We start from the raw sequence: 67,362 nt of genomic DNA on the forward strand, positions 1-67,362 counted from the left end.
TAAGTGCCAGGAAAAGATGTGATCAAGCAGTCTTATGATACTCAAGAGAAATACCGTACTGCTCCAGTGTGCGTTTCAGTTTATTTTTTGTTAAAAATAGATGGAGATGAATGTAAACTGAACACAGTGAATGTTTGAGATAACTTACAATAAATGCTGGGAGTGTTGAAATTGCAGCACCAAAGGAAAAACATTGTAAGATCTTACAGGGTTCAATAATAAGATACTCCTTTTCTTATGCGTGGCTGAGCTCTTGAAGGTTAAACTTCACCATTATTCTCTGCTTTAGGAAAATGTAGATCTGCTTACTGTATATATTTCAATGAATTGTGGCCAAGTGAGAGTTGACCATATGAGCATTTTGTCCCACTGTTTTCACAGCAGGACACTGCATGGTTTTGATACTCACAGTTTCAGCATCTTCCACTAGATCAGGTTGCTCAAAGCCCCATCCATCCTGGTCCTGAACACTTCCAGTGATGGGGCAGCCACAACTTCTCTGGGCAACCTGTACTACTGCCTCACCACCCTCAGAGGGAAGAATTTCTTCCTTAGATCTAATCTAAATCTCCCCTCTTTCATTTTAAAGCCATTGCCCTTGTTCTATCACTACACACCCTTGTAAAAAGTCCCTCTCCACCCTTCTTGTAGCCCCTTTACGTACTGGAAGGCTGCTAGAAGGTCTCTCTTCTCCAGGCTGAACAACCCCAACTCTCTCAGCCTGTCTTGATAGCAGAGGTGCTCCAGCCCTCAGATCATCTTTGTGGTCTCCTCTGGACTCACTCCAGCAGCTCTGTGTCCTTCTGTTGGGAACCCCAGAGCTGAACGCAGCACTGCAGGGGGGGTCTCACAAGAGCAGAGCAGAGGGACAGGATCCCCTCCCTCAGCCTGCTTGGCCACGCTGCTTTGGATGCAGCTCAGAGTTGCACCCCTGAACAAAAGAGGTCTCATGCAAGTGGGGGGCACGCCGGGGCACCCCAAAGTCCCATCGGCCACGAGCGCCCTTGCCCCGGCAGCCGGCCGAGCCCCACCTCCGCGGCCGTGCATTCCTGCCTGTAATCCAGGGCAAGACTAACCACCAGATGTCTGACCTTCTCACCCTCCTGGCAACACTAAATGTCCTTTCCTGTAAACTTCTGCCGGGTTTTATTCTCCTTTCTTTTCCCAGCCTCCGAGTGCTGGTTATTATCATTATTAAGCATAAATGGCCTCTTTCACACTCGCAAGGCGAGTGCTCCTATGAATAAAGCCTAACTACCGTGAAAGGGTTTGCATGATGATACTGAGAGTGATTCAGAGAGCGTCTTGCAACTAAATTAATAAGAGAAAGGAACATTATGAACCCATCTCACTTCGGAGGCGACGGGATATTTCCATATACTTGGATCGAGAACGTATCCTATGTTTTACTTTTGCAAAGAAAAAAAGACCATGGAGAAGATCTTTCCTTCGGGTAAGGAAGCTATCAGAAGCACAGTGAGGAAGGAGATTTCAGAAATTGAGCAGTGGGAAAGTATAAATATCATAGTTCAGCTCACTATCCAAACAAGCACTTGTTTTTCAGTGGTGAGTGCAGTTGCCTGAAAGGAAATCTGGCACAGGGCATCCGTCTACAGTACCTGGCAAGGAAAAAAATTATATATATTTGACATGGAACAGATAGGTATTGCAATGTACTTTTAATTTATCACCCAGCACATCTACACACTAAGGGCAATCTGAATGCAAATGTTGCTTCTATTTGCATGAAGGGCTGAAAATAGCTGAAAGCAGGTTACAGTTACGGGCAGGTAGACACCAAAAAGCCTTTAAGCGCATCCTGTTACAATTAATGGTCTGTGTTTGTACCACTTCACGCTCTGATGCCCTCAAATATCACAAACTAAGCAGAGTTGAGCAGAATCGTTAGGAGGAAAGGAGAGCTCTGAAGGATCATCCTGTGCTGGCAGCATGGGTCACTCCGATTGCTGAACAGAAGCCATCTAGAAAATACACAACCTGAAACTGAAATACAACAGTCTGAGATAGATAGATATATATTTATTTTTTTTTTAAAGGAAGGAAAATATTTTTGTCTGTTCCCTTAATCGCGATTTGATGCACGGCTCCTGCATCCTCATATTTGCCCTGAAAGTCCAGGCTGATATATTGCTACACCAAAATCCTGCGGAGTTCCTCCCTGCTAGGCAAGAGCTGCTTTGCTCCTCTCCAGCGGGAGCTCCTTCTAGGCTTCAATACAACCATCTCTTTCCCCTTCAACAGAGGTGGGAGCTGTGGCACCTGCAGGTGAAGGCCAAGGAGCACGCAACGTGGTATGAGGAAGAGAGCAACGATGTGCAACCATTTCTCCAAGAGGAATTGTGAATAGAAGTCCTGTTTTGGAAAATGCATGCCATAGAAATATCAAATGCAGCATTCAATAATCAGAATGGTTTAATACACCCTCCTGGATCTTTGATACTTACAAAATTCAGATGCAGCAAGGCAAGGGTGACCATGCCCACAGCCCTCTGCTAATAGTCACCGTTTCTGAGCATATTCTTTCCCCACTTCAAAACCATTTTGCAGAGGTATCAGGACATCTCTATTACTTGAAAAAAATGTGAACATCGTGGTCATTTAGCAAGATTGCCCCCTGGTTCTCCTTCCTTTTGTTAGAGCAGAATGAGGCTGGATGGACTCTTGTTTACAGTCTCTTACAGTGGGCTCTTTTACTGCCAATGCCACAAATGATGTCATTTGTTTAGTGGGGAGACTGACTATTAGAGATGCCAAATGTAATTAGGATCTTTGCTTTCAATTGCATTTCACAAGCGGACATGGTGAGAAATGGTTCCTACCTTTTGACCTCTCTGACTGGTGGTGGGAGCTTTCCCCTCAAAGGGCAGTTGGCGAAGGTTTCAACCTCGGGCCAGAAGAGATTTCACACGGTATTTGCAATTCTCCTCTGAATTTGCAAAGTTCATAAGCTTTCAGCCAGGAAGGTGGTGACATCACTGAAAATAATTCCTCTCCTGGGTGAAAAAAAAAACACCATTAACCCCTGGAGATTGCAGAGCAAAGGCTCTGCCTGCTTCAGGTCCTTCAAGTCTGGGAGAAACGGGGCTGAGCCTGGCCAGATGCTGCCAGCTGGTTTGGAGCCAGCGGTACTGGGATCTTACTCCACCCATGACACTTAGAGAGAAACAAAGGGTGTAAAGGGTGTGTTAGGGACAGGAAGAGGCGTGATGCTTGTGACTGTACTCCAGCTATTCTCCACTGGCAGAAGCCCCCTGAGGGAGGAGGTGGGAGGAGGCGAGGGGAGGAAGGCCAGTAGCAGATGGCATTAATTTAGAACAGCCCAAGGCTGCTGCAGGATATGCTGAAACTTGGTCCTTGTTTAGAACCAGCCTTAAAACCTGCAGCCCCGAGCTTGCAGGCTGTCCTTCTATCCATCGCGTCAGGACAGGAAACCTGGGCATCCGAGCCGGTCCTGAAATCCGCTCAGCGAAGCTCCAGCTGACAACAGTCAAGATGTTGTTAGCATGCAGTGAAGCTCTGGGGGCCCATCCCAGCTCTTGCTGACGTCAATGGAAACCTTTCTGTTGACTTCAATAGACTCTGGATCAGGCCCCTGGTTTATAATTGCAAGCATACGTGGCTTCTCTCCTTCCTTCTTCTGACCAGAGATGGTAAAAACGTGCACGAGACATCTGCTCTTCAACAGCCCTGGCTGTTCAAGCACCTTCCTTACCCTGACAAAGGGGGCGTGTAACCCGAGTAAGGTGAATGCAACACTATTATATGTACAATATTTATTTTTTTGTGATTTAGTCTCGGCGTATTCAGCATTAAGACCGCTGTCCTTCGTGGCAGCTGGCGCTGCTGTGCACAGCCCTGCCCTCTCCTCTCCCCTTCTTCAGCAAGGGTCCGCTTCTCAACCTTATTTTGAACTATTAGCTGTAAAATTCATGGCCAAGCAAACCCAAGAGGTGTATTTTTGTTATTTTCTACTCACAAACCACCGTAACTGTCACATGTGAAACTCAGGTGCTGTCTGTTCTTCTGAGAAGACAAAAGCAGGTAGCCCACCAGAAAGCCCAGCCTGTCATCTGTCAGCTCTATATCAATGTGAAGAAGTTTAACCCAGAACCCTCCTCTTGCCTCTCATCCTTCAGTGCCAGCTCTGTGTCCTCCTCAGACTGCCCTTGATCCTCTGGAGTCCTCCCAACCATCTCTTCCAGGGATTTTTGTGCAGGTTATTTGAGGATATGGATACTCAAGTGGAAATACGACGATGAAGCACCTGTGTTTTGACTATACACTACCTTTTGCTGCTGGTTTTAATGTTCTGTACATTCCTGTGTGATTACTTTTTCTGTGTTGCCTCTCTCGTTGAGCTTGTGAATGCAAATCAGTGCTGGGATGTTATTAATTTTCTTCCAGCTGATAAAACTTCTGTGAGGCAGGAGGGAGCACGAAGTCTGGTCTGTGTCCTTTAAGCACAAGCAGCATGCAGCCAGCAGTTTTACCCTGCAGTTCACAGTTATTCCCATAATAAACGGACCAGGAAAAGAGGTTGCTGATTTTATTTTCCAAAAGTGGAAAAAAGGTTTTCTCAAAATTCTCAGAAAATTGAAACAAAGGAAAGGGGTTGGTTTTCAAAACCATGGAACTGATGAAAGAATAAGGTGGCTGTTTCCTTTGTGCTGCCAAATTTACTGAATTACTTTTGCAAACCCCAACCACGATGTCGTATCCCTGAAAGGGCCAGTCTAGATTCACGATGCAGCACTTCCCAAAATTTTCTCCTTATTTTGTGTAAATTTATCATGATGTTGTAGAAACCTTGCTATTGCTTACGACGGGTTTTGAGGCCAAAGCTTCCTTTCAACCCTTCCCATTAGAGCAAATCAATGACAATTCAGCTCAAGGACAGATGTGAAATATTTTAGTGCTTATTTAAAGCTTCTTGGTGTTATTTTGGTGCGAGCACTTCAGTTTACACATCTATGCCACTGAATCCATATAGCCATCTATTTTAATCAGTCCTGAATCTTTTTCTGCTGGGTCAATAGGAAAATATTGTGTTACCATTATATATACCATAGCATATACTCTTAGCCATTATATATACCATTGGCATATACTCTTAGCCAATGGTAAAAGAAAATTTTCCCAGGTCAAGTCATAAGGGGAATGTTGTTAATGAACCTTGTCCTTAGGACTTGTAAACCAACACAGGACTATAGAGATCTAGAGATGGTTCTCCTGTCTCCCTCGCTCTGAAGGCTATGTAAGTCCAGTCTGCTGCTCTCTTTTTAGTGGACCGATGTTAATAAGTTTTTCCCCTCTGCTTTTCACTTTAGGGACAGAAGACAGGATTTGAAGTTTGTCTTTGGGGCGCGTGTAAGTAACTTGTAAGTAACCATGTACAGACCTGTGGCGTCTATGGCACATCTGCAGAGCTTTGGTTTCAGCGTGGGGGCACAAGCCAGCACACTGCTACAGTCTCTGTACTTCACGACCCTGTTTTTTTCCAGCTGCTGGCTACCGACATCCTGGGACTGGGGATGCTGAGTGAAACAAAGGAACCTTGCACAGAGCGCTCAAACCTGGCCAGGTCTGGATTGGCTAGGCAGACCCCTGGATGGGCTCCATGGCCTCATGCTCCTCATGCTACTACCAGGAGTAGCATCGAAGTGAGCGGGCTCAGCAGGGCAGCTCTGTCCTTTCCCTGGATGTCAGCAGGAACTGATGGGGCTGTGTGCGCAGTGAACTCCTTTCCTTTGCAAGAAAGTTAGCCCGTGATGCTGTGGTGGGGCCACCCTTTGTTCCAGGCAGAAAGCTGGTGTAGGACCCACGTCCTGGAGGCAGGGAGGAAGGAAACCCTAAGGAAGGAAGATTAACAACATTCTGAGTCATGACCTAAGTCTCAGCCTGTCTCCGGCAGCACGTGTTGTGCTCACCATGAGTGAGGTTTGAGACAAAGGGACAACAGATGCTCCTGATTTAAGTATTGTGAAGAAACTACTCACAGGTTTTCAAGTTAACATTCTAGAATTTAGCCTCTAGACTGTTTTTAAAGGTGGACATCTAGGGGAACATATAATGTTGCAGCTTATTTAAGAAATGTTAGTGATGAGCATGGGTCATAAGGCAAGATAATGAAGTCTGTACTACTGCTAATGCTTCATCCTGGTTAGATGTGCCATCAGAGTTGGAGGCTTTGGCCAAACCCTGAGAGATTCTAAAAGCATACTCAAAAGGGAGCTGGGGTAAGTCAAAAGGACACTATCAGACTGAGAAGGCTTTGCAGACTTTTGTGACTTGACTTCACCTTGTGAGTATGCAAAATCCTTCCATCCCTGATGTACTTGTTTTGAAGATCTAAAGAAGATTCAGGAATACTCAGTAGCTTGTGGCTTGAACTGCACTGTGGGGGGCTTTGAGAGGAGGAACATGGCGTTCCCTCTTCTCCCTTGCTGGTGCTCCATCCTTGACCTGTGTCACAGTCCCTTCCAGGCAGAGCCACTCACTAAGGCTAAATGACCTTCATGTATATTTGATATTTTAAAAGGAGGTTTGTGTGTTTCATGAAAATGAACTCATCAGAGATGTCCATTAACCAAAGGCCTGGTGCAGTTATTTAGCTGAATGTGGTAATGAGATGAGTTCCAGTGACACAGTAAAAATGGCAAATCTGACATTTTCTGTGTTGGAAACATAGGATTTGTTGACAAGAATTTGAAGCTTATCAGTAAAAGGGTGTCAGTGGGGTTTTGACACTGGTTTGCCCTTTGCTCTGCCCATGTAAATTCTCACACATTCAGTCTTCAAAGAAATCACAGAAGAGACAAAGCTGCCAAAGTTGGAGATGAAATCAATACCCAGGTGAAAACAATGCAAATTTTTGAAAACAAGGGCAGCAAAACATTGAACAAAGGTAAGAACTCTTTGCTAACACTCGACTCTCCAGCCTCAGATCCGTGGAAAAGTTTGATAACTTAATACAGAGATGTTCTTGTTTGTTGCTTCTCTCCAATCTTTCACGGTCATTTGAAAGTTAAAACAGATCCTCCTCCTCCAGACAGTCTAGTACAGTGAAAGCAGCTTGTTACAAAACATGGTTAAGAATGTTTAAATAAAAATATGTAGAATAAAGAAGGAACTATTCATGATGCATCACTCCTCTGACAGCCTGTGAAGTTATTTCACCCTTCAACACAAGTGCTAAAACATAATGGAATCCCTACTGAGTGTTTTCATGCCTACCAGAACATAAAAAAAAAAAGGCATAACAAAATGCCCAGTGTGCCCCTCACTATTAGCTTGGATGAGTAAGGAGGCCAAGAGAAAACAGTGGCCCTGTGGGAAATATTTGTGGCGAGGGAAGGAAACAATAACTGAAAGTGATAAAAATGGATGATTCTCGCGCAGCCACGCATCGGCCGGGGAAGCGCGTTGTGCCCCTTGCGATGGAGGACAATCTCCAAGCGGAGCATCAACATAGTCTATGTTGGTTTTTTTTTTATCTGCTACCATAAAGAATTTTAAAAGCCAGATTTAAAAAAAAAAAGACCTGCAGTTGGAAAAGGAGATTGTTTCTGGTCCTTCTGGTTATAAAAAGGGCCATTCAGCTTGCGAGCAAGACTATGTGAGAGATACTCAGAATGCAACATTTTAATTTGTGCTTTTTTGCTTCTAATTTAACTGAGAACACGGAACGGGCACAGATGTAGCACTGCAGTGGGCGAAAGTGGGGCACTAAATGGTGCATTAACATAGAGCTGAATTCTGCTGTCGTTAATCAGGCCCTATTCAGAAAGACAGCAGCGAGGCTTTTGCTTGCATAAAAAAAAAACCTGACTTGGCCTTTAATATGCAATAATTCATTTAAATTTTACTGAATTCGGTGAACTTTATGAACTCAGAGTGGTTGTGCAGGTACATGTTAATGGTGAACCGGCTGTAAATGACAATTAACTCTTAGTGCTTTTTTTCCCCCTCTGATTTGCAGCGCAGATTGAAAGCGTTTCTGAAGCCTTGCATCTTATTTGATGTTTAAATGTAAAGAACCTAGGAAGAATCATCCTGAATTATTGTCTTTTACAACAAGGAAGTGAACTTTTATGGAGGTCCAAAAGCCTTTCTGTACTCAGAAGCTGGGGTGGTTCAACTTTGTTCTCCCTTTGCATTGATGTAGCTTCATAACCACCCAACGGGAAGTGATGGTTATAGTGTTGTAAAACTGGGGGAAATAACAGGATGATCTTTGACTAACTACAGGTTTTTTCCATGTAAAGAATTTGAACAGCCTGAAATCATCCTGCCCCTGGACATTTTTTTTTTTCTTTTAGAAGAAAGGACTAAATGATATATCTAGAGCTTATACAAGGTATTACGCTCTTCTCAGTGCAAAGCCTGCAAAAGTAAGTGGAACGGATAGAAAGCTGGCAGGGGAAGCAACCAACCAGAGACAGACCTCTACAAACCAAACCCAATATTTCCTCAAGTTAGAAAAAGGTATTTGTCAGTCAGGTGAAGGGTAGAACCTGGGAAAGCCATCCTACTCAGCTTTTTTTGTTGTCCATATGTTTTGGAGCCACCAGCAACAGTACCAGTATGTTGTCATTTGAGAGAAAACCCCAAGTCCTCATTGCAAACTTCTCATAGTCTCAATTCATTATCGTTCATCTTTGTTTCCTGCAGCAATACTGGCCTGCAGGAGGGAAAGTCCACTCTCCTTCCACCTCTCAGGGCTGGTCCAGCTGCCTGGAGTGTGTGATGGTGCAAGCTCTGCCTTCTGCTGGGGACATCCAGAGCGATGGCTCTGCCTTCTGCTGAGGACATCCAGAGCGATGGCTCTGCCTTCTGCTGAGGACATCCAGAGCGATGGCTCTGCCTTCTGCTGGGACATCCAGAGCAATGGCTCTGCCTTCTGCTGGGGACATCCTCAAAGGTGCATGTTGCAGTCCAGGTGTTGGCACCCACAGCGTTCTGGTTGTACCCACAGTCGCCTTCCAGTTGTTGCAGAGATGAGCAGCCGGTGGCAGTTTCTCAGCTCCCTGAAGTGGTTGTGAATCACTCAAAACTTTTCAAAACTCTTGGTTTTGCAGGTACTGCCTTTCCTGCCTGAAGTTCTCCTAATATCCGTTCAGGATTTTTGTTCTTCCACTAGGAATATTTTTTTCCCTCTATATGAAATATATTGCAGTAATATTCACAAGATAAAAATGGAAGTATGCTAATGTATTTTTTTATACTGAGCCTTCATTAACATCACTATTCATAGAAGTGATTATATGGAAAGCAGAAATCCCAATTTTGCTGGGTTTGCTTTTGGTTGGTTCCATAAACACTAACAGTGTTAGAAAATTCTGAAAATCTTTTATTTCGTGTTAATTGAAGTAACTATGACGACATAACACAATTTATTTCCTTTAAAATTGAATGGTGGTAAAATTGGCATTATTTTATGTCAGTTTTCAATTTGCATCAGAAATATTCTAGCCGGTGGTGTAAGCTGGTTTATGTTCAAATTTTTCAATTATTCTTTTACTTCTTTTTAAAATGGTCACTTCTCTGGTGAATGGATCAAATGTTAATGACGTTTGAAAGGGTTTTTCTGAGCCACGTAAGACTTAATAAAACCTTAATTTTGCATTTTACTGCTTCGGTGGGGAAAAGCTGTTAACTAGAAGCACAACGGTAAAGAAAACTGCTTTTTGGCTCTGTCTGCCACCTGGTTTATTCTTCTTATAAACAATTGGTCTCACTTAATGACCAGACCATACTGTATTTACTAGCCACCATCAAGCATTCCCAGACCTCATAGTTTTATGTCTGTGAAAGACTTGCATATTATGATCTCACCTCATCATACAGAATCTCTCCATTCAAGTTTATACATGACATGGAAAGTCTCCGAGATGTACTCTGAGGTGTAAAATTAGTGTAATTCCCCTGGAATGAGAGAGACGTGCCAATTTGTATCCAGTGAAGCTATGGCCCACAACGTCTCAAAGACGTGTGCTTTTGTCTAGCAAACAAGCAAACAAACATTCTTCATTTCAATGGAAAATATAACGCTCTTGTCTCTCCTTGCTCATGTACAGAAGGAGATCAAAGATGGTGCAATCTCTGCTTGCAAGGCAGCGTTTCACTACCAGACAATTAATATGATAGTATCAGGGAAATGAAAATCTATTCCATGCCTAGGTGTTTCCCCTCACGGACTGGAAAACTACTCAGTTTATCATTTTCTGTCTTTAGGCAAAAAGGTAACTCTTATTTGCATGTTTGTCAGTTTGTGCTTGAGAGTATAAGATTTACTTAAAAACAAGCCCAGCCAGCTAAATGAAATGCCAATGGTCTTGTTATCCTGAGAGAGCAAAGCACTTAAGCCCATGATTAAAATGAAGTTAATTGAATTTAAGCGTGTGCTTAAAGTAAAGCAGAGCCATAAATTCTTCCCTGAATAGACAGGAGATTATTCTCCTGCTGAAATGTAAGTACTAATCAGTATTTTCCTAAAACTGAGGTTTATAGCCTTCTATCAGCACTTCCAGCTATCCTACTAATAAAAACTGGCACCAAAATCAGAGTGTTTCTAAGAAATTTGCTTGACAGAATGAAGATCAAAGTGCTGCTTACATAATAAATCGTCAGAGTAGGTTTGAAACAAGAACACAAATGTTAAAATCTGGGTGTGATGAGTTATGTAAAGAAAGGCAGGAAAGAGCTTATTGCAAGTTGAATTGTGTGGCTTTCTCAGAAACACATCCGTGGTAATCCAGAATGGAAACACCTCCTTATTCTAATAAATCCCAAAACGTCAGTATTTAGGGGGCAGTGGGAACTGCAGTGCAACTATAACCGCTCTGTGTTTTGACACTTGAGATCCTCTGTACCAGGTTAGTCTTTGGAAATCAAAATGGGAGGTGGAATTAAAATTTCAGCTCTGAAATTGCCACTGATCTATCTGACCAATTTTGGACACGTGGCATTTTCTAGCTGAACGTCATTTTCCTTGTATTTCTAATAGGAATGAAAATGCTTTTCTCTTGGAAAGTGTAGTAATTAAATATTCATCAAGTCTTTTGCTGTCATTTTGAGCTGGACCAAAGAAACTCTGGCCTAAATCTGTCCCATCAGCATATACAGATTTGTTAAAACACTTTGTGAAATACATTGCATTTTCCTGCTAGTTTCGGGAAGGAGGAGAACGAACAAATGGCAAAGTTCAGCTGCAATCCCATTTCATCACTGTCAAAACACAAGTTTTGGAAATTACTTTTCCATTAGGTGTTCCTCATTTGCATTACTGTTTGAAAAGGAAATTTTTTCCATCAAAACACAACTTTTCAAGCGCCAGCTGATCCTCCTCCCTGCTACCGCTGTCCCTTCGCAAAACATGTAAAAAAGCCAGTTTTTTTTTCCTGTTCAGCATGAAGTTTCCCATTATCACACAGCTCTGGCATCACTGGAAGAGACCAGATACACATTTCAAACTTAACATTCTTTGTTGTACATAATGACATAAAAATGTGATGGAAAGATATATAAGCTCTGCATAGTTGTGCTCTATCATACCAAAGCTTCACTAAATTGAAGCTTCTATTTAAATTACCTTTAATGTGGAGTTCTTAATAATAGTTTCTTAATGTAGATTAGAGTAATTAATGCATTTTTGAGTTAGATAGTGTAAACTCATTACTGACTTTTTGGAAGCTTTGTTCCTGAATATATTGAGAAAGCCAGAGTGCTAGAGTAAAAAAAAAAAGATTTCACAGTTTTTGATCAGAAGAGTTTTATTCCTATTAATAAAAGCATTTATAGGTGCCTTTTATAAATATGTAGTGGTATTTGTAGAATGGTGGAAAAGTAGAACTGGGTTATCACACAATTTGGGAAAACACAGACCAGAATTTGTGATATTTTAGATAAAAGAATACGACTGCAGTGAGATACATGCTCCTAACAGCCTGTGAAGAACATGAGCATGACCCTAATGAGTGGGATCAAAGGTCTGTGAGCTCAGCGTCATGGAATCATTGAATGGTTTAGGTTAGAAGAGACCTTCAAGATCATCCAGTTCCAACCCCTCTGCCATGGTCAGGGACACCTTCCACTAGATCAGGTTGCTCAAAGCCTCATCCAACCTGGCCTTGAACACTTCCAGGGATGGGGCAGCCACAACTTCTCTGGGCAACCTGTTCCAGTGCCTCACCACCCTCAGAGGGAAGAATTTCCTCCTTATATCTAATCAAAATCTAATCAAAATCTAATCGAAATGCAACCTTGGGACTTCCAGAGCCAGAGATCGGTGTCTTTATATTTGGTGGCCTTTAATGAGTTTTCCTTTTGTGAATTTGTCACCAGCTTTGGGTTTTGAAGTCATGTAAACTTTTAGTACCCACAATGTTCAGTTGCAGAGATTTGAACCCCTTGTTACACTTTGGGTGAAGAACTACCTTTTTCTTCTTAAAAGCCTTCAGCTAAGCTTCTTTTCACCTCCTTCAGAACTGGGAGACACAGTCGTCTTTAACCTTCCCCGTTCCATTCGGGCTTTTTGCAGATGTCTGTAACATCCCTTCTCAGCTGTTTCGTTTCCAGATGGAAGAGACTATTTAGACATTCCCTGCATGAGACCCATTTGATGCTTCAGATCACTCTTTTTGGCCTTGTGTGCACCTCTGCCAGATGCAGTATTGCTTTTTGAGAGGGAGAACCAGCCCTCTCCGTGGAACCTGAGATGCAGGTGCACCAGGAATTCACAGCATCAGAGCAATCTTCTTTGCTTTGTTTGCCATTCCTTTTGTAGCTATTCCTGATGTTCAGTGCACTCCTTGGTGATCAAAAATGCATTCAACACCTGCACTGACCTGTTATAAAATATTGTTCCTGAGTAACAATATGTTAGAACACGTCATCTTGGATGTGACTTCATGCCCACATGTGCAACTTTAGACTTACATTTAGAACAAATTTCATCTGCCTTTTGTTTCCCCCTCAGCATGGCAAACTCGTTCTTCAGTTCCTCACAGAGTCCTCATCTTCACTCTCCCAGACAACTTTGTTATCCACAGATATCTTACTCCCTTCTCCTGCTCACTCAGCAGTACGTTGAGCAGCACCGATGTGCAGACGCTTGCCTGTGAAATTCCACTTCCTTCTGCTGTGAAGAGTAACCACGTACTGCCACTCTCTGCTGCCTCTTTTGAGTATCTATACCTTCTTAGGAGACCATTACCTCCTTTCACCTGGCAGATTATCTTCTCTAAGAAAGGTGGGAGATATTGCCAAGAGTCTCTTAGAAATCCGGATAGAATACATCAAGAAGAGTATTATCTTTCAAAGAAAGCCAGTAGTGATCTGCAAAGTCTGACTTTCCTTTGATGAGCCACACTCATCCTTCTCCACTGTATGCCTTACCAGGGGTGTGTGAACCTTCCTTTCTACCGTTGGCTCAAATCTTGCCAGATAATTGGAGCTCTGGCAACGGAGCTCAGGCTCGTAGTGTGAGGGGGACACAAGGTTTCTCATGAACTAGGGTTTGAGAGGGTTGAGCTGATCATTTAGACACAACCCTAGTCATCTTCATGAAGAGCAATGGCTAATAATAATAATGACCTAATCATAATAATCTCATTATTGTAGTAAGAAATGCTTTGATTCTGCAAGCATCTAATCGCATGAAATCTATTTTCTGCTTTAAGTGGTTCTTCTAGGGTCTGCAGCTGTCAGACTCTTCCTGTTAGCTGGACTTTGAAACCTCTATGAGCTCTGCTGTCAACACGACTAATCAGCTTTTATTGTGTTTAGCCCAGTAGATTCACAGAGAACAATCTGTCTTCTGCAGACTCACGCTCTCATTTTTGAGTTGCTCACCATGTTACTGTCTTTTTGCCATCCTTGTGTATACACACAGAGTGGCAAAACGCAAACGCAGGAGGCCTGGTATGAAGATAACTCATACTTTGTATTTTTTACATGAAAAGTGCCATTATCCTAATTAAACTGGCCCATTTTGAGGGGTGTGTGTGCATGTGCGCATAGACATACCATCTGAATGCCTTAAATGTGTAAATATATATTTATATGTGTGTGTATATATCTATTTATGTGTGTATATATACTTTTATGTATTATACATGTATATACACATTTATATCCACTAAATACATGCAGATTGCGAGTAATCTTTTTGTGCAGAGAGCCTTAATGCAAAGAGTCAACCCGCTGTGATTGTAGTTGTTCCCACTTTGCAAACTAGATAAATTATTCACCGAAAGGGATCAGTCAGCTCTGGCAAAGCCAGGATTTACACCGGCAAAGCGCTTTTGATCTCCCAGATTGCACGAAAGGCACGGCACAAAAGATGGCTGCGTTGCATCGGACCGAAGAGCGTTATTACAGGATGAAGGAAGGAAGCAAAAATAGACTTGACACACAAGTATTGCAGAAAGTTTCTAAAGTGGGAATTTGAATTCTCTGCAGCCGGCTCCGGGAGTGCGGCTGGGCGTGTTACCCGATCCGGTCCCTGCTCCCCGGCAGCCGGGGGACCCTCCGCGCCCGCCTCCTCCCCAGCCGCCAGAGCGAGGAATAGGAATCGCTTGGAAGGAAGCTAGTGAAAAAATACAGGGTCAGAAAATGGAGCTGGAGTAATTTTCTGGAAGGTAAAGCTGTGTTCATTTGTTATTGGTTGGGTTTTGGTTGTGTGTTTTTTTTTTTTTTTTACGACAGCCTGCCTGCCGCTTAATTTGCGAAGCTTTGAAGTACGTTTTTCAGCAGGGGGAAGGAGATTCGCGGAGATGGCGTCACTTCATGAAAGTTTCCAGATTTTACTGAGCTTCTTGTTTGTTTTCTTTCTTTCTTTTTTTTTTTTTTTTTAAGGAGGGGGGGGTTGTACTATTCGTCATGCGAGTGGGCGATGTGGCCGAGATCTAAATATACACCTGTGAAAACAGAACCCCTGAGATAGCGACGCTGATAGCAGAGGCTATTGTTAACTTTTGGGATTCCAATCAAATCCTGCAACGTTAAATATTTATTTAATTACTGGAGAGAGAGCCGGAATTCGTTCTGACTACACTAATGGAGTCGGAATACTGCAGTAAGGGAGAGTTTGTTCTCCTAACCCCCCTCCAGTCTAAATAGCTATAGACAAGCACAGGCTGGAATATGAACATTAAAGGACAAAAAGTTTCAGCTTTGTTTTAGGAGTTACGTTTTGGTCGGGAAAGCAAACTATATTGCATGTATTTTTCCGTATCTTCAGCTCAATCCAAACATAACATTCCAAAGGATAAAATCTGTTACAAAATAAAACCTACTCGTGACAGCTGAACTTCTACGCAGAGGCTAAAAATTATCTAAAAGCGCCTCGAGAATCCTAAATGTCATTCCCAAGATGTGGTGAATTGTAATTAGGGTTGTGAACTATTTTAGTGACAGTGCCTTACATGGGGCCCATCTAAGCAGCTGGTGCAAAAAAGTTTATGAACCTTTTATTTTTTCCTTTGCTGTGTGAAATACGAAGGTGTTTAGACAGTAACAATAATCCTCATTTGTTTCAGATTTGCAAAAATGTAACTGAAATCAAAAATGTGCTGTTTGTCTTTTGATTTTCCTCCCTGTATTTCCTTTTAAAATACATGTCATAAGGCAGTGCTTAAAGAAGGGAAGAAATCTCATCAATGATTAAACAGTGAATGAAAAATAACATTTATTATTATTATTATGAGAAAAAAACACAAAACTATTTTGTGGTTTTCTCATCTTACTGGCTTCTCCAAAAAGTTTTAATTTTTGTTTTAGAAAATGATCCAGTTGCCTGTTCTCCTAACAAAAAGAAAAGAAAGAAAAATACAATTTATGTGGAAATTTTGCAAAGAAAAGCAAATAACTTGCAACACGCTGTCCAAGAACTGCACTACCCTATGCCCAAAAGCCCTTTAATTTTATAATAGACATTATTATCCCTGTATATGCACATCTTGATATAGTAGAGGAAATTATTAAACCAAACTACTTGGTCATGAGGGTGGAAAAAAAAAGTTGTGTCCCTAAGTGTGCCACAAAATTTAAATCCAAGTTGTAAAGGCCCCAGAGTTCTGTAACTTGGAGACTTTGGCAGAAATACAACCAGAAGGAGAAAGTCAGGTCCTGTTGGTTCCTACATGACAAAGCTGGAGTCCTCTGCACTGCCATCACTAATTGTTGCGTGTTGTGAAATCCCCAGGTGATAAAACTGCTGTTAGAAAGTTGGCTTGTGAGTAATTAAGTCTAGGTCTAGCTATTAAAACCTGATTTGTTACTCACAGGCTACTCATCTGCTGCGTCTTCTCTCAAGATACAGATAAACTCAGTGTCCTCTTCACTGGCCTAAGCCAAAAGTATCTGCATAATGAATGGAGAGAGATTTTAGCCACAGGTATTGTTCAGACGTATATAGTGGGATGAATTACCTTTACCATAATAGGTACCATTATTGTAATAGATTGCTTCCATTTCAAACTGTGCCTTTTTCCTTTCCTTTTGTTTATTTCCAGAGGAAATGCTGGAGGAAGTGTACCTTTCTTCATGTAAAGTTTAAAATACTGATTTTACTCATAAGCAAAAGTTTCCTTTTTTTTTTTTGTTTGTTTTAATTTCTGTTTCAGAGTGTTTCTGTTTATTATATTCAAGCTCCTCCATAGAGTGGGTGTAACCAGGAGAAGAATTTGGCCCATGATGTGAGCTAAATTTTCAGTGCTTCCACTATTTAGAGCTCCGTTGCGCTAAAAAATAATTTTCCTGTGGTTTTGGCCATGGAGCCACAAATACAAGTTCTCAGTGCACAGTTATTGTGGATGTTGGTCCCAACTATTGCTACAAGAAATGGAATTCCAGCTCGTGACTGTGTCAGCAGATGATTCTGTTGACTGTGAGGCTGCATGTTAGATCTCACTGTCCCAAAGGGAGAACATGTCCCACCCCGATGCCAGCCACTTCCAAAGGGGCCCATGCTCAGAAGGCAGCGCTGGGGCTGGGGAGTGAAGAGCCCCAGGAAAAAATGGGTCTATGCTGGTGATAATGGAGAACACATCCAGGAGGCTCCGTGTTTGGCTAACGGCATGGGCCGTAAAACAAGTGGTAGGGAAGGGAGTACATCTTTATGAAAATAAGACACAATTTTGTTCCTGGCTAATTTTGAGCACAGTTTTCATAAAGGAAAAAAAGCTTATAGTGATCACGTGGTTATGGTGCGTGAAAGGAAGTTAACTGGGATGTTCGATTCATTCTCTTTCTGCACCCCCTTTTCTATCCCGCTTCTACGGTCCGACTTCTCTGTTGTCCACAGGTATTTGGTCTGGTTGCTGCAGGGGCTATCTTTCTTCCGAGCTTAGTACGGGGTGTCAGACTCCAGAAAGTGTTCTTCCAATGTGAGGTCATGTTCTGGAAATAGTTGAAAATCACTGATTTAGAAGAACGAGAGTTCTACATGTTTCTGTACTGCTGATGCAATGGTGAGCGCGAGCTTGGGGGATGGACTAGAAAAACAGCAACACTGGAGGAATATCCAATGGAATTGTTCCATTTAAAAGTTCCATTTAAAATTCTTTTCTTTATCATTTCCTCTGTGAGAGCGCTGTATTACTTTGTGTTAATCAGCTGGGACATTTTTTCCATTCCTCCAGGAAGGTTTCCACTCCCCATTCCAAGAGGCAGATCCAGTTTAGCAGTACTCTGCCCTCGCCAGGCTCTACCCACAGGTGTCAATGGAAGAGGGTTCACACTCTGATGGGGACTTTGCCACAGTTCTCAGGAAAAGGCTTCTCTTATTCATTACTTCTTATACATCTTACTCTCCCTGCAGTGTCCTTCTTCCCTTCTTAGGATTTTGCCTTTTTTGGATGTTTTTCAGACATTTATTTCTTGAATTGCGTTTTCAGTTTTGCACCCTTAGTTCACTCTCAGATCTGTCAAACTGGATATAGCACCCCAAACGTATTCACATTTTTATTCTGTAGAGTGTGAAAAGACACTGTTGAGCTGAACTTACACCACCTTTACACACTGTTTTTATTTCTGACATCTCCATAGATGCACGAGTATTCAGTTACATGTCTCATCTCATTTATTCTTCTAGTCTAGGAAGAAAAGTCTGCAGCTTTAAACTTGCTGGGAAGTATACCTTTGGCTTGCCTTCCCCTCCCCTGGTCTGCAATTTCATGCTAATGCCTTGTATCTATAGCTTCAGGAAAGAAGACTTAATTCTTCTCTCCTTTTCTCTGTACTGCTGTGTGAGTTGAGTCATGCAAGGTACCCAGAAGTGTGGCTGTAACAATAACAGGGTACATAATTTATTCTCCTAGAATTCAAAGGCTGTGAGGCGGCGAGTGTAACTTCACAGGAGCCCACACCACCTTGTCGAGAGACACTTTTAATGTATTTCCTCCAGGCATTACGCTTTTTTTTTTCTTTCTCCCCATTTTCTTACATCCATGATGCAACGTACACGACGTTTGTGCTGCCTCCTTGTTGTGAGGCGGCCACTTACCATCTGTCGCGCTTGTGCTGGAAGTTGTGGGGTTTTTTAAAAGGACCAAATGGCCCTTTCCACTTGCTGAACTCTGCTCAAAAAGAACACTGTTTTTCTGCCTCAAAAATATACGTAAAGGTATGTATAGTATGTTAGCCCCTCCTTAGCCTTTCCCACCCTGAAACTTTTCAAACAGGGATGGCATGTTCCTCTCTTCACTGCCAAAAAAAAAAAGATAAATTCCATTCTTACCATTTCCCCCTTCCCCCATTTCTTCTCAGCTGACAGCTGTGAGAGTGGGACTCTCTTGAGCTACCCTATCCATTTCCCCCAATTCTGTTTTTAAGCTAGATTTGGTTTAAATATCCAAGCCATCTTTCACACTACAGGATTTTTTTTAACATAATTATAAAGTGGCTTTGCAAATGTTTAATATGGGTAGAGACATGGTAACTGGGGTTTTTTATTTATTTATTTTTAAAAATTTTCCCCTCCCCCCCAGCAATTTAGAAAGTTGATAGGGAATTAAGTTGAACAAAGCAGTCATTTTAGAAGTCACAGGAAGGCCAAAGTTTCATAATAAAGAAATTTTTTTTCAAGACTATTTCCTTATAATTCAAACAACCTATTTGATTTCCAAACTATTCGTTTCTAACCAAACAAAAATCTCATTAAGAAATACAGGGATCATATTCAAAATCTGGAGAGAAAAATCAAAATAATGTAATTTAAGATACTTGTTGAACTTCATGGCTGCTTCTCAACCATGCAAGGCGTGATACAAACCGCTGGTAGTTTTTCTGTTGATTGTTTTGTACTTTGATCAGACTGTAAGGTTATAGGTAGCTCCAACATAAACATCTGCAGTAGCGTGGGTTTATGAGAAAGCAGTTTTCTGTCTCCATTGCCATTAGACTGCACGCAAAGGAATGTGAGACAGGTACTTGTACTTGAGTTGACTTTACAAGGCAGGACCAAAAGCATAAATGTGTGCAGAATCCGAACACACAATTAATAATGAAAACATTCAGGTAAGTAGGGGGTTAGCTAGTCATTTTGGCTCGGATTATCACAGCTGCACACCTACGTGTTGGAAAATCTAGGTTTGCCAATGCTAAAAGAGGACTGATGGCTTCATGAGTTGTGAAATTCATGAACTCGTGAAATCACATGATTTCTGGAAACTGTGTTCAGGATGCCTTGAGTCTCCTTGCGAGCCTTTTACTGAACTTGATATGTTATTAGAGTGGACCCGCTAGAGCGTGGCACCAGACAGTTAAGTGATGGAAACCATGTATGACACAGACAGTGGTGAAAGCACATTGATTTTATTGTGACCTTAAGGATATACAGACTTGTATCACTAGACAGCAAACGTCATTTCTTTGTCCGGTATTTTGTCCTGTTGACTAGATGGACTTTAAACATTTAGTCTTTGGCCATTCAACACTAGTCTGTGACAAAATGGCCAAAAAAAAAAAAAAAAAGGAAAACTATTTTTCAGCTGGTAGATTGTACTCATTGTTACCATACTCCAAAATAGTCTGTGTATTGTGCTTGGGAATCACTGCTTTCTGAGGAGTGGTGTGCTGCAAGCAGACACGTCAAACTTTCCTCTAGTTTTAAATTGAGAGCATTTTGGAAAACTTACAGTTTTCCTTGTCCTCTCCCATCGACTTGCATGCACACCTTCAGCTATCCTCATCACTGGAACTCTGAAACCTCTGCAGGAGGAAGCGCATCGGAGCTCTGCATTGTAGCTTCATCTGACAACACACGACTGTTTTGTAACTTCTTAATAAGAGAACATTTTGTTTCGTAGAGGCATGATGGCTGGCACATGAACAACACCTAATATGCCTGCTGCCAATTTGTTGTTTGTTACTTGGTTTATTAATTAAGTTACACAAAAGATTTGGAAAAAGACCAACATTTTTTTTTTGTCCCCTATTTTGGACTGCCTGGCCAAAGCAGAACAATTGCTGGTGCAGAGATACATAGGAGTCCCCAAAGGTTAGCTCTGTTCTTTACTAAATTACACCAAAGCCTTGCTCCTTCACCGCCGTCACAACCTTTAGTGGAGATATCCTGTTGGGCTACTAATGGACCTGTGTATATAGATCTGATCGGAGTACACTGGTGCTAAAGACTTTTTTTCACATCAAAAATAATCAAAAGCCACGTAGTTTTGAACGAGAAAAAAATTTCTTCAAAGCTCAAACATATTTGAAATTGAAATTTCAGTTTTGGCTCACTGGATATTTTGCCCTGTTTCTACAAAATTTACATTGCTTTTTCTTCCTTTTTTTTTTTTTTTGATAGATGTTTTGCCCTTAATTTACACGAATAAATATGGGGTTTCCTGTGGTTTCTTTTTAGCTTAATTCTATATGTATTTGTATATATACATATATGTATATATACAAATCACTTTTCATTACATTTGCTTGTTTCTAATATTTTTTTCCCGAAGGAATTTGTTTCATAGCAAGATTCAGTTGGCATGCCAGATGCAATTGGTACGCCAGATTTTTAACTGCTGCAAGATGCTGTAGTTACCTGTCCCGCAACAGAGATACAAATTTATGTACAAATTATGATTTTGTCCCGTGTATCTGTTCCTGCATGATAGTTTCGCCAGAAGATGAGACTCTTCTGTAGGAATTTCTGCAGTACTGTGTGCTCGTGAATCAGGTGAAGAAGAGCGGAGCTGGATGCGGTTCAGCCTTCCTCGCGTTGCTCTAAGGTATCCCGTCTTTTCTAAAGGAAACGAGACTTTCCCAGTCCTTCCCCACGGCAAGAGGATGGACAAGTCGTTTTTATTATCAATTTCAATGGACGTTCTTCAGATCTAGTGGAAATTCAGGTGTCTGGGGTTCCAAAAGACAGTTGTGTATTGAGGGCAGTTTAAAAAAGGAGAACATTCTGCCATCAAGCCGTGGCATCAAACCCAATTCTTTTTTAATTTACCCTCGAATCAATCAATATAATTAGTTAAAAACAAGAAGAAAGGAACAACTACGCCTGCAGTGTGTTTGATCAGGAAGAAATTTTTCACTCTGAGGGTGGTGAGACACTGGCACAGGTTGCCCAGAGAAGTTGTGGCTGCCTCATCCGTGGAAGTGTTCAAGGCCAGGTTGGATGAGGCTTTGGGCAACCTGGTGTAGTGGAGGGTGTCCCTGCCCATGGCAGGGGGGTTGGAACTGGATGATCTTTGAGGTCCCTTCCAACCCAAACCAGTCTGTGATTCTGTGATCAAGGTGAGGGTTGTTGTGGTGCATCGGAGGTGGTTTTTGCCTCGTACCTCTCTGAACCTTTTTTCTGTGCTGTTCAAAAAACAGCGCTGAGGAAACGGCGCTCACTCCCATTTCGCGCCATGAGGACAACTGTGAGAAAAGTGGGAGTTTGTCCCATCCTGGCGTTACGTACAATACGAAAATCCTCATCCGTACGCTCTTTTCTAGATTTTTCGACAACAACCCCCGAACAGGTCAGGTTTTTTATTTATTTCGCTTTTTACTGCGGGCACAGGTTGGACTCCCGGAGGGCCCTTCCCACACGGTACCTCCTCCTCCCGGCCCGGCCCGGCCCGGCCCTTCCCGCCGCGTCCGCTTCCTCCGGGCGGCGGCGCGCACGCGCGGCGCGCAGCCTCCCTCCCGCCCTCCCGCGCGCTCCCCCCGCCCCTCGCGCACATCCGGGTCCCGGCGCTGGCCCCGCCGGCGCCGCCGCGCCGCTGTCCCCTCCGCGGGCTCCCGATAAAGTTTTGTTGCGAGCGGGCGGGCGGGCGGCCGCGGCCCAGCCGGCGCTCCTAGCCTGACGGACAGCCAGCCCGTGCCGTCGCCGCCGCGGCGGGGAGGCCGCCTCGCTCTGTGCCGGGTGCGTCGGGGCGGTGGGGGGGCGGCCCGGGGGGCGGTGGGTAGCGGGGGGGGGGGGCGGGATCGTCGCCTCCTCAGCCCCGAGCGGCGTCGGGGCGCTGCGGTTCGCGTTGCGGGGGCGAGGGGTGGGGAAGCGGGCCCGTTCCCCAGCTTAGAGGGGCTGAGGCCTCCCCCGGCGGCGCGGGCCCGGCGGTGACAGGCGTGGGGTCGTCTTGGGCCGGGCTGGGGGCTGCCGGGGGGGCGGGAGGAGGAGGAGGGGGCCGAGGAGCGGCGTGCGGAGGAAGGAGCAGCCCGGGGAGCGCAGGAGCGCGCTGCTCAGCTGTTAAAACACGCTTCGCGCTGATAAAAATAAGTCTGTGCACGTAACTGTAGGAGCAAACTTGCAATGCTAATAAGAGGCTCGGTGTTTTTTTTTCTCTCTCTTTTTTATTTTTTTTTTTTTTTTTTTTTTTGAAGACGAGGAGCTCCGCTCTTAGCTGGAGTAAGGCCTCGCCGAGCGAAAGGGGAGAGTAACAAATCCACATGTTTCCAATCCCGTGGGTAAAGAGGCGCTTTCCCGCGGTGGCGACCTTAGGGCACACGCACTTGCCCGCCGCGGCCTTTGGTGCGCGCCCCCGGTCCTGACAGCTGCCGGGCAACAGGCGTGCTCCAGAATGGCGATTTTTGTTTTCTGCGGGGCTGTAAAACTTAATAGAGGAAATACGGTCTTGCGGTTAAAAGCACAAGACTGGAAATCAAGTGATCCGTGCTCTGGTCCAGTTGTGTAGTTTCCGATGGGACTTTTAAGGTAATTAAATGAAGGTGTTTCTCCGTAAAATGAGGTAGGGAGGAGCTGATTCCGCAGGAGTTGTTGGATGTGTTGTTGGAGAGGTTCAGTAGTAGTTGTTGAATCTTTTGGTGGACTCTGTAGGGATTTAGAGATTTTGCTCAGTGAATGACTTGGTCTCTCTGCTTTAACAAAACCTCCAAGGAATAACTGTCAAAATTTGCATCAGCCTATAAGTTTTGTCTTGCCATGGGAAATTAGGTTGTCAGTATGTGATGGTTTTAGATGAAATCTTTTGCTGGTTGTCATTCCTTTGTTAATTTCAGTAAATTTACCTTCCCTAGGAGGCTTCCAAATGCTGAAAACTGAAGTGAGCATTGTTCATTGTGTATCTCAGTTGTGGAAGTTCTACACAGAATATCCTGATATTCTGAAGAATCGTAGAATTTGATTGAAAAGAAGGAAGGGAAAAAAAAAAGGTGCAAACACACTATTGCAGTCATGTGGCCATGCTCATCAAAAGCTGTAATACTTTATGAAGTTGGCAGCTGGTGGTAGTGGAAGTTAACAGAAGCAGCAAATAACTTAATTGAAGATGTTTCATAATTAGTGTGTTGTAACTTTTGAGAGCACCCTGTCTGTGTTGGGTGCTATTGGATTTAATGTCTTAATCCCTGCCGTTTGATAGTGGTTTATTCTTACCTCCCATATTAAATTTTTTTTTTAATTGGCCTTGAAATTGCTGCTAAGTGCTTAATGGCACTTATTTTTTTTCAAGACAAAACCCCAATGAAACATGTGCTTGTTGGGGTATCTGCCTTTGTCAAAGCCTTTGTCAAACCACTCTTTTCCTTTCAAATGTGGAGAAAGTACACTTGAGGGAGCAATTTTTTTTTTTTTCCTAAAGACAACTTTCCTAGTGGAAGCCCAAGCAGAACAGTTGTGATGAGGATGAAAAATAGGAAAAGAGGAGAGGCTTCCTCTGCATTTCTTTCTCTTGATGGCAAAAGATCACAACAAAAGGGTGTGCTGCTGTGATGCTGCGTGCAGCTGTGGTGGGTGGTTTTTGTTTGAGGTTTGGAGTTTTAACCTCTGATGGAACCTGAAGGAACTATAGCTGTGGACCCTGTACTACTTCGTTCTTGTTATGAAGTCAGATTTTTAGCACCTTGAGTGGGTGAGCTCCTGTGCAGAGTTTTCATGATGATAGACTATTATCTGAGCTGGAAAAAAAACCTCTGTCTGTCAAGATGAAGTGCTTGCGCTCTATTAAGCGACTTTTGGGGTTTATTTGAATGGTCTTTGCAAACGATGTTGTGATCTTTAATATTCCAGAGGACACTTTAAATTTCAGAAGAATGTTCTCTATATTTTCTTTATGGTTCTCTAAAGAAAACTCTGAAGAACGCTTTTGTTGCTCTTGGCTGAATTACATACCTGCAGAAATACTGCGGTTGCAATTCTATGCAAGTCTCTATCTTCCCTCCCTGCCAGTTAAGTTTTTTGGGTTTTTTTTTTTTTTTTAGTTAGAATGCAGGTTTCTTCTAATATCTATAATAGAGTTGCTGAAATTAAAATTAATGTGTTAATGCTTTTCTTTGAAAATCTTTAAAAAAGTTTTTAATAGCAACAGGTAAGGAGCTCCTGCTCAGAATTAAAAGATTTATTCTTGTGTGAGCTGCGAACACTGCAGATGTCTCATGGCTCACGCTGATAACTCATTAAAAGCAAGTCGAGCAGTAACTTAAGACTTTTGCAGTTATCATTAGTCACAGCGCAAGTTCCTGCACTCTTTTCTGGAAGCCTTTTTAGCCGTGTTCCTGTGACCACGTAGAAGAGTTTGGCTGGCACTTGAGCGTGCTTGACCAGCGTGGATTGGCAAGGTGCAGGACGCGCCTGCCAAGTCTGTATCCCCACTGACCTACCACCAAGGTTGAGCCTGCCAGGACTGTCGTCTGTGACAGAGGATCTTTGTCAGGATCACTGCTACTGATCCACCAACTATGAGGTAGTGTCTCTGAATTCTGGGTCAGTGGATGGCACAAACTGACAAATTTAGAATACTTTGCCATTCAGTCGTTCTGTGCGAGGGGAAAAAAAAAAAGCGCTTGCTGAGTTACTATTGTCAGTGTTCCCTCCAAATCCTGTAGCTTTTGTAAACTTGTCACAGTCTTAATGCAGTTCACTTGGAGTGGAAGTGTATATACACACGCATCTTTATTTTTCTTCCCCTCTTCTAAAGCTTTGTGAAGGTATACAGTCCCTTCTTTCAGGTTACCTTTTGCCAATCCATGTTTTAGTGGCAGTATTTAGGATCTTATTCTTTAATTTAGGTCTTGTATGTGAGTATCTAAATTTTTGGGAGGCTTTGTCCAACTCGTTAGTTTGTTAACATACTTTAGGGTTTGTGAAAAGTATAAGATGTCCTTTATTTTCCCATTTTTTTTTTCTCCAGGTGCAGTACTGAGGTCATTCCTAATCATTCAATTGCTTGTCCATGGCCAGCAGCCTACCAATGGAGGCATAGGTTTTTGTTTTCATGTTTAGTGAAATTCAGTGAGGCTTTTGTATGTAATTTTAATTAGGAAATGGATGCTAACTTGTAGTTAGCTGGTGTGGTTGGAGTAGATCTTAAATAGCCTTAAAAACATGAGCCAGTTTTAGGGCTGACTTTCAGATGTGCTGACTACTGTTGATGGCATTTTTTAGCATAATGCTTCTGTTGGAAACTGCCAATTAGCTGGAATAGAAGTGTGAGAAAATGCACAGTTCTGACAAAACAATTAAGGGAGAGAGATTTTGGTTCTAAGACAGAATTTGTAGTTTTTGAGAACTTCTACAAAAGCTAATTGCTAAGTAATTAGAGTAGTTGCAGACACCAGGGCCATGTGAGCAGTGGATTTTTGTGTTCTAAGTGGATGGATAAGAAATAGATAATATCTTTTTTTAGGCTTGGGAAGCTTTTTGTTTTTCTCCCTCCCTCTCCCTCCCCCTTACAACGGTTAAACTCGAGTTTTGCCCTGATGCAGAGCAAATTCAAAACTTTCTGTTCTCTGGTTACGCTTTTTCTGAGGTTTTCTTGGCATCAGTTGGGAGCGAGGGTGCTTTTGAAGTGCAGTGGAGCTCTATTGGTGAACTCATTCTGACTGGACCTCTGCTGTGAAATAAATCAATATCAATTGGGGTATTTTTTTTTTAACAGTGATTTTTGAGCATCACTTTTGCAATCTGAGCTGCGTGACTTTTATGATACCAGTCGATACGAGTCCTTACGCATATGATGTGTTACTTGCTGCTTGTGCTTGGCCTCAGAGATTTTTGTTACGTCTCTTTTAAGAGAGTGCTAGTTAAATACTTCTCAGCTGACAGTTATATGCTTCAGGTTGGTTTTTTTTAAGCTGTGTTAGATGATATACAGATGTGGAAATGAAAAGAAGAAGTATTGTGTGAGAAAGCCATGTCTGAAGTTGTCAATACATTTTTTGTTTGGAGAGCAGTCACAGTTAGTAACATTTTTGAAGATACCAGACAATTCTTTTCTGTTCTTGGTTACGTGTTTTATCAGTTAGCATGTCTTGCCTTACAAGGCATGTTTGAAGCAAAGAAATCTAGTGCTAATGTAAAAGCATTTATCATAGGTTTTGGTCAACTGGATGTACATTTGGATATGCAAGCCCAGTTCTGATGAAAATACCACAAGTTCCTTTTTGGTATCATTCATAAAAGCTCCTTTCATCTTTTAGTTACCCTTAAGAGGAAGGGGGGCGGGGGGAAAGATGAGTTAAATAATTGATGATACTCTTTCAGTAAGATGTTGCAGAGGATAATTGAAAGAATTTTTTGTTGTTGTTGAAATGGCAATGGTAGGCCCTTCAAGTTTATTGCCCAAATTCTTTAATCACTGTGTAACTTTAGGATTTATTTTATCCTTGATGGGCATGGAAAAACGCTGGAGCCAATGTTTCTTCTATATTTGTCAAGAAAAGACTCTAATGAATGCCATCGCGTGGGACCCTGAGCTAGGCTACAATGCAAGATGAAGATTTGGGGAAGTGATAATAAAAGCCAAGCACAATCCTGCACAATTCCTGTCAGGAGATTTATAAGGAAAGAAGGCCCTTATTAAAACCAGGTGAAATTGATTTGTGAGGTTGTAGTTTTAAAGAAAACATTGATAACTGAATATAGCATGATGTGCTGTAATACGCTGATTTTCCGAGCACTCTGTGTGAACGTGTAATGTGTTAATGTGTGTATGGAGTCAAAGTACTTGAGCTTTTTGAGTTTGAGGCGGCAATAAAGTGAGGCACAGGAGTTGGCTGCCAAACAGTTTTAACTGCAAGTCTGCAGCAGCTCTAATCAACTACCAATTGTGTAGCTAGTTATAAGTGGTGGCTTGTTTATATTGTGAAATTGAGTCTCAGAGCAGCTTCTAATCATGAGCAGTGGAGTTCCTTATTTCAGGTTGGGTATGATGCTACAGGAAGGTTTCTTAATTTGCAAACAAGTAAATTAAGCAGGATAAGAATAGTGCTTGTACATTTGCAATACAGGCTTGGAATTGGCAGTGGGAAAGGGTGATGACTGGGTAGTCATTACCCATTTTGTTCTTGAGATAAGCGTGGTTCATTGCTCTGCTGCTTGAGGTGATGGGTTGCTTGGTTAACTTTAAATTGAGGTTTTGCAGGTGGGAAATTAGTTTGGAATCGATGGCAGAACATGTTACGTTAAAATAAATACTCCATACGTAATTTTCTATTGATCTGTGCTTCTGTGGGTCCTGCTGAGTCCCTTTTAGCCAGAAGAAGATTATAGAATCACAGAACGGTTTGGGTTGGAAGGGACCTCAAAGATCATCCAGTTCCAACCCCCTTGCTGTGGGCAGGGACACCCTCCACTACACCAGGTTGCCCAAAGCCTCGTCCAGCCTGGCCTTGAACACTTCCAGGGATGGGGCAGCCGCAACTTCTCTGGGCAACCTGTGCCAGTGCCTCACCACCCTCTGATTGAAAAATTTATTCCTTGTATCTAATCTAAATCTGCCCTCTTTCAGTTTAAAGCCATTGCCCCTTGTTCTGTCACTACATACCCTTTTAAAAAGTCCCTCTCCAGCTTTCCTGTAGGCCCTCTTTAAGTACTGGAAGAATTCCTTGATAATGAATCAAATCCATCTGCTAAACTTGCCAGTTTAATATAGCGGGCTAAAAAAATCTCAGAAGAGGAGCCAAAAGGTAGTTGAGTTGCTTAGTATTTGTAATGGTAGATGAAAAAAAGTCTGTTTCTCCCGTCTTCACACTGAAATGTGATTTGTTAAGTTCTGCTGTTAGCCAACTTTGTTTACATCTAGCTGGCTTGATGAGGCATTAAGAAGGGGTTCAAACAATGGACCTGTTCACACAACCAGTTTCCTTCCATCGGCTGTAGTCATTAACGAGAACTTTAAACGTATAAATAATGCCTGCCCTAAAGTCTAATTTTGATACAGCGATTACTTCCTTTTATATCACCCATTAAAAGCCCCCTCATGTTACCCCATGCAATGCTTTATGCTCACCCTTTAAAGAGCGTTTGTTTTTTTAAGTGTAATAACATGTTTTTCAGAATAACATGTTCTCTTCTAGCTCGGCTGAAAAGTTATTAAATAAAATAAGGTAATGCATAATAGACCCTCTGCCTCTTCAGGAAATTTAAGAAAGCTTTTTTCCCCCATGAAAGTGGTTACCAGCTGCGTCTAGAGGTGCAACAATACGAGTAATTTGTGCAAGGCTATGAATGAAAATGTGACTCTTTAAAGCATTTGTTTCTGTGCACTGTCGTGCTGCAATCGCAGCTCATAACATGCGTTTTTAAAGCCTTGGAAGAAACTGATTGTAAATAAAGATGATCCAGTGAAGCTGTTCCTAGCAGATGTCATGATTACTTAGAAACCTTTCAAAAATTAGATGCTGAAATTACATCAAATGGAAGTAAATGTTCTAAATGTGGTTTATGCCATTCATTCAGAAATTTTAAAACCCTACAAGAGTTTCAGTTTCTATGTGATAATGTTTGGTTTCTACATAAATGCCTGAACCTACTGCTTTGTGACCTTAAATAGCTCTGAAGAAGGAAACACTTTTAGTGTACAAATAATTCATGGAGCTTTTTAATACTGTCTTGTTTTCTTACAAAAAAGCAAAAGCCAGAAACCTTCAGTATTTTTACCTTCTGGGAAGAACTTCCAAGGGGCCCGTTATGAGATAAACTTGGTGTCATTTGTACCTCTCAAAGCCTATCAGTTTGTTGCAGGTTTTTTTTTTTTCCCTTGTTGTTCTTGAGCGGGTAGAAATACGCTTCAGCAGAAGAGTCCCAAAAGCCTCATGGGTGGCCAGGATGGATTTACAGTCAATGCTGGTGAAGTTTTGAACTTCAACAGTCTCACTTTTCAGTGGTTATAGCAGAAGCATGTGTGCGGAAACTTTTTTTTAGGAAGTCGAAACAGTTTTGATCAGCTTTGCTGCGATGCTTCTGGAATACTTGTGCTACTAGGTTTTGCTTTTGTTGATAGCTGTTCAGGCTAATGTGAAAGTTTTAGAGCTAATTATGTTCCTCCAAGTGGATTTTTTCTAAAATCACAGTTTATAGGACAGAGTCATTTATCAGAATTCTCTTACCATTTGGCCTGCAAATACTAGTTACTGCAAAGCATCATTTTAGTAGAACTGTTCCAGCTTTCCTTGCTTTTAGTTAGCTTGTTTATTCCATGAGCATACTTGTGGGTAAACGATGTTGAAATTATATACACCCAGTAAAATTTCATTCCTAGTTGCTGCATGTTACTGTGTTCACAATACTTAAAAAAAAAAAAAAAAAGAAGATTATAGATGATCATCAAATAGAACTGTAGATCTGTGAACTGGATTGCATCGTATGGATGGGGCAGCTGTAATGGAATAGATCAGAGTGGCAACAGCCAAGAGGCGTTTCTTGAAACCTCTTCTGCTTGACGTAATTATAGGAGTTTCTAGTGTATGTTCTGCCTTGGTGAGTCTTAAGATTCTTTGAAAGCATAGCTGGAAACAGAAATAGAACTTTTGAGTTGTCTTCTTGCTGGTCTGAGATTCTAGGTGGGTTCGTTTCCTTTCTAGGGGCGTGAGCAAGTGCTGATATCTTGCAGCTATTGAATGGACACGAGGCTTGGAAGTAAGTTAATTGTGCCTGTAAACAGCTTTTACTTTTTAGAACACTAAACTTTTATCTTCAGTAGAAGAATAAATTTAGTCTGTGTTCTTGGCCAAGTTTATCTCCCTTTATGTATTTCCTGTTACTTTGAAGGGTGCAGAGGTTCTCATGTGTATTACTTCTAGGGAACTAAATTTCTACTTAAAGCACGGACATGTCCTTATTTTCGAAGAAATAAGGTGATACATAATTGTTTTTTCTTTTATTTTTGCAATACCCTCTTCTAAGGACTTGCTGAAGCAGTGAGAGGCTTTTGTTCTTTTATTTTTTTTTATTTTGTTTTTTATGAGAGCTTAGGAAGAAGGATCTTCAAACCGTTTTTCTGTTTGTTTTGCTTTTCCCAGTTTTTTCCATATTATTGAAAGAAAGCTGAATAATCAGAGAAGTACCAATGGAATTAAGTTACTGTGTGAAATAAATGGATTTTTTTTTTTTTTTTCCTGTAAGGGGCGTTTGTAAGTTTTTAAATTTACAGTCTTCATTGTAGCCAGTTATCCTTGGATCTGTTTCTTGCTTTCCTCACCTTCCACCTCCCCATTAGAAAATCTGAGATGATTTCATGTGGGACATTGTAAATACTTTGTCTAAGGGTGTTTGGCTGGTGATGCTTAATATACAGTTCTTTTATAGCAAAGTACCCATCCAAAAGTCTGAGTGAGCTTGTAAATGTGCCCAGACACTTAGAAAAGCCTTATCAGATGACTTTTAGTTGATCAAAGTTGAGAGGAGAAAAGATCCCCTTGATGAAAGGTAGCAATCTAAGAGAAGCAACACAGAAGTACTTAAATCTTGCTTCTCCCCCCCTCCTTTTCTCTTATGTGCAGATTTGTTGTCTGGGGTGAGTTAGGTGTTCTAATTCACCACGGTTTATCAAAAGTTGAGAGACAATGTTGTTTGGCAGTCTCCGTAGCAAGAAAGGAAGCATCTTTTGTTATTGACATCCTTTCTCTTAGCTCTGCTCTTGCTTTTTGCCAGCTGCTCATTGTCTGTACTTGCTTATTTAGTATTCACAAGGGATTTTACAAGTTCTTATCAGTTCGTTGCCACAGCACATCATTTCCTCTTGTCATCGTTACTCCTTAAATTGGTAGGGGGAGGATTTGCACCAGAGCTGGTGAGTGGTAGAAAACACCGTTCAACCCAGCGCTGCTTGAGTCGCAGTGTTGTTCTGCTCCTCTCCTTTCTGAGGCAGTTTGTACTACAGGTCACATTTCTAGTACTTACTCTGCCATGCCTTTCCCCCCCCTCCCTGTTTTTCTGGGGAAAAGAAAACAATTTTGCTTTGCCAAAGGCTAAAAATATCCAGCACTTCCAATATTCTTCTTAAAAGATATAAGGAAGTGCAGCATAAAAATAGCTGCAGCTGAAAAGGTTGACCACCTTTCTGGGTGACTGGGGAAGGGTTGGTTTGAGGTTTTTGTTGGGTTTTTCTTCCAATTGTTTTTCATTTAGTTATCTACAGTTTCTTCCTTGTTTTTTGAATGCTCTTCAAAAAACGGGATACCTAATTAGAGCTCAAGAACAAGTAGATGCTTTAACATTTTCTCCTTTTGGGAAATAAAGATCCATTTGAGAAGCTGGATGCTTCTATGCAGTACTGACTGTGGAACTGCTGGTTCTACCGTGCCTCTTCCCTGTTTCTTCACAGCAAATTTAAATCTTCTGTTGAAGCACCGTGAGAGGGATATAACACCAGTATTAAAGCATGTTCCCCAAGCCTGTCTTCTGAAAGAAACTCATGGATTTAAGGAAAGTTGTTAACAGAAACTGCTGTCCCTTTGGTCCCTTGACTGTTCTTTTTCCCACTAATTAGTAATGGAAGAATTGGGGATTCTAATAATGTTTTACTTGATTTAGCTTTGAGGTGAGGTCTCAGTACTTCTCTGATTTTTATTTTGAAACAATATGGTGCAATGACTAAGGTTGAAATAGGCATAATTTCAATGCCTTTTTTTAACACATTCTTTACTTGTTTACTAATTACTTATTAACTTATCTTTTTTAATAGAAGTAAATTGGAGGAATCCATCGTTATTTTTGATGTGAAGACTTCATCATTGACATCTATATGTTCATTCGTCAACCTCCAAGAAATAATACAGCTCATCGGTGGCAATACTGCTTTTGGTATACACTGACATTTATTTGAAAAAACAAATAAAAAACCCAGCAAAACCCCAAGAGACAAAACCCAGCAGACCTTTTGAAGACTTGTGTCAAATGACGTCAATGGCCAGTTTGTTCTCCTTTACTAGCCCAGCTGTAAAGCGTCTGTTGGGCTGGAAACAAGGAGATGAAGAAGAAAAATGGGCAGAAAAAGCTGTTGATGCTTTGGTAAAAAAGCTGAAAAAGAAAAAGGGTGCTATGGAAGAACTGGAGAAAGCCTTGAGCAGCCCAGGACAGCCCAGCAAGTGTGTTACAATCCCTCGCTCTTTAGATGGACGACTTCAGGTTTCTCACAGGAAAGGCCTTCCCCATGTAATTTACTGTCGTGTTTGGCGTTGGCCTGATCTACAAAGCCATCACGAGCTGAAGCCATTGGATATTTGTGAATTTCCTTTTGGATCTAAACAGAAGGAAGTCTGCATCAATCCATACCACTATAAGAGGGTGGAGAGCCCAGGTATGTTTGAACCTGACTGTCTAAAAACTAAGCAAAATCTCCAGGAACCACCTCTGGTTCACTCCCTCTTCCTCCTCCAGTGCTGTAAAACAAATTACACTTGTTATATGGGGGAGTTTGGAGGAAGAATGTTCCAAGTGTACTTTTCTGGTGGGGTTTGGGGAGGTGTATTGTCCCTTCTGTATTATCTGTTTGTCTTTGTGGTAAATCACACTTTTCCGCTGATCTCTTAAGCCTGCTACCCTGAAAGTTAGAGGCAAAGTCCTTGTTTATAAGAAAATAGGAAAGTAGTAATCAAAAAACTTCAATTTCTTTGAGAAACTTGTTTAAAAACCTCAGTCCTTGCAAGGAGGTTGGTAGCCTTCTTTCAGGGCCTTAATATTTCATCAGCAAGTGACATGAACGGAGGAGATAAAAAGAATAAATTCTAGGGTACTCTGTTCCCCACTTGTTTTCCCATTAGCAGGCAGCAGAGCTGAGCAGAACCAGAGTGATGGTGGGTTAGAGCAAGGTACGTACCACGTTTGTGTCAGGTGGCAAGTCTGCTGCTAGGGCATGTTGCCATGGAAGAATGTGAGGAGGATTGTGGTTACGAGTGGGAGAGATGAATTATGTTGCTCTGAAAAGCATGGAGAAAAGTTGCTTCCGTTGTTCCACAAAATGGTTGTAACTCTACTGCAACCGGCTGTAGTGCTCAAGTGCTCCACTGTAGTGCTTGGAATTCCAAACTCCAGCACTTCTGAATTTAAAACTCCAGCTTAGCAATAGCTGTGTGTTGTAATACAAATTTTGTTTGTCTTCAGTGAAAAGGACTGTATGTAACTACACAGTTAGACTATGGTAATATAGACTGTATTTCCATTTTTACTGATTTGGTAATGTACACGTACAGTGAGTTTTGCATCTCTAAATTGATATTTTGGTGCATGCCACAAGTGGACTGTTTTTTATTTTTTTTAGAAAAAGTCTGTTTCCAGTGGCATGAAATACAAATGTGTTTCTGCTCTGATTTTTGTGAGAGTAAAGTTTGAGTCTTCTGTGAAGCATAATGTAAAAAGATGAAGGGGAAAGGATGGGTAAAGGCATGGCAGGTGAATCAATCCCCTACTCCTCTTTCCACTCCAGCTAACGTTGAAATTTTCGTGATGAACGCGTTATTCGTATCTCTTTCCTTCTGTCTCAGTTTTTAACATGTTTCCCTGTTTTGTTGTTGTGTTTTTTTTTCCAGTTCTACCTCCAGTGTTAGTGCCTAGACATAGTGAATTCAATCCACAACACAGTCTCCTAGTTCAGTTCAGGAACCTAAGCCACAATGAACCACATATGCCACACAACGCGACATTTCCAGATTCTTTCCAGCAGCCCAACAGCACTCCATTTTCCATTTCGCCAAACAGTCCCTATCCACCTTCTCCAGCCAGCAGCACTTACCCAAGCTCCCCAGCTAGCTCTGGACCATCTAGTCCATTTCAGCTACCAGGTAAGTACAGCCTGAGTGTCAGCTTGGTAAAAATAATTGAAATGTCACACGCTGTTGTGACTTACTACCTCAGAAATTTGAGATACTTGCAATAAATTTCTTTTCTATTTGCGTTTTAGGGGGTTTTCGTCCTAGTTTTGTCACCGGTCAGAGTTAATTGTTATAGTTTTATTTTTCCAAATATTTTTTGTCACAGATACTACAGCTTCAATGTAGAATAACTGATACATGCTTTAGAAGAATATCTGGTACTGAAAAGGAAGCAGATGTAAGAGGCTGAGCAAGAAGTTTATTTGTGTCTTTCTCTGGATAAAGACACGTGATATTTGACCGGAAGAAATAGAGATAGGAACTTAACCGATTTGGGTGAAAATACGGATAAAACAACAATTGATAGAGGCAAAGAAAAGAAGCTTTACTGAGTCTGCATGGTTATTGGTGTGGTTTATAAAGCCAAGAAGTTAATAGATTGAACAATTTGGTTTTTCTAGTAGCTCAGTGGCCTCATCTTTGTTCTTTCTGACTGCCCAGTGCCACAAAAAGCATCCATTCGGTGGGTTATTCCTCTTGGATAAGGACTGTGCTCACTGGGACGGATGCATTCATTAATGGTATCTGAAGGGAATTTCTGAAATAGGGGGTAATAACGTGTTGGTACGCTGACTACTGGTGCTGAATGGAAGAATGTGAAGATCCACACTTTTAAAATGAACTCAGCCTACAGAAACAGCAAAAAAAAATAACTGATTTAGCATAACAAAGGCCTATGGCAAATAAAGTTATTTCTTCTGCTACTTCTTTCTTTTTGAGTATGGAGAAGAGGATAGGCTAGAAAGCCAATGTTTGTATGCAAAGGAAAAAAAAAAAGTGGGAACTATAGTCATCTTGCCTAGCTGCAGGAGTACTGTTGTTAAAGAAAAAAGGCAAAAAGAAAAAAAGCACATCTCTTGATTTTCCTCAAGTGTCCAGTCGTGTTATGTTCCCATAGGTACGAATCCAACTATTGAAGGATGTTACTGTAAGGACAGCTGGCTGGGTCGTCTTCAGGTTACTTTGAAAATGGGTCCAAACTCTTGTTCAGGAGTGTTTTGTGTGTTTCCAACTGTAGAATGAATAAGTAAATAAGAATAAACCTCAACAATTTAGAATCTGTTTTTATGTTTGTAGCTGATACTCCACCTCCTGCCTATATGCCCCCCGATGATCAAATGGGGCAGGATAATTCTCAATCTATGGACACAAGCAATACAATGATCCCTCAAATCATGCCAAATATATCTACCAGAGGTAAGTTGTATAGTATGGTGTAAAATTAACATAGTTTAGCTTCTTACAACTCATGATTAAATTGGACTAATAACTTCAAGTGGCGCAGTAAACCTTGTTGATAAGTGGAAGCAGTCCTCCAAGGCAAACTGGGCTGTAACAGAAAGAATTGAGAAATAAAACTTGCCTTGCTTATTTGCATCTCATGCTTTTCAAGCCTTGGGTGTGTAGTATGGCTTACAACAAATTGAACTTTTTTAATTTCTCAGAATTAGTCTTTTCTGCTACCTTTGCCTGCTGTTGGAATTGTATATTCACAAAGCCTCTGAAAATTGAGTCCCAAAATATCAGAACAGTTTTTTTTTTTTTGAAGCGGACAGAAGAATCATGTTTCACCTGGTATCACAATCATCCGTATTTTTTTTGTAGTTTTTTTTTTCTTTAATATCAGGCTTAAAAGAGGAAAATAATTATAAAATCAGTGGACTAGCTAAAATGCTTGAAAGTAAAAATCATTAAGATCTTAATCAGAACTGTTCTTACCCATCATAACTAAAAGCTTAGTCAACACTTATCTGTTGATATTTTGGAAGGCCTGCTTTACAGTTTTAGATTTAATATTTTAACATTTATGTAAACCAGTGTTTCCATTTTGCTTATTTTCAGATGTTCAGCCTGTTGCCTACGAAGAACCCAAGCACTGGTGTTCGATCGTGTATTACGAATTAAATAATCGCGTTGGGGAGGCTTTTCACGCGTCGTCTACGAGCGTCCTAGTCGATGGGTTTACAGATCCCTCCAATAATAAGAACAGGTTCTGCTTAGGTCTGCTCTCCAACGTTAATCGCAACTCCACAATTGAGAACACTAGACGACATATTGGAAAAGGTAAAATTTAGTTGTGTTATGCATGATTAAGAAGCCAAAGTTAAAAAGTTGTTATACAAAAGTTCAAAAAAAGTTGGTTTTATTTCAACTTCTGTATACTGTGACAATGATTGTTCTCAGGTAAGAAGAGTAGAAGTGATCTGGTACATTATCTACTTCTCCAGTATCTGAAGACAACTTACTTAGGCGTAGTTGGATTCTAATTAGTCTAGGAATTGCATACATTTTTCTTTGGCACTAATTTAAAAGATTAAATTTTACCTCTTCCTTACCAAATGGTGTTGTCATAGGGGCTTGTTTATGTTTAATGATAGTTTGTGTGTAGAATTTTGTGCTTCAGCACCAAGAAACGTATTGCAGGACTTCTGATCTTCTGTGTTATATCAGCTTCTTAAATCAAATTCTTCATACTGCTTTACAGTATATCAAAGATTTTTTTTTTTCTGTTTTGTTGTTCGTGCAAGGTATTACACTGCTGTCTACAGTATGCTCAAACATCTTGCATGAGTTGGCAGCAGGACTTTGAAGTGCTAATGCAAAACTGCAAGGGTTTTCATTTGTCTGAGTGAATCCGTGGGGTGTGTATGTGTGTGGGCGGGATTCCTGGAGACAGCAGGTTTTGCAAGATCTTCTAGTTTTCCCGTACTGTTTGGCTGATAGCACGTATAGATGCACGGTTTTCAGCTTTGATGGAATGTGCTTGGATTATCTTAAAATGTAGTATTCCTTTTCTGAACACCTTTTTCTTTTTGCAATTAAGTCAGTCCTGCAGAAGAGAACTCCACTTCTGTGGCACATATCTAGAGGCCTTTTTAACACCTAAGATCATTTGGTACGGTTGGTCCTGAGTTTTGTTTGGTGAAAGTCACTGGTTTTTATAATATATCAAGACCCATCCTGTCCTTTAACAGTCTTTTAATTAGGAACTACTATAAAAAGGCAAAATTTCGCAGATAACGTAGAGACCATGAGTTGCATTAAGATCTGTTGGAAACTTGACTCTGCAATGCTGTTGTCTGAGAAAATTTAGTGCTATAAAGGGGAACAGCTGATTTCTGGGGTGCAGGTGGTTTGTCGGGTTCTTCTGTTTAGGCTTAACCTTTTTGATGGTGCTGGCAGAGAAATCTTGCACGTTTGCCTAAGGTCAGAAACATAACAAGGATCGAACCTCATTTTGTAGAGTAGTATTGGCTGCAATGAGCCTTAAAATGTCTACATCTCTAATACTAATGATTAAACTAAAACTTTGCTTTTTGGTAACAGTGCTGAGAACAATTATGATTACTTTGGGATAAAATACTATTTATTTATGGCTTTTATTTGGAATGTCTTGGTCTTTTGCCTCCTTAAAACTACCCAATCCTATTTGCTCTGTTTTTTTTCTGTAGAAGTGTTGCGTTACAAGCATAAGTGACTTCTAATTGTGCGTTTGATTATTTTTGAAGTATCTGTGGTGTCCTCAGACTGTTAGATTACCCCGCTCCCTTCCTCAGAGATCTTTCGGAAGGTCTTTACCCAAAAGACCTTAGCTAACAAGTGGTGGTCTCTGTCTTCTTAAATGAATAGGATTGTATTGTGAAACATGTTCTTGCCCACTCCAGATTTTCTGATAGCTGCTTATAGTTGATGAAGCCAATGGTTCCTCTGTGTAACCTTCATCCTGGCTCAGTCCCGAGTGACTCTAGTGATGTTCACAACAGTTGCTGCTGTCTGAAAGATTAACTTCCATCTGTTGACTTGCTGCAGCCTCGTCTGGCAAACCCTGGGGTAGTTTGCCGTGGATTCTCGGGGTGTTACAAGGAAAACTTACACTGACCTGTATCGCAGGTGTGTAACAGTGCTGGGTGGGAGAGAGTGCAAGGATCTGGGAGAAGGAAGGCGAGTATCTCAATTGAATAGCAATGAGAATCTGTTTGGATGCTGAAAGGATTGGCAGCTTTTATGTATTAATTTTTTGTCAGTAATAGTGTTACATAGGCTTCAGAACAGAAAGGGCGGGAAGCACTTGTGTACGTAGCTGAATCCAGGCAGATGGGATAAATCTAGGGGCTTTGATTTAAAACTCTGTAAAGCCTGATGGTAGTTAAGTTGTGCAACTAATTGGACTTACCTCTCCTTTTGCTTGATGAAATATATCGAAAATCAGAGCAGACTATGGATGTACTTTCTCTTTCATGTCTATCACCACCCCTTCTCCCAGGATGCTCTTATTTCTGTTGGAATTGTCATAGGCAGAAGCTACCAGTTTTACAAAACTATAGTTTTAAAATCCACGTGGGTTCTCCAGGAAATTAACTTGAAATAACCGTTGATGTGAGGAAGTAGTTTTTTCATTCTGTTCGTTAATTGATGGCGGAAGGACATCTAGTGGCTGATGGATAGTGAAGCCTGCAGTGTTTTGAAATGAGAAAGTATGTTATTGGGTGTGCAAACGAGCTTTTCTGAAAAGCTCCTCAAACAGAAAATTTATTTCGCTGTCTCTGATTTCAAGAGGATTATGTTAAGTACTATATTTTTTGAGGAAAAAAAAAAAGTAATTTGAAACGCTTTTCTCTTTGTTTTCAAGGAGTTCATCTCTACTACGTTGGTGGGGAAGTCTATGCTGAGTGCCTGAGCGATAGCAGCATATTTGTACAGAGCAGGAACTGCAACTACCACCATGGCTTTCATCCAACAACTGTATGCAAGATTCCTAGTGGATGCAGTCTGAAAATTTTTAACAATCAGGAGTTTGCTCAGCTTTTAGCTCAGTCTGTCAACCACGGATTTGAAGCAGTGTATGAGCTCACCAAAATGTGCACCATTCGAATGAGTTTTGTAAAGGTAAACAAGTCATTTGGGGAGTGTCTAAATTTATTGTGGATTTGGGTGTTCAGCAGTAATTGCATTAGCACTATAACAATGTAGCAAAGCTGTTCTGACCTGATGGGGTTCTTTTCTGTGATAAGTGTGTTGAAAGTGGTTAATTAGAGGAGAGGGAAACGATACAAGAAAGGAATAGCACAGATTGCTGTATTGAATGTTAGCTCTATATTTAGTTATTTCAGTATTTAGGACAGGGATTTAACAATTGTGTTTGCTATAATTTAGTTAAAGGACATTTGAGCTCATGCTCTAAATTTGAAGGGAAAAAGTGAACTACAAGACCACTAAAAGAATGTGAGTAGAGAGGAGCGTGATTGCAGAAAAAATTGCAACTCCTTCAAAGATATAAATAGTATTTAAAAAAAAAATATTGATTGTGGAAAAAAGATATGATTTAACTTTATGAAGTCAAACTCTGCTGTTGTTCTCGCAGTAGTGTTTTCTCAACGTTGTTTAATCAAGGTGCTGTCTGTTTGATTTAGTGTGGAGTCTAGACTTGGGCCTCGTAGGTTTTTTTGCATCTTGTTCAAAAGACGTCTTGTTTGTTTATCAGTCGTGATAGGTAGTGCTCAGTTTGAGAGTAGGTAGGCTAGGGAGCAGGAGGGAGAAACTCCAGAGCCAGGAGTTGTCCTCACGTAAGCAGTGTGCTCCGGGGAGGAGCTCGTGTAGTTGCTCCAAGTCTGTAGCAAACAAGACTCCGATTCAGGCTTCCAGGTGCAGCTTCCCTGCTGCTCCTTCCCAACCTCAGGCTTTTTTCCTTAGATAAGATTCTTCTGTTGCTAGGGTGTGAGTTACCTTCAGATGATTATTCAAACCCATGATTTCCTGCTTCTTGTTAATACAGTTATTTTGAAATACAAGCGTGTTCTCAACTTGATGAATAACGTTTTGTTCATTCTTACAGGGCTGGGGAGCTGAATACCACCGGCAAGATGTCACGAGCACCCCGTGCTGGATAGAAATTCATCTTCATGGGCCCCTTCAGTGGCTGGATAAAGTACTTACACAAATGGGTTCTCCTCTTAATCCCATCTCATCTGTTTCATAGTGCTGAAATTCTATCTTCAGCCTTATTTTTAGCGAACTTATTCTAATTCTAGAGAAACTTCCAGTGTGGATACTGTGAGCTATGTGGAGAATGGATCTTACGGTTTAACTTTTTTTTTTAAAATCCCTTTGTGACCAATTCCATTGTGTATAGCTAATCAGTTTTACATTTCAATTTGTTCCTGTGATGCTTAAGTGACAGTTGAGCCCTAAGGGAAAAAAGTCTATTGAAAAATTCAAAACGCTTTTCCCCTGCCTTCAAGTAAAACTTAAACAGGCATATGTCTTAACTGGAAAATTTTTTTCTTTTTGTCCTGTAGGGACAAGAATTATGAAGACTGACTTCAGAAAATAAATACATATCATAGTTTGGGATTTTTTTTTTTAATGTTTGTGAAACTGTTTGAACATGTGCAGCTCCAGCTTGCAAGCTGTATTTTTAGTGTAGTTGTTCAACTTCTTAAGGTTGACATCTGCCATAAGCAAAATTAGACTTTATTACAGCTAATTTGCCTCAGATTGAACAATGTGATCTTTTTTTTAAGCGTACACATGAAATATACCTTTTACAAATATTGGAGTGGTGTAACAACACTTGCATTGTCTATTGGAAAATGCTGTCATAAACACACTGTATATTAATGCAGAATAGCAGTTCTTAGCCTTTTCCCACTTCAGTTTTGTAATAGCTCTTTTAACCACCGTTTTAAATAGCAATTGATACAAGATAAACATCTTGCACGTTTCTGGAGTAGTAATTCTTGTTTTGCTTTGATTTACACTCATGCTGTTTGGATTTGGTTGCCAAGGCTTTTTCTTTTTAGGTACCCTTCTCTATTTTAACATAAACACTACTATTTGTAAATGGCAGTGCTTACTACTTTTTGGAAGGAATAAGTTTTTTGTTTTCTTTTTGGTGTTCTAGCTGTTTATTTTACCTGTCTGAAATTGATCTGTGTTAGGCCTTTTAATCTCTCCGTAGACATTACGCAGTATTAGTGATTACACTGTATTTAATTCACTTTCAGTATGAGTTTGAGTCTCTTTGAAGACTGTGAGTGGCTTAGCAAATTAGTAACTGAATGCAGAAGCTTTTACTTCCAGATCATGTAATTTAATACAGACCTGTTGGTAATGACCAAAAGTAATCACTTGTTTGTAGCCTACATGAAACAGTGGTCTTGATCCTGTTCCTGATGGCAGGTGTTCAATCAGAAGACTTGTAACTGTAGTTGGCAGCTTTATGGGATTGAAGGACTGTGTCAATATGATGATGAAATTTCTCTCTAACGTGTAAGGAACCCTGTTGCCTGTGCTGTTATATTACTCAGTAGAGAATTTAAACATTGTACTAAACACTAAAAGAAATCAGTTAAATGACATATGCATATTTTTCCCTTTTTAATAATAAAAAAGGAGGCTGAAAGAAATATTCTAAGAGAATTAGAAGTGAATTATATACAAAATTTCTTTGCATGCAGAAAAAGACCTATTGTATTTTTTAACTTCTTGCCCTCCTTTTTCTCAAACACCTCTTCAGAAAAGGGTTCATTGTTTGGGGGAGAGGCTGGAAACTCTAAAATGCAAATAATTATTAAAAGATGTGTTGCAGTTAATTACTGCAATCCTGAGACATTGATTGCTTACACAAGTTCTTGTGTCTTCTATTGAATGACAGTTTCTGCTCAAACGTGGAAATCATGCATCGTATGGTACCTAAGTAACAAATGATCTTAAAGGAATAAAATTGTTTACGTGTCATTAAAATGTTTTCTTATGAAATGCCTTAAAGGAATAAACTGTAACACTTCTGCAGAACCCTAATGTTCTCTTGTACAGGAATTTCTGTATTACTTGGTGTTTTGGGTTTTTTGTTGTTTAGGGGCTTTTTTTTAAGCAATTTCTCAAGTGTGTTTAAAAACAAAACAAGTGCATCTTCAGGAGAAGGAGAGCCGCTCACCTTTGGGGTCTTCTCTTTCATTCTTTGGAACTGCATCCCACAGATAGTTCTGTTGATCAAATAAGATGGGAAGTCAATGGGCCACAGGATCAGACTTCTCTTTTCTTCTCCCCAGGACTTACTTTTGTTGACTTGCTGAATATGTATATTTGACACTACAGGATTTTTTTTTTTTTCTTGACTAGCTTTTATAATAAATGTCATGGCACGTTGAATTAAGGAAAGATCTCGGTTGTAGGTACAAGATTTTACTTTTTCCAAAATGTTTTTCACCTGACTTCATCTCTGTTCACGTATATGTTTAGATGTGGCCAACTAAACAACTCAAGAATGGGTGCTGAAGTGGGTGTTCATGAGCCAGAGCTGGTGCTTAATGCTAGTGTGTGGTTAGATTGGCTACCTGCGCCCTGAACCATAATTTCTGCAGTAATATTCAGTTAACCCACTTCTGATGCTGTCATTAAGTACTAAAGTATCTCCTGGCATTTTTCTGCCTGTGTACGTATTCTCCAGCTGTAATACCTGCAGTGCTGGGGATGTCCTCGTGACTCCCGATTTTTGCCAGCGTAGGCTTGCAGGAGCAGACCCAGTCACATTTGTCTGTGTTCTACTTTTCTGTTCCTTTTAAGTAGAACTCTTTGAGAGCTTTTTAGTTAGCAAATTTTGTGTTCTACTGGTTCATGGTGTTCCTGATCATGTTTAGTTCATCTGTGCTGCTGATACAAAATTCAGGTGGCAGTGCACGAATGGATTGGGTGGAGAACTGTTTGACCCTGATGTTTTGAGTGTAGCGATAGCAGAGCGCGCTGCTTCTGTTGCAGCATACGTGTGCATAGATCACTTCTTGATCTAGATGGAGGAATGGCGAAACTGAATCAGCCAGCAGTGTGATAGTGGAAGATGGAGCCTCTCCAGTGTAGCCTAGCTTAGACTGAATGTTACTCTTCAGTGAAAACTATTTTGGCTTTTGTAGTGTAAGTATTTTCTTCTTTTTGGGGCATCTTTCTACTTTGCACCAACCACAGCATTAACTAACAGCTTTGGCAGTACCAGCAAAGAGCCTAGAACAGGCATATACTGAAGTTCTTCCTGGGTGTGATTTTTATAGTTGCTGAGATGAGATAGTAGCTTGGATATTCCTCGTTAGAGGACTTCAGTCTTGCTGGCAGTCAATCCAGTGCCTTGCGTAAGTATTAACGTTCATTTCATTGCATTAGGCATGAAGTAGTTGTACGTGAAGGGGTGACATTGGGTAGTAGTGTCTATAGGACCAAAATAAAACTTCCTAGTACGACTGACCCAAGAGACAAATCTAAGAGAACAGCCCATTAGTCAAAAGAATGACAGAACAGCCCATGTGTTAGGAGTTGGTGTAGAATTGTTTAAAATATTGGAATTGTTTTGATTTTTTGCTTGAACCTATGAGTTTATCCCCGCCCCCTCCCCCCAATATTGCAATGTGAGAGTTGTCAATTCTTGGGCAGATACTCTTGCAGTATAAGTCTAGAGAACATGAAAACGTGTCAGGCTTCCTCCCTAGATTGAAATAATAATTTTTTTCAGAATATTGTTTTAGTTGCCCAGAGTGTTACTAGTGTTGATTTTTAGGAGAACAACAAAAAAAAAAAAACCCAAAACATTTTCTAAATGTTTTGCTTCAAAAGACAAACATGTGACTAAACTCTTTTTTTTTTTTTGTAGTTGTGACGTTTCTTTTTAGGAAGGTAACCCATTCTGAGTTGGAATCAATAGACCAAACCATCAGATTACAACATAATGTTGCTTTATTGTGCTGCTCCATAAACTTGCTTCTGTGTTTGTTGCAAGCATAACCTTTATGCTTTTGTTTACATTGTAGGAAACACAGTTCTAGCAATGAGTTTTTTTTCATTTAACTCTAAACATCTTTTTATGTTGTTAATTTTAAAATTATTAGGTTTTGCTATGTTATGTTTTTAAAGATATTTTTTGCATACTGCTGCTCATATTTCAATAAACAAAACAAAAAATCCCACGGATTTTTCTGATTTCCTTTATCTGTAACTCAGTATGTCTCAAATAGTTGCTTACAAGGGTTGATTTCTGAGTTCTTGTAGCTCTTGATGCTGATGCCTTCCCACGTATGTACTCCTTCTTATACAAATGTGATCTTGTAATTTTAAAAACACTTTTCTATAGCTTTTTTGGTCACATAAAAGCTGCAGTGCTTTCGGAAGCAGAGACTAAACTATTTCATAACTTAGAGTTCTTTTTCCTTCTTGTAGAATGCAGCCAGACAAAACAGTATCAATTCGTTCATGTTTATAAAAGTATTTAAATCAATAGTCCAAAAAAAGTATATCTGTAAGACTTCAGCAACACTGATTATTGTGTTGGGGGTAGTTGAGGTTTTTTGTTTTGGTGGTTTTTTTTCTCATTGTGGCTGACCATAAAGTTTTTAAACCACCTCATCGTGTCTGAATGTGTAGGGCTTTAAACTGATGACTGGTAGCCTTTTCATTGAAATGAAGGCTGTTTGAGTATCTCTTGAAACTCAACTACTGCTCCAATAAAATGGAAATTTAGGAGAGGTTTAGTGAGCTGTTCTTTTACTATTAGCCTTATTTTTTAAGATTGAGGGAAAGAAAACTTTTCTCCTGTTTACCAAGATGCTACAGAAATAGAGGTTGAATTAGTAATTGGTGGTGTGCACAAATTAAAAGAAATCTCTCTTTTTGGCAGGATGAGTACAAAAATACTGAATCTCAATTCCACAGGGAGATCTGTGTAAGAACTACAGAAAGGACAAGGTATTTGTTTAGTATAAAACTGAAACAGAAGTGTTGATAGTGCTTCATCTTTTCTGTGCTTCCTGCTTTGGGATTTAATTCGACTGGCAGACTGCCACCTTGCAGTAATACTCTGAAGTTCTCTCATCTTCTTAATAATAATAGTTTTTTTCCTCCAAATGTACAACTGCACTGTACTAAGGAGCAGCCAATCAGGTAGTAATTTGTTTTTTCTAATATCCCCTGATACTGTTTTCATGGTTTTGCTTCCAAAACAATAATTGCCATCTAATGTTCCCAGAAGGTTTACTATGATAGTATTACCTAAATGATACAGTAATTGGTAAGTAACATCTCAAATTAAGTGTTGCAGTGGGTTGTTGGCTTTCCAGAAACTTTATATATGGACTTGTTTTAATAGATTTCTATATAAATAGAAATCAATCAAACAAAAAAAACCCACTCTTGGTTATTAAAAGTTTTAAATTATTATTTTAGAATTGAAGGGGTTTTGTTTATCTTATTAATATTCCTCTTTGGGAAATTTAGAGGTATAGTAACGGTTGATAATTACATCTCTGAGTAGCTAGACAAAGTAACCTGTGAAATTGTTCATTTATGTTTTTTTCAGAAGAAAAAGCTTTGGCAAAACACACCTCTTCCACCTCCATTCCAACCTGCATTGTGTGTTGAATGAGTCAGAGGCTACTTCTGTTCACTGCTACATAAAAAGCAAATATCTCGGTGGCATTTCAAGTAATTAAACATTGGGTGTCCTATACTCTGTGCCAAGAGGAGTCTGCCTGCCTTGTCCTGGAGCACTCCCTGCCCTGTTGTAGCCAAGGACCTTGCCTTCTCTGAAGCCATCCCAAGAAATCCCACTCATCTAGAAAAACTCTTTCATAGAAGTTAGGAAAACTTGGGAAATTACTGTTGCTATAGATATTCTGGTCAGAGGATGATGTTTGGTGTGTCAAGTCAGTGCACTAAGTGAGACTTTTCCACATAGAATCATAGAATGGTTTGGGTTGGAAGGGACCTCAAAGATCATCCAGTTCCAACACCCCTGCCATGGGCAGGAACACCCTCCACTACAGCAGGTTGCCCAAAGCCTCATCCAACCTGGCCTTGAACGCTTCCAGGGATGGGGCATCTACAACTTCTCTGGGCAACCTGTTCCAGTGCCTCACCACCCTCTGAGTGAAAAATTTCTTCCTTATATCTAATCTAAATCTCCCCTCTTTCAGTTTAAAGCCATTGCCCCTTGTCCTAATAGCTTTCCCCAGGTGAGCACCTTGGTATCATGGAAACGCTGATTCCATTTAACTTGCCAAATTCAGTATTTTGACCTATGTGATTTAGAAGGTGTTTTCCAGACATGGCTAGCATAAAAAAACTCATCAGGCTACACTCAGTGATGACACTGGCTCTAGTTTCCCTTGGAATCTTAAGCACTGTTAAATCTTCTGATTTGGGATGCAGAGCCAGCTGTCTTCTCTGTGCGCTGAGGCGTTTGTCAAAAGCCCCAAAGTACCTGTGAGTTGTCAGCCGCTGGGTTGAAGGTAAATGTTTTTAGATACTGCATCATCTTAATGCTCGATTAGAATTGGCGAGAGAATTCATTTGTGCTGAATAGCTTTTTTGGGGCAGCCAGCGTTAGCACCTGGGGTTGGTACCGTTCAACACAAATAATCCCTCCCCTTAGTTTTGGATAAACTTTGAAATAAAGACAAGTCATCTTGTGCATTTTTATCATACAGTCACAGCAAAGATGGTCGTCTGTAGCTTTGTAGTGTGAATTCTCACTCCAACCACTTGCCAATTTAGTAGCGGAGCAGACACAAACTGTGTGCTGGAAAGTAGCTTACCTCGAGTGAAAAATGAAGCAGACTTATGCAATCTGTCCAGGGTCTGTCCCCAGACTTCCTGTTGTGCTGTGGGGACAGCAAAAGTTAAAGTCGAAGCTAAATTTTGGGGAAAAAAAACCTCTATTAATAATCTCTACAGCATAAAACCATCACCAAAACCACTGAAAGGACAATAGTCTGAGTCCTAATGTCTCACAGCTTCTCCTAGATACTCAGTTCACTTGTTCTTTTCCATGACATTCCAACTCACAGGAGTTGGAAGAAGAGTCTTTTAGCCTCCTAAGAAACAGAATTTAACTTTATCGTGTACTGTCCCCTGCCCAGGGGAAGGGGGCTGTGCCCAGGTTTTCAGACACACCGGGGAAAATGGCATGTCATGCCTTGAGTACGTGGTTGCCATTTGTTGCAGGTATGTTAAAATACACAGTCTGGCTTTTTCTCTACCCTATGTTTCGTAGTATTTCCCTCTAAAACCATCCTGAGATGTTTCCAAAGTCCAGCACAGCCAAAGGATTAAACTTCAAGATTTGGAATAAGAAGCCTCTGGCTGATTGAGTTCTCTAAAAAGGGGGAGAAGCCTTAATAAAAGACAGCTTAGCCTGAGCACCAACACGTGCCTGTGTGATAAGTGCTTCAGAGTTTCACTATTTCCAGGCAGCTTGCATCCAATTCTTCTAAAATACATTGTTCTTGTTAACTACTCTACAGGGCCACATGTCCAAGTGTGCTGTACAAGTATTTTTTTAAGCAGCACTGTTGAGTGCAAATCCACAGGAAGTTTGGACTTGGGATTCTCTTAATCCTTCTGTTCTCTGCTTCTAAAGGTAAGTGAGGTTGCAGTTTCATTGCTTGGTAAAAGTGTTTGTAGGGCATGTGGGGTCCAGTTAAAGCAAACATTGCAGCCACCAACAACAGTAACGTTTGAAATAGCAAAAAAAAAAAAAAAGTCTAAAAGTTTGTTCTAAAAATCTGGAGGCAGGCAGAGATATCTTGCCAGGCAAGATGTTTTTTCATTATTATCTGAAGTTCATGCTGGATTGGTAATCGTCTGCCCTTGTGAGGATGGCAAGAAGGCAGCGTCACAAATGTCCTGTTTTCTGAGCGGGATGATCACACCTGATCTAGAAGAAGCAGTTGCTGTTGGACACCACCGCAGGGAGTGGGAACGTCTCTGTTGAAGGAGCTCTGCTTTAGAAGAACACTAAAAATATTTAGTTTAGTGCAAGAAATGAAGACACAAATCTATAGAAAAGCATATGAGAGAAGCACGGCATTAAATTCTCTTTTCTCCGGAATTTTTGCTGTGCTAGCCACGATGTTTCCCTTAAATGTATGTGACTGGGGAAACTGGTAATAAGCCAGACCAGCTGTAGCTGCGAGTAGGTTTATGCTGGGTCAATCAGTTCTGTATTTAATTGATTAACTCTCTGTATTGCTGTTTGAATGGTGCTTGCTGGTGCTGCGCTGGAGGGCGGAGAAGCAGGACGAGAGCAGTAAGGCAGCACACACAGAGGGTGGGCGCGGGCAGCTGTGTTGCCATCCGTCACCAGAGCCCACCAGCCTCCTGCTCCAGGTATGTGTTGGTTTTGGCATGGGGCAAAGCTGCTGTCAGAGGGGTGCTCTGAGCTACCAGGGACTGGGCTGCTTCAGGGTGGTGGTTGCAGAAACAACGACAGTGTTGTAGAAATCCTTTAGGCTGTTGTACCTGCTACAGGTGATGTGGGACATCCAAGGCAAGGTGGAATTCTACTAAAGACACAACGATAGGTAGAATCATAGAATGGTTAGGGTTGGAAGGGACCTCAAAGATCATCTAGTTCCAATGCTTTAATACACATGAGCAAATTGAAGTGAAATCTCAAATTATTTTTTTTAGTCGTAACTCTTGTAAAGGAAAATAAAATTCAAACTCGTGTTTAAAAATAAGCCTCCTCAGTTATGAAATCCCTCCCACAAAGACCAGCTCTGTAAGACTGCTTCACTCCCACGGAGATGCGAGGTGAGGGGTTTGGGGGTGAGGTTCTGGCATGTGGAAGCTGTTGGATCACATCCAGACATTCAGTGTTCCTGCTCCTCACAGAACAATTCCTTTTTTCTATAATATTTTTTCTTTTAAAAAATGGTCTTAAAATTGGCAGCTCTTTTGTTCTAAGGCCAGTTTTATTTTTTTTTATAAATACCTTTTTCCATTTTCAAGCTGCACATCCATTATTGCGAACAGCCCAGTTGTTTCCCCAACTAAGAAGCACTGTGTAATGCAGTCATTCCTGCAAAATCTCTTTTTCTGAAGTCTCTTAGCTAAAGAAACTGCTGTCTGCAAACTCATGAGCCTCTCGAGAAAACTCTGAGCTGTGTGTGGGTGATTGCAACTTCAGAGCTGGATTGGAGGAATTTGAGAGACAACACAAAATAGACTCTTCTGTAAGAGCCAAATGGAGACTTGTGTCCTGAGATCTGAGAGATCTCACATCTCTGGTCAGCACTCTTGCACTAGAAGGTCTTTATAGAAGGAATTCTCCTTAAGTTTCCTGTAAGAAATTAGAGTTAAATACAGTACATTAAATGTGAAAGTGCAATCAGGAGTGAACAGGTGGTGTCCACAGAGGTTATTCACCAGTGGTACTGTAGGCACTGCCGGGGCAATGCTCAGCCCCCAGGGAGGAATTTCATGTTTCCAGGTGGGTAAAAGTGATGGGGAGAAGAGGAAAAAAAACCTGCAAAGATATAACTCTGTGTGTAACTTGCCCAGGAGACTTTCTGTATGGATTAATGGATTTAAACCAAAATTCTTTGCTTGTACCTGTGGTTTCTGTATTTGCTCAAGGTCTATGAGTTAACGCTCGGAAGGAACAACTTCCTAAAGCCAAATGCGCTGTGAACATCATCCAACTGTGTCTTCTTTCATCTTCTCAGTCTGATGTATCTGCCAGTGTTTTAACTGTTCCGAATACCAGGCAGATAAAGCTGGTGTCTCTCAGAAGGTTTAGGAGCACGAGGACCATGGGTCAGAGCAGCGTTCAGGGAGGGACATGCTGCATTGGCAGAGCAGAACCAAACCTCTTCCCCAAAAACACATCTGCTGGCATCGGGTCTGGCGACGTGCTCCTGCATACGCAACAGGGGCAGCCACTTGTCAGTAGGAAATTGAGGCTTGAACCCTGCTCAGCCTCTCCAGATCTCTGAAATCCCTCTTTGTAAGTTTGGAAGGTCAGAAAAAACTCAGGAGCAGCGTACCTAAACCCTCGCTCTTGTTAGCACTCACCAACGGCTTCACGGAAGTCTCCAGCCTTTTCTCTTTTTCTTAATGGAAGCCGAGTTGCAGTGATTCCTGTTTCCAAGTGTTGTCCTGGGACAAGGGCTTTTAATTTCTTTTGAAGATGCTACTAGAAGAAAACTCATTAGAGCAAGTGCAGTTCCGAATTGCTGTGGCTCTTGCTGTTTGACACCGATTTGGAGAGTGCCATCATGCAACGCAGGTTTACTTTCCACTTTGGCACGTGGCGCCAGGGCATTTACCAGCCTGAGGCATCCCAAACAGATGTGGAATATTTAACTTTTGGCATTTTTTCTTTGCCTTTTGCCTTGCTGTGTAGTTTGACAGACTTGTGAGTCCTATAGATGAGTCCGTTCGAGGCATTGGACGTGATGCCCATGTGGCACAGGGTGTAGAAAATGCTCAACTCCTGGTTTTTTATTCGGGGGAAATGGGAAATGCAGGAGGGCGAATGCCCATAGAAAAGCCCACCACAGCCCAGCTACAGGTAGGAAGTGCAAGCAGGCATTGCTGGGTCCCCAAAATGTTAACAAACCCAGTGTTCAGGCAGAGCAGTGGGGTAATTGAGCTCCCAATTTTGGGGTGGTCTTGCAGAGGAGCATCGCGCTGGCGGCTCCTCCTGGGTTAGTTGGTACGAGCGCTGCGGCAAGCTCCCCGTGTGCCCTGTCTGTGCCAACAGGCAGCTGGGTTCAGAACCACCTGTGGACTAAGAGATTAAAACCAACAGACTGAAATAATGATCTGTCAGAAGGGTGGCATCAGATGCGAAAGGTCGCGCTGCTTCCAGGTGGAAGTGGTGAGTTGTTTCCTTGGCCCAGAGGAAGAAGGGTTAAAATCTCCTGTAACACCATATAATTAAGAGCTGCTCTGAAGTGGGGTCACCCTGCTTCTCACAGCATTGTGTCCCACATTTCTGGTGCTTTTCCCATCCTTCATGTTTGAGCATGTCGACCTCCGGTCTGCCTTGCGGAGACGCCGTCGGGCAGGAGGGTGCTCAGGGCGGCGGGTGTCGAGGGGCTTTTTTTGAAAGGCACCTTGAGAAATTGAGGTTTGCTATAAAGACACAGTGAATGGTGTATTTGTGTCACGAGTGAAGTGAGGGGAAGGGATGGAGTATACATTTGGGACCCCATGCATGTCACACACCTAAAAAACCAGTTACAACAAGAGAATAAATGCCCCTCGGTCCCTCTCTGACGTGCCTGTGGTCGGGAAGTGGATTTTATGATCAGTTTAAATATAGGACCTGGTGGAAGAGAATATATCAGATGTTTTCCATAAGTATGTTTCCTTAAAATGTCATTATTAGAACTTTCTTCTCCAATAGAAATGATTCTGGGTGTTAAGAGCAACACAGGGCTTGTATAAAAGCTTTCCCAGTAAATCAGATGGCACTCTAAGCACAACAGGTTCTTCTGGGCTATTACTCCAACTATCAGGCTGTGGAGGAAAAACATGATTATTCTGGGGTTATTCTTGAATGTTTAAATAAAGTACAGTAGGATGCAATGCAACATGTGCTTTATCAGGTTCTGAGGCTTTTGCCAGCAGGAATTCTTAGACCAAACTCGTTAACGGCTGATAGCTGAAAACAAGCTGTTGTTGCTTAACAATAAATAAGGAATGCCTGATTTGATAAAACTTGATTTATTCAAAAAGGGCTGAGATAAACACACTTGAATTTATTCTCGCTTTCTACATTAGTAACTACTTGGAATTACATCAGTTAAATTTGGTTCAGAGGAGGTAAAAATTGGCCACCTATAAAGGAATAAAATATTTAAGCCTGTTATTATGCTGAAGTAAGTTAAACTACTATAAAACATGGTAACCAAGACAATGACATGGAAGTGTTATCAACTGTGCAATTTCTGTGTTAAAAAAACAAACAAACAAACAAAAAAACCCAAAACAAACCAAAAAAACCCAACAAACCACCTTGCAAACAGGCTCCTGTATATACACACTTTGTCTGTGTGCTCCAGTGCCAGCTCATATATGTGTGTAGTTGCATTGGAAAATTTAATTGGGATTAAATAAGTTATGTACATATATACACAGAGCACTGCTGCTGTACTCCACGTGTTGAGAACGGATTTAGGGGCACAGCATCTGACAGCACTTGAACCCCATTCTTCTGATTGACCCACTAACAAAAACCGGAGCAAAAATAGGGTTTAGGACTCGGTGTTTCTGGATAGCTGCAGTTCACTAGTGTGTCTAGCCACTGGGGTCAAAAGAAAAAATTATTTCCCGCTGTTTGTGGGAAATAAAAATACTTTTCTGGGCTTTGTGCATTTTGATCTGGAAATGTGCTGTAACCGCAGCTTACTAGAAATCAGCGTCTATAAATTAGCGTGTCAGCTAACGAGGTTCAGCAGAGGCTTTTAGAACAAAATCAGATAGCTAGTAATTTAAAACGGTGGGTTTTGCCAGTGATCAAAGTAGAATCAAGCTGTTGCCATATTGATAAAGCATGCTTCTAATTGTGCCGGGTTATATAAAGAGCAAGGAGTGGGGATATTGTAGGTTGAAGTAACTATTCCTATAAAACTGCGTTTTATGGCTTTCAAAAGTTGTCTACTTCGTGTGCTGAACGCGGAGCACTCTGCTCTCCCTTTTATTAGTTTACACACTATTAATAGATATTTATTTTCCCTTTTTCCTTCTCCCGATCTGATTATTTTGGTTTCATGCTGTGGCGAATCATTTCCTTTGTAGCTTAAGAAAGTTGAAAACAAATTCCTTAGGTATTTAGTGTCTCGCCTAACTGGTAATTTAGAACCTGATCGACGACGCGGCAAAACATCAAGAACACCCTTAACAGACTCACAATCAAAAGTCTAAGTAGACATTTTTCGTTTTCACCTCCTGCCTCGCAGGACTCCCGCCGCAGTGCCACGCAGTTTCAGCAGCAGTTGAGAGAAACGGGTCTGGAAAGTAAACTCCTGTTCTCAGCGTGGAGCTGGTAGGTAAATATACTGTGGGTTTTTTTTTTGCATCTGATGCTATGGTTTCATAAACATGGGTAACAAGCTCCACCAGCTGCCCAAATCAGAGATTGTTACTAATGCAAATATCCTTGTATGGACGCTGAATGGGTGGATGATGACATTTGCATACGTATAGAGCTTAATCTGGAATCACGGGGCGATTTTTTGGCACGAAACCGTGTAAATTTACTAAAGCATTCTCTCTTTAGTTCATAGCAGAGCTTTTTATTTCCAGCTATTCCGGTTTGCGTACGGCGTGATTTTCAGCAACCTTTTCCTGGGATGCAGCCTGTGACTCTAAAGAGGGTCACGTCCGTTGCCCGACACATGGCCGTAACGCCTTATTGCACAGCGTCCCTGGTGCCTGCCACCGCTGTGAGACGGGCTTGCTCTCCGGTGTCAGACAGCTTGTGTCCTCCACGGGCTCCTCGCTTCTCGGAGCGATCTGTCGTAAGGAAGAGTAGCAAAAAAAGAATTTTTCAGCTGGCAGTTTATGAAGAGCACGATAAGCGTCACCGTCAAGAGCAGAAAGAAGAAGAGGATGATGTATGTCACCAGGTCTGGTTTATTTATTTCCCCTTCTTTTAACACCCTGGCTGTCGACATGTAAAAAGCGGAGGAGCTCACGGGTCTCGGGGTGCCGCTCAGGTAGGGCGTGTTGGTCTGAATGATTAGGTGAGCTTCAGTGGCACTGGTTGAATTTAGCAATTCACTATACATGTTCTTGCTTAAATTTCCTCCACGGTAGAAGTAAAGCAGGAGAGCACACACAGTCAGTCTTTGGCATAGGAAAGAAATAACGGTCCTGCTCGTAAAAGGCTGAAAACCAGCCGCATTTTGTCTAAGAGCAAATTAATTCACTTGCACGGCTCAGTGACTTTCTCTTAAATCTTCTCGGCTCATATTTACAGCACTCATCCACAAATATTAATCAAAAAAATGATACGAGTACCTCGTGTCCTGGCCCTCGTCGCCCCAGCACGCCTTTTTTTGGGGAAACACGCTGGATCATCTGCCGTTCTGCGGGGATGGACTGGGAGCTCTGGGGGTCTGCCGGGAGCCCCGCACCGCCCGCATGGGAAAGGGCTCTCCCAGCCCAGCCCCAGGGCTGGCAGCCGGGCAGGGGGGAGCCAAGGCTTCGGCTGGCAGCACTCACCCTCCGTGCGAGGAAGGCACGACAGGTTTCCAGCTGATTTTCAGGAGCGGGATGCACACAAATCCGGGGTTAAATGGCATCTGTGGGGAGAGGCGGCTGCTGCTTTGAGATCCCGGTGGGTTTGCCGTCGCAGTTCCCTGCCTCGGGAGGCTCCGTGCTGTTGAAATCCTGGTGCTGTGAAGCATTAGTTGACTTTCTTAATCCCAGTTAACGGCGTGCTGTGGAGCCAACGTCAAGAGGCTGAGCTTTCTGCTTGAGCTTTCCAGGCATTCCTTCCGATTGCATTGAGAAAAAGAAATAAAATTAAAAAAAAATTGATGAAAGTACCTTCGTTTATAAAAGAAACACCAAAAAAAGCTCCCTGGGAACGGGAAAGGAGGGTCAGTTCTTTGGAAAGCTCCTCTCTGCCCTCGGCTCAGCCGAGCTGTGAGGTGGGACCGCGCAGGGTTGTGTCAAACATGACTTTTCCCCTCCCGACAGAAGCTCCGGCGCAGCGTCACTCGCTGCCGTGGGAAGGGGAGAGCTGCGTGGTGGTGCCGAGCGGCTCTGCAGCCCGCGGTGCAGCTGCCAGGGACACCAGAGATCTTCCAGTAAAGCCCCGTGAGTGCCTGAGGCTCCGGCTGGAGGTTTTGAGGTGGGGGAGGGTAGCAGAGAATGGGACAAAAAGAAGAAAATTGCCTCAAAACCTTTCTTTCTTCCCCAGACCTTTATTGTTATAGATCTAGAGTAATCAGAAAATGTCTTTTTTCTTTTTTTTTTTTTTCCCTCCCCTTCTATGTGGTCCCCAGCACCCTCTCTAGCCTGACAATTAGCATGTTAATCTTTTCTTTTTTTTTTTTCATCAAATTGCTTTTATGCTGCTATTAGCTGCTGGCTGCGTGCCAGCTCGCTCTCGCAATCTCGCGCTCCCCTGCATCTGATAAGCGCCGTTAATACTTTTTATTTTAACGCCTCGCAACTCGAAAAAGGGGCAGGGGACAGAGCTGGGGGGCGAGAGGAGCACTGGGAAACTGGGCAAGGGTGACCCACAGACCTCCTGTCCCAGGGTGTTGAGCCGAGCAAACGCTGAAGCTGCTTCTGATGAGATATTGCAGCCAACAGTCCCCGGTGGTTAAATGTTTCGCTGAGCATAATAAATGTTTCTGCTGGGAGATGGGGAAGGAAGAGAGGAGAAATCTTCTGGTCCGTTAGATCTAAATAAAATAAAAAGTCTCTGCTAGAAGGTAGCACCTTCTGAGGCCCTGGTCAGCGCGTTCCTGGTCTCCAGCGAGCTCCAGGTGCTCCAGTCAAACCCCTCCAGCAGCTTCCCCCAGGCGGTTGGAGACTGTCACCTCCCTGTCCACATCCTTCTCCATCTGTCCTCAGAAAAGCCCCTACCTGTGTGTTTACCTCCAAGTCTTGTGGACCTTTTGAAGTCACAAGGAGATCTTCCTCTAAGGCTTTTCTGATTTTATTTTTTTTATTTGTTTCTCTCTCTCTCTCTCTTCCCCCACTCCCTTTTTCAGCCCACGTTGACCTGACTGTTCCACATGCAGCTCTCCAGGATGCCTGGGGGAATCTTTTCCTGCCAGCACCTAACACAGCTCCTGGGGACACGTCTCCTGCCCGCCGAGCCGTGGTAGTTCCACCTATTTACTCTGTTTGGGTTCAAAGAACAGGACAGCGGGGCAGACAGCCAGCACCGGGCTTGGAAAAATCAACAGTCATAAAAAAGCTAATACAGTTTGCAACTGTTTTACCTACCACATCTCCTTGAAATCGGAGAATTTGTGAGCAGCAGCTCAACATGGGTGTCTGGTAGGCTGGATGTCTTCCCAGGACCCTCCTGTCCAGCTCTCTCCTCCCTGAACTGTTTTAGAGTTTAACCAAACTTTGCATCCTTTTTTCGTTTATTTACTTTATTGGTTTTATTCGTCTGTAGGAAAAGCAGGGAGGCATCGGGGGCTGAGTCCTATAAATCGTGGGGACAGTCTTCATGTTTCACATACTTGAGCAAAATGTTTGTTATAAACAACTTCTCTGCAAACGTTACCAACTCTGTGGGAGGGGGGAAAATACTCCAAAGGATGAAGGTGAATGTCATAGTGGGGGGTGTGTTTTGTCCCTGCACAGAAGTGTGGTTTCAGCAGCTGCTTGACGACTCGGAGTCAAACTGGGCAGAGGTGGAGAGGAGAAGAGCTCTACCAGAGTGGCTCTTCGGTGGCCACTTGCTCATCGCCCACCTCCTTCCCTTGAGCATGCAGGGATCATTCCCCTGAGCCCTCGGAGGTGTCCCTGGAGGTGGATGGGACAGTCACATTTGCTCTGCCAGGTCAGTGTGAACTCGTGTGGCTGCGTGTCCTTTCCTTGCAGACACAGGGTGTTCCCTCTGAGCCTCCTCTTTCCAGCCCACGCCAGGGTGCACGCAGACACAGAGCCGGAATATTTAGAATCATAGAATCACAGAATGGTTTGGGTTGGAAGGGACCTTAAAGATCATCTAGTTCCAACTCCCCTGCCATGGGCAGGGACACCCTCCACTACACCAGGTTGCCCAAAGCCTCATCCAACCTGGCCTTGAACACTTCCAGGGATGGGGCATCCACAACTTCTCTGGGCAACCTGTTCCAGTGCCTCACCACCCTCAGAGTAAAAAATTTCTTCCTTATATCTAATCGAAATCTCCCCTCTTTCAGTTTGAATCCATTGCCCCTTTTTTTTATTTATTTTTTCCCTCTTCTACAAAACATTATTTCTCATTCTTGGAAGACTTCCCTTCTTCTCCGAAGATACTGTAGTTCAGCTCCAGTGCTGGCACTTTGGGTTGAGAACCATTGCTACTGGTCATGGTCCAACCACGTGGCGCTGGGATAAACCCTGTGGGTGTTTTACCAGCTCCCTGTGTGCGCGCAGGCTCCGGAGCACACGGAGCTCCTCCTGCTTTTTGGCTGGCTGAGGCTGATAGAGAAACTGATGAGAAGCCCTGGGAGTAAATCAGATGTGTTTTCTGCAGCACTGTATCCAGGCTTAATCCTAAAAAAGCTAATTTGCCATAAATAATACCTTAATTGCAAAAGTAAGAGCTGATCCTTTCCCTTTGTTCTTATGTGGAAAAGCATTTAAAATCTTTAGCCTTGTAATTTTTCCTCATTAACTTATTTCTTATTTAGTAGCTTTGTTGTTATTGTTTCTTGTTTTCTTTTTTGCTTTCTTTTTCTTTTTGTTTTCCCCAGGGTTTCCAGCCTTTAATGACTCGTTTTGTTAGTTTTTTAATGTGTGCTGGCAATGGTGCTGCAAGAGCAAACACGGAGCCTCTGACACTGGCTGGAGTTTAACAATAATAAACCTCTGAGTGTTGCAACTTCCCGGCGTGTTTGGAAGCTGGGTCAGCATCGCTGGCCTTGGTGGCATCACGGGGACAACCCCAGGGGCTGGAGAGGCTCTCTGCCTGTTCCCATCTCACCCTCCCCGACGGACATGTCTTCCCCCAGCAAGAAATTTTGTCTCAGAGATGTCGGAGTCTCCTGGAGCCCCAGCTGACCCCAAGGGATTTATCGATGATCGCAGTGACTCAGTGGCAGTTCTGCCCCGAGCTTGGTCCAGTCTTGCTGTAGCATGAAATAAATAGAGACGTAAACTGTTCAGAGCAGAAAGGAGGGAAAACAGAGCCAGTGACCCTCTGCATGGCTCAGCTGCCGCTCCCCGGGCTGGCAGGGCCATCGGATTTGCTTTAACAATCCTTCAGCCGAGCCAGCACCAAACGTGGTGCAAACCTTGGCAAGTGGGAACCGCTCGGGGTTCAGCCACGCTGCGGAGGGCTGGAGCCTTTCCCCATTTCCAGACTGGTAAATAATGCATGATCTCTCTCTTACATGCTTACGCAACCCCTACCACGATAAATATCAACCCAGGGAAATGAAAGTGGAAAGAAACATTATCTTCCTGAGTAATGCAACCGTTTACAATCTGCGTTACGATCCTCCTGCTCTTAGGAGTGAGCGGCAGGCAGGGGGATGTTTCTATTAGCAGCCCAGACTGTAACAAATCATGAGCTGTAACTTTCCAGTGCCGCATAAAAGCAGCCTTAAAACCATATAAAGGAAAGCAAATAAAAATGCTATACAGAGATTGTTTCCTTTTTTAATCACTCCAAAGGAAAATACTTATTTCCAGGTACCTGAGAATCAGATATTGAGGACTGTATTTTCAAATGCAGGGGCATAAAACTAAGCACTAGACACCTCATCTGGGGATCTTGCCTTGGGTGCTTAAATACGGGGCTGGATGCCTGAAGAAATTGGCCCAAGAGCAGAGACGTCCTGAAAATGTTTTCTTTCAAAAGAGCTTCTGTGTGCTATTTAAAACTAACTTCTAACATGAGGTTTCTCAGGACACGTTTGCACCAGCTGAAGCAGAAGCAATTAGAAAGTTTCCAGAGAAGTCTGTGAAAATGGGAGTTTGTGTGTGTTTTATCAGGGCTGAGCCTGAATCCTTCCTTCTTCTCTGGGTGGTGAGGAGCATCATGATTCACCAAGAAGTGCTCTACTGGATGAGAGGAATGAGCATCCCACACCTTCTGCCATCCAGGTAAGCTTTGCCACTGCTTGGGTGGACGTAGGGAAGTGAGTCTGGTGAAGGGTGGCAGCATCCCGGGCTCCCTGCCCGCCCGTCACCAGTCCAGCGTCCTGCAGCAGCTCAACAGAGCTTCCAAGGGGTTTTGTGGTGCAAGGAGCTTCACCCAGAGCAAAAGGTTTTGTGTCCTTGTGTGGTAGATATGTGGATTCCTCGTGTCCTGGAAAAAAACTCTCCTTTTCTCATAGGTTGGTTGGTGTTTATAGAAGGGAAAGTGCAGAGTTTCATGCAGCCAGGAGTGGGTGGGTGGGTGTCCAGTGATGCTCCAGGGGATGCAGCATCAGTACATCCGTGTGTGTAGCCCACGAGCAGGTGGGTGTTTAGAAAGTGAAAGCAAAAGCTGTAGTTGTAGAGAAAGGTTGTCTTTGGCACCTCCTTTACACCTAGAGAACAGACTCCTAGTCGCAAGGCACTGGTTTGTGAGCAGAGCTGGGTGTGGGAGGGGGCACCGCCGCTGTGCTGGGCTCTGCGGCAGCCCAGCTCCGGGCAGGAGGAAGGCTTTGCCCAGGTCGTCAGGTGTGTGTCACCTCGGTCCTCAGACAGACACGGGCTGCCCAGACGTGTTCAGCCTGTGACCAAATCAGTCCTGTCTGCAGCAAACAGTGCTGCCTGAGGCTGCCTCCTGCTCCAGCCTGTCAGCACCCAGGGAGACATGTCCAGGAACAGGTACATGCATTAAGAGGGCTGCATACTGTAGGCAGTGTCTGTATTTGCAGCGTTTAACCCCAATTATTGGGGTCTGAGGTTTAGTTAAGAGAACAAAAGACAAAGTGTTACAACTCACTTTAAGGTTTCAGCTTTGAATATGTTTTGCTTTTGGTGCTGTCAATCCCTTACCAACCTGCAACAGGAATAAAAGACAATTGTCCCATCCTGCATACGCTCTCTGGGGATCAGAAGCAGATTTGGAGAGACTGTGGGAATAGCACTTTTCATCTCTCTCCTATTCACAGCTCTTCTCAAAGGCAACGGAATGAGTTTTTCTCTGCTGCACAATACACATTCCACCTGTATATATAACCCTCCTCCTGCCTGTTCCGCTGGTGTGCTGTAAAACTTCGTGTTTAACTGTAATATTAGCTTCATTGTAGGGAATTCAGATCAGGAGGGGCTGCGGGAGTCCTCATCATTTTTTAAGAAATAGACTCTTAGCTAAAAATCTTCTTCCCCCAGCATTGCCCTGCCTCTCCCTACCTTAATTTTGCCACCATTAGGTGTTTGGGATGAGACAAGGATTGTTTGGAAAGCTTCACAGATCATCGCAGGGTCTTTATGAGCAGAGCCTGGTTTGATTCAAGGCTTCTTGCCTGTACAACTCACCTGTCGGGTGTTGGATGTTTTTCCTCCTTTCTTGGAGGCATCTGGGCATGGTCCATCAGTGATGGGAAGCCATGGCTGTGTCTGTCAGACAGCAGATGACAGGTTGGGTAGACAGGGTGCCTCTTTCTTCTCTGGTTATTGATTTTTGCCTTTTTTTTTTTTTTTTTTAAGATCCTATATTGATTGTAAATTTTGAGGAGAGTCAACACCAAGTAATGAGGGCGAGTTATCAAATCGAGGCGATCCGCTAGGCATACATCTGGAAGTCTTTTTACAGACAAGGTGCACCCCCCGCTCCCTAGACACATGCCAAACCTCGATATCTCTATTGTATGTCTATTCTGCAACCCCCTTCCCAGTATGAGAAACAGACTTGGTAATCCTTCCTTACCCCGCAGGGGTCTGGAGGGCTAATTACTGAAGCTGGTGAAGCGCTCTGATGTGGTAAAAAAGACTGAAGAAGCGTTTCAAACAGGGTGGAAGAGGGAGCTGAGCCCTAGGAGTGATGGAGCTGAAATCTTAACAGGTGTCAACCCTTTCTGGAAAGTTGAACCTTGGTCCCATCGCTCTGACACAGCACCTCTGCCCCGGCCAGGCATCCCTCACCCCCCAGCAGCAGCACCAGGGTGTGCCACGCACGTGGCCCCCTCTTCTCCCAGGGGTTGATAAAGCAAACGTGTGGCTCAAGGTTGGGTATTTTGGTGTGACCTCAGCCTGCTTGCAGCATTAGCTCTGAGGAACCATGATCACATCAACCAGGCTGACTCACAGGTCCTGGGGTGCCCCTCGGTGGTAGGGACAACAGATCAAGTCAGAGAGCTGCACATCACCCTTCCTAGACTGGGCATAAGCTTCAGGGTTTTGGGTAAACTTTATTTTGGGGAATTAGCAGACTCTCAGTGTTGCTGGCTACTGCTTTAAGGCATATTTCCATCTGTGACTGCAGAAAACCTGAAGGAAAATTGAACACAGTGTTCCTCAGCAGGCCAGGGAATTGGGGAGTTTAATTGTTTGCGTGCTGCTTGATAAAGAAAAACAGTTTTATAATTTCTAATTTGTCATTCGTAACACTCTGACTCAACGAATCACATTGCTCGTTGTTTTAAACTCAAAGGTCTTTTTGGTGTTAAGATGGAAACCTTCTGTAAAACACGCAGAGCATCTCTGGAAGTGAGTGGCCTGGCCACAGCAGGGGTTGGTCAATCCTCATCAGAGCCAGGGTTTTCATCAGCTGAACTCTTGTCTCCCAAACCAAAGTCACCTATAGGATGGCAGAACAAAAAGGATTTGTTTCAATTTTTTGAGATTAAATCCTTCATTAAGAAAAACAGCCTCTTCCCTTTTTTTTTCTGCTCTCCAAAACCACCTGCAGATGTACCAGGAAAGGATGAAGTTGTAGTTTCAATTCCTGCAGCGGAGCTGACCTGGAAGGTTTGCACTGTTCACTGAACATACTTGCCCAAAAAGGGGGAAAAAGGCTCACAGACCTGTACATGGGGTTTCTGTGTCTGCGTATTCCTTCTTCTGTGGAGGAGTCTGAATCCTGGAGAAGGACTTGATATGTATTATCAGTGCTCTATATTTAGGCTCTATTTAATTATATAAGTGACAACGCAATGTCCCTGCCTGGACCAAGCCCAGCTTTGAATCAGATGAAATCAGTCAATTTTTCTCACGTTTCAGATTTCCAAGAATCCCTGTAAACCTGAGAGTACCTTCTCCTTGCATCTATGGGAAGTTACTGGTTAGGCCTTTGTGGAAAGCAAAGTTTACTTTAGGTTTTGTGTGTTTGTATAAGCCAGAAGGATGAGGAAAGCCCAGCTGCCAGGCAGAGATGGGAGAAGAGAGATGTGAACGGCAAACCCGGCTGGCAAAGTTTGCTGGAGAGGGGGGAAACCACTCTTACTCATCTTCTTGGTTCTCCTGTTAGCATGGCTTAGCCTTGTGAGTCTTCTTCACCCTCTTCATTAACTCTGGCTGGGTGTCTTTGGCTCTCATTGCCTGAGACTGTAGTTACTAGTGGCCAAGGCAAGGTAGCTGCCCGTGTCTCCAAACGAGATGGGACTGCACCATGGAACAGCCCTCGCTTTGGGATGCCTTGGAGAGGTGCTCCATCGTAGGGTGGTGGCTTATTTGAGTATGTGGCATCCTGGTCCTCACTGGCCACCACCCAGGGAGCTGTAATATGCCCTCAGCAAAGACAGTCTGAAACTCAATGCTTCTTGAATACACTTAGAAAGAAAATCTATCAGCATCTGACAAGGGTTATTCTAATAATCTAAAATCTTACTGCTTCTGGAACATCTGCTCTTTCATGGAGCAAACAAATTGGTTTTGATTTCATTGCCATAACTGCATGGAAATCAATTTGAAAAGCTCAAAACCCAGTATCAGTTAGGATAACAGTATTATCTTTGTCACATGCGTAGTAGTGCTCATAAAAGGAAAGCTGCGTGGAACGTAAAGCAAATGGAAATACCTCAAACCTCAGCCCCTTGGAATATTCACAACTAACGCCTCCCCTTAGCAGAACAAAGCTTCACCTGACTTTTGACTTTGCAGAGGAAAGGACTGTTATCAGGTGCTGTTTCTTTTTGGGACGGTGCAGGAAGGTGTCGTTACCCCATCATGTTCCTTGCCTAGATAGAGACAAACACCTTCCAGTTGTATTTTAATTAGTTCTCAACCTATGCTGGTGAGAAACAGAGTGCAGCATTGTTATTAAAATTCATACTTTATAATCAGTACAGGCAGTACGATCTGAGAACTGCAAAGTAAAGGACTTTTAACTTTGCTTAATAGTGGAATTATCTAACTCTTGCTGTCGTTTAACCTACTGAATTTTTAAGTAGAGAGGAAGGTTGTGATCATGAAGAGAAATCGTTACACTGAGATCTGAAAGGGAAAGGCCAGCTATTAATTATGAATGCACGTTAATTGTAACGGATTGTCTGAAATAAAATCTCTAGAACTGAACTTTTGAACTGAACTTCAGTGGGGCAGTTTTGACAAATATGGAAGGGACTGTCCCTTTGACAATGCTGAGGTTTTATCTCTCATGACATCCATATTTAAAGTTAAGCGAAATGACTAATGAAATTAAGATGATCATTCTTTAGAAGATCAAAGTAATAAAATCCTGTTAATTCCCTTTGAGACAAACTGAATTATAGCTAAGAGATTTTTTTCCTGTGACTTTTTGTTGCATTTTAAAACTCTCTAATTGTTCCCCAAGATGATCTTCCTTTGTATTTTGCTGTGGACTAATTTGCCAAAGTGTCAGGAACCTAAAAAAATCTCTGGGACAAAACCTATCATGTATTCTTCTTAACATATATTCTTCTTAAGAACCAAAGTAACACCTTATTTGTCCTTAATAAAAGCCAGCGCAGGCTGTTTGGTTTAACGGAGAGCTGTGCTGGTGTTAGAGTACACAAAATCCACGTTCATAGAAAGAGGGGGATAAATCTTGTTATTTTTGTTTAGCATTTATACTTTGGGTTGTCTCCATTCTGAGCTGCCTCAGACTTCTCTTTTTGTGTTTCAGGACTCTTTGCTGAATGTTTTTAGGGTAAATTTCAGCTGAATTTCTTACAAGCAGCCTTCCCAAGTGTATCTTGGTGTCCTCATCCCTTTTTGGATGGGGGGGTTAGAGGGAGACGTTTGGCTGTTGAACCTCAGGAGCGGAGATGCTTTGTGTGCGGGGCATTTGGCTGGAGTTTTTATCTAGCTTTAACTGGAGTTTTTAACTCTTCCAGTGCCAGGTTATTTCTAGAGCCATTGTCATCGCTTTGCCCTCTCTAGTGTTGTGTTTGGCTGCATTGTTGCAGATCTACGTGGTACCCACTCCGTAGCCTGGAGGCGCACGTCTTTTCGATTACCGACAAATTTCCATGTAAGTATTTTTCCCTTTGATATTTTAGAAAAATCTCGTAGGATGAAAATATTGCATCAATATTTTTAATGGTTATTTAGAGAGCGAAGTGTTTGGACATGCTTGAAAATACTGCTGGGCACCTATTTGCATGTGTAGGTGCCTAAATATCTGAGAAAAACGACCATCTGGTGTCTCTGGACTGAGATTCTCAGAAAATATGTAGACTACTTGAAAGGAAGGCAATTTAAGCACATACATTTCTTTTGATGATTTGCTCAACTCTTACTCTCTCTATCTCTAACATGTGGAGGGAGAATATACAAAAGATTTCGAAAGGCTCTGATACCTTTGTACTGTCTGCATGTGTTTTACAGATAACATTAGGGAAGATTAGCAGGAAAAAAACCCGTATATTTCATACAAGTATTCTGCCCTCCACTTTTAACAGGCTTTTGAGCTCTTTATAAAATAAATAATTGCTTACCTGGTGCCTAAATAGTATTGCCAATTACTTCAAAGTCAATTAATTTCTGAAATAATTTTTATCTACCTCAAGCTGCTTCTCCTGCTTAAAGATTATTTTTTTTTTCTTCAGTCTTTTTCTAATAGAATTTCAGATTTGGTCTTTTAATTTCCATGAAGCTCCTGGGTTGGCTCTAAGACAGGATTTGGCCTCGGTGTGCCAGAATACAAACCATTCTGATGTTAGAAAACTGAAATCAATCCTGCTTTCTGTGTGCATTTTCTTGGTGCAAAAGACGGGGCGTTGGTACCTCAATGCAGAATGTTTTCTGGTCTGTGCACGGTGTCACTGCTGCAAAGCAATATGAAATCCTGTAATTCGGAGCTAATGACTGTATTTTGCCAAACTTGGAAGGGAGATCTCTCTGAGATCTGGGTGACTCCCACTTGGTGACTGCCAGTGTTTTGGGTTTTTTTTTATATCTGGTCACTAGATTAAATGGACCCTGCGAAACGCTGGAAAAATAACACTCCTAAACCTAGAAGTTGTTTCAGCTTCTGCAGGGGAAACCTGGGACAGGGAATTAGTATAATTATTCATTTCAATGGTTCAATGGTGACTTTTTAGAAATAGGACAATGTATTGATTCTGAACCTGTTACATGTCCACTTTCCTTCAGCGTTGGTATTTACTGCCAAAATTAATTAGACACTCCTTGATGCTGGGCCAATTCCCTGACTTGCACATTGTCAATCAGGTAGAAATCCAAATGCTCGCCCACTCTCTAAACCGTTTTCTTTCTCTCTGACACCATCAGAAGCATATGACACATCTTGTGGATCATGTAGAAGAAAATCAGATATTCTCTCCTTTTCTCTCTGATGGAGGAAAAAAAAAAAAGCCCCATGATTCTCAACTGTATAATCGTTTCCTATAAAATAAATTACTTTATCTGTCTTAATACTGTCACACTTCTCTTCTCCAGTGATCTACTTCTTCCATCTGTGTGCATAACTGTAATCTTTTCTACACCTACTCTATGTACTCTCGAGTGTCAAAATCTATCCTCAATCATTCCTGTCATTAGTCTCTTCTTCCTGATGGGATAGAGGGCGAAACATCACATTCCTCAGACCTCTTTGGATAATTTCTGGGCTCACTTTGCAGAGTTCACACAAGCTATCAGAAATAGGACATGACAGAGTTTTGTTATGGTTTGGTATTTGTCACCTGAAATTTTCCTCTTATTGCTCTTGAAACGACTGGGTATTTTTGTTGGCGTGTGTCTTGTCTCCGTCATGACTGCTGCTGCAGCTAAGTGTAACTTCAGGAGATATCCACATTACCCAAATCCTATAAAAGTTGACTTGCTATTTCTAATTGAGTAATTCTGTGTGACTCATGCTTCTTTCTGTTATAATTTTTTTACACTCATTTGCAGAATATTGTTCAGACAATTGAGCTTACTTACCCAAATCACCATCTTTTGTAGCAAGACGGTGCAGACGCTTTCCTCTTCCACCAAGCTGTTGCAAGAGCAATGGAGTGACCCATAAATTACGACCATCTTGTTTTCTTTAAAATACAGATTATACTTGGCTAAACGAAATAACTGCAGGAAAAAGAAACCCTTTTGGAAGCTATGCATCTTCATAGTTTAATGTGACAACGTGCCTCCCCTGCTGAGCCGTGACCTACTTTGCTCACAAAATGCTCTCATTACCTTCCCCCAAATACGAGGCTGTCGGAGCCTCAGAAATTCTTCACCTTGGGATCTGAAGTGTCAATCACTAATGAATGGTCCTGCCATGGTTTCTTGGTGGATTGTGTCTCATGTAAATACCCTCTTCTCCTACAGTTTTGCTGTTTGTGTAATTTCTTGTCTCTGCTCCAGATTCCAGACTGCCCTCAGCATCCGTCCCTCAAATTCAAAGCTGGATAAGTTTTGTTATCTCGTGAGAGATTTTGAAACTTTTTTCGCCTGATTTTTTTTTTTTTTTTTTTCTAAATCAGCTCAATTAAAATGTTTTGCTCTGGTAGTTCAAAACATTCATCTTTCTTTTTTTTTTTTCCCCCCTTTCCTTTTTTATTATTGAAAGGGAATCCTTTTCCTCTACCCAATATATTATATGCATCAAAACTTGGTAGGATGCCGGCTCATGGAGAGACAAGAGATTAAGCATCAACAGCCGTGGGAATGACCTACAACATATGGGACATTTGGTAATTATCCAGTCTATATTATGTAAGACACAAAATCATGCAGCTCTGCTAAAACATGTAAGGAGAGAGAAGGAAAATGATGGCAAATGATTGCTTCGAAGATAAAGATTGTTAACTGTACGTTCATATTTTTTGGCTCTTCAACAAATGCCTAAAATCTGATTGTTGTATTCAAGTTTGTTACATAGCAAAGACTTGGCTTTGAATAATACTTTTATTGATAAAAGAAAAGATGTTTGCGGCATAAATATCCACAGCTAAGAATTATTTACAAGTGTGTGACTGCAGGTACTGGCTGTAAAAGGAAGCC

General features: G+C 42.0%; 2 protein-coding genes across 2 annotated transcripts; one reads left to right on the forward strand and one right to left on the reverse strand.

The window, feature by feature from the left end:
• Positions 1–22,365: 22,365 nt before the first annotated feature.
• SMAD5 (SMAD family member 5) lies at positions 22,366–44,472 on the forward strand. The gene is made up of 7 exons (XM_086621324.1): positions 22,366–22,384; positions 32,379–32,993; positions 34,222–34,473; positions 35,641–35,760; positions 36,406–36,627; positions 39,194–39,450; positions 40,397–44,472. The coding sequence occupies exons 2-7, from the start codon at positions 32,591–32,593 to the stop codon at positions 40,538–40,540; spliced, it is 1,398 nt and encodes a 465-aa protein (XP_086477450.1). The 5' UTR covers positions 22,366–22,384; positions 32,379–32,590; the 3' UTR covers positions 40,541–44,472.
• A 9,329-nt stretch (positions 44,473–53,801) lies between these two features.
• SMIM32 (small integral membrane protein 32) lies at positions 53,802–54,122 on the reverse strand. The gene has a single exon (XM_086621807.1). The coding sequence runs from the start codon at positions 54,120–54,122 to the stop codon at positions 53,802–53,804; it is 321 nt and encodes a 106-aa protein (XP_086477933.1).
• Positions 54,123–67,362: the final 13,240 nt, after the last annotated feature.

Source organism: Tauraco erythrolophus, chromosome 16 (assembly GCF_009769465.1).
Source record: "Tauraco erythrolophus isolate bTauEry1 chromosome 16, bTauEry1.pri, whole genome shotgun sequence".
Taxonomy (NCBI): Eukaryota; Metazoa; Chordata; class Aves; order Musophagiformes; family Musophagidae; genus Tauraco; species Tauraco erythrolophus.

What these genes read in the sequence shown, in the direction of transcription:
- SMAD5 (XM_086621324.1), top strand. Translation starts at nt 32,591, where the DNA reads ATGACGTCAATGGCCAGTTTGTTCTCCTTTACTAGCCCAGCTGTAAAG. An exon ending in GCCAAATATATCTACCAGAG is followed by an intron (nt 35,761 to 36,405) that starts GTAAGTTGTATA and finishes GCTTATTTTCAG; the next exon opens with ATGTTCAGCCTGTTGCCTAC. An exon ending in TAGACGACATATTGGAAAAG is followed by an intron (nt 36,628 to 39,193) that starts GTAAAATTTAGT and finishes TTTGTTTTCAAG; the next exon opens with GAGTTCATCTCTACTACGTT.
- SMIM32 (XM_086621807.1), bottom strand. Translation starts at nt 54,122, where the DNA reads ATGTATAGTGAATTGCTAAATTCAACCAGTGCCACTGAAGCTCACCTA.